Source organism: Macaca thibetana, chromosome 5 (genome assembly GCF_024542745.1).
Source record: "Macaca thibetana thibetana isolate TM-01 chromosome 5, ASM2454274v1, whole genome shotgun sequence".
NCBI classification, from domain to species: domain Eukaryota; kingdom Metazoa; phylum Chordata; class Mammalia; order Primates; family Cercopithecidae; genus Macaca; species Macaca thibetana.
In genome coordinates, this window is record NC_065582.1 from 88,908,640 (window position 1) to 88,969,587 (window position 60,948).

Consider the following 60,948-nt stretch of genomic DNA (forward strand, 5'->3'; position numbering starts at 1 on the left):
CACACTGATTATATTTACAGAATAAATTCCATGCCTCAACTTGATTTTGCTGCATTGTTCAGGCCCAACCACAATGTGTCCCCAATTGAGGTAGTACTCAACACTCGGGAAAACTCAAACATTCCGTTCAAGCCAGCCTCAAGTACAAGTGGAATTTCTTTGGCACATTTATACATATATATGTGTGCGTCCATGTGTGTATGTGTGCGTGTGTGTGTATGTATGTTTGTGCTAAAAATATAAATAGAGGTGTTCAGTTTTTTGTTTTTTGTTTGTTTTGTTTTTTCTTTTCAGAGACAGGATCTTGCTCTGTTACTTAGGCTGGAGTGCAGTGGCGCTATCACAGTGCACTGCAGCTGTGAACCTCTGGGCTCAAGCAATCCTCCTGCCTTGGCCTCCCAAGTAGCTGGGACTACAGGCATGCACTGCCACACGTGGCTAATTTATTTACATTTTTTAAAGATGGGTTACCACTATGTTGCCCAGATTAGTCACAAACTCCCGGCCTCAAGAAATCCTCTCGCCTCAGCCCCCCAAAGAGCTGGGATTACAGGTGTGGGCCACTGTTCCCTGCCAATAGTAAGTTTTTTAGTGAATGCTTGAAGGAAAATATATTGGAAATGCATATTTTGTTTATTTCCTTTGGTGTGTTTATTTTCTGATAATATCCCAGAGGAGAATGGGGGTAGGAACAACAGAAGAGAAGAGGCATGGGAAAGTCTTAATGTTCTGAGAGCTCTCCTAGAGATGAAGGTAAACCCAGGCAGAACACGAAGCAGATGCCTTATCATCAGCCTCTGAATTGCACAGTTACTGAGGCTACTCTGTTGTTGTTGTTGTTGTTGTTGTTTTTTACTTACAAGGGTTGGGAGTGTAAGTAAATGAGTGAGGAAGGCCTAAAGGACTCTATCTGAAGTCAGGGTGGGAGGGGTGGAGGCTGTGACAAATTAGAGAGAAGGTGGCCCACTTAAATAGGACAGCAGCTATTCAGCTCCAGTCCTGTGAGAATTTCATTTTGCCACATCCCCTATTGTTTAAAGGTAATAGAGTAATGTAGGTTTTTATGTGAAGTCTCCTTATGATTAAATGTTTGTTCAAAAACATATATAAGATAGTCTTCAGGCCAGACACAGCTCCCAACCAGTTTGATTTCACAGGCCACTGAATTTCAACCTCTCCCCTACTGTGAAGCCTTTCCAGAGATGCTTACATTGTAGTGACTTATAAACCTTCAAAGGGAAAAACTCTCGCAAGTTGGATTTTCACACTAAAGAAAAGGGAAGATATTGGACACCTTCCTAGTGCCCCCTAAATCTCGAAATGTACACTTCCACCCATTCTAACTAGGTCTAAGACTAATCTTGGAAAACATAATCTAAATGAATACTTTGATTTTTCTGCAAGATTCACATTCATCTTCCATTACAGTTGTATTTTATCACCCTCAAAAAGAATACACGGTCATTTTTTCTAACAAGTACTTCAATTTTATTTAAAAAGCAAAACTGTTGACTTCAAGGAGCTTTTCCTCAGTCTGTGTATAAGAATGACAAGCCTCCCTGGTTTGCCCTGAACCTCACATTTGGCTCGTCATGAACTCTATGTGCCGTCTGTCACCACCCCTAATTTAAAAGGTTCTCGTATAGAGTAAAACGTAATTATCTGTTCAAGGCCTGATTCTATTGCTTAAATGCTTGAATGCCTCCCCAAAATTCCACTGGGAAACACAGGCACAGAAGTGCTACAGCGTCTTATCTTTTCTGTTGAGAAGTTAAAATAGGGCATCTTATCACCATGGTTACAGCGTTCTGTGGGTAGTCTTGATCCCTTACTACCCAAAAAGATCAGTTAAGTGACCAATAGGGAATCTGTACCACAGTTTCACTGACAAGCTGAAAGCAGCAGAGGAGCTCACAGGCAACCTGAGGCATCTTGGAGCTCACATTTCCTTTCAAATAACAGGTCTACACAAGGACGAAACATTTAAAATATGTTTTCCAGTACTCATAATTGTGAAAATCAATGTGATTTGAACTTATTTTAAAAATTAATTCAAATATACCATTGCTCATTATAAATATGTATAGAAAGCTAATATGCATTAATATTTATTAAATATATTTAAGAGTAACACAATTAAATTGAAGATGAGAGAAGCAAAAATGTATGGTCTTCCTTTAAAATACATAAATTTAGATGAATGCAGCCATTCAGTTAATCTCTTTTGAGTACCTTCTACATGATAGACATTGTACAACAAGTTACCTGTGACACGAACAAGATAGAAGCAATGTATCTATCTTCAAATCACTCATAAGCTAATAAGAAATTTATAAAAACATTCAGGCACAGTGACTCACACCTGAAGTCCCAGCACTTTGGGAGGCCGAGGCAGGAGGATTTCTTGAGCCCCAGAGTTCGAGGCTATGATTATGCCACTCACTCCAGTCTGGATAGCAAAGTGAGAATGTATCTCTAAAAACTAACTAAATAAAGCCATTTATAAATGGAAATATAACTAGCAAGAATAGTAAGTGCTTTACAAAGTTATATATAAATTGTCATGGGACCTCAAAGAAAAAAATAATTGCTTAAGCCTGGGGGACTCCAGGGAGACTTTAGAGAGGAAGGCCATTTGGGCTGGTTCTTGATGGTGAGCAGGCAGAGGAGAAGACCTGTGCGGAGAACCCGCGGTGAAAGGGCATCACCTGCGGGCAGGGCAGCTGGAGCTCCTGGAACCCACGCTGCAGGGGCAGAAGCGGAGGTGGGAGGTTATTTGGGGCCAGATTAAGCAAAGCCTTTTATCCCAGATTTAATGTTGTGGGCAATAAGGAGTCAGTGGGATTTTAGGCAGAAAACAAGATGATCAGATTTAATCTCAAAGGTTTCCCCAACTAACATATGGAGAAAGAACTAGAATAAGTAGAGACCCATGTCAGATGTAAAATGAGCATTCTTCTCTGATGGACCAGCCTCCTTGTTTTTTCAAAGCACTCTTCTTTTAATAAGTATATATTCATAAGACATTTTTCTGAAAATACAGATTAACTTTCCAGTTATCTTGTTATTTCTAGTTATTTGGTGAACAGGAAAAGTATCTCATGTGGTAACTTCGTATCATCTTTCATGAGAGAATTGGCTTCATTAATCACTTTTTCAGAATTCTGACACTCAAAGATGTTTCTGTTTGACTCTCAGGCATTTTGCAATTCAAGACCTTGAGCAACAAAGAGGTTGGAGGTTATTTTTTAAATGTCTGAAAGTGAAAAAAATCAACAGAACTCCCTTAAAAATAAATTAATTCTGGTCTCTAAAATGTATTCTTAGGAAGAGAAATGTAAAAAAGAGAAATAATGCTATAAAATAAAAAGAGGAGAAATAAAAACAACAAAAGGGAATCCAAGAAGAGTTTGAAACTGTATTGTGCAGTGTTCCCTGGGTAACAGTAAATATTTCTTACCTTCCTCCTCTGCCATCATGACAAGTCATGAAACCTAGACAATATTTAATCACAGCTATATTCACCACAAATCATCAATAGACAAAACCCCTGCAGCTCTGTCAGTCAGGGGAGCCCAGAGGCAAAAACAGTCCTTGAGAATGATAGGAACAGGACTTCATTCATAACCCTGTCATAATTCCCTGCTGATTCTACAGGAGAAGGTTACTGAATTTGATTTGGAAAAAAAAATTAAAAAAGCACAGTTATCAACTGTAATATGCTAAACATCCACATATGATATCTATGCTAGCAATACAGCATTCAGTTTCCCCATTTTACAGAAGAGGCAGAAGCCCTAGAGAAGGTAAGAAAGTTTCTATAGTCACACAGCTGGTAAGTCATCCTAATAGTGTTGGACCAATAACTTCTTGATTCTAAATCTTGTGCTTTTAAATCAAGGATAGCTACCAACATAAAGAGAAATGTCAAGTGCCACCCGAGTAAGACACACAGTGAATTCTGTGGTTCTTGGAGAAGGGAGCCCCCTGTCTGGAACAAGGGTCAAGAAAGTCTTCTAGCAGAGGGTAACACCTGATCTTGGTCTCTTTACTGGACAAGTCAAAAGGATAAAGAAAGTTCATTCCAGGTTTGAATTTAACAGCAAGCATGAAGAGATGTAAATGGATATGATAAAAATTTTTACATACCCATTCAAGAAATGTATTATGCATCTATTATCTGTAGCATATTATGCTAGGGATATAATGATTAAAAAAAAAAGAAGAAGAAGGCAATGTGAGGAAAACAGCATTTCTTTAAAAATTGTCTTAGGTGCCCCTTCCTTACAACGGTTACGAGATTGAACAATATGACTCTACCAAGGGGTTGGTAGAAAGAAAAATAAGAAAAGGCTGTCAACGTAATTTGGACCAAAAGTTATGGAGTAACAAATTTGTAGTTGTGATTACTAATTTATTGTTATGTCATGCTCAATATAAAATGATTCTGAAGTATCTTACAAAGATGCAATGGTAAACATAAAATATAAAAATAAAAGGAAATTGAGATGAAGAAATATAAATATAAGTATAAATAAGATATCCCAGCACTTTGGGAGGCCAAGGTGGGATGATCGCTTGAGGCCAGGTGTTTGTGACCAGACTAGGCAACATAACAAGACCCCATCTGTATTAAAAAAAATTTTTTTTTAATTAGCTGGGTGTGGTGGTGCCTGCCTGTAAACCCAGCTACTCCGAAGGCTGAGGTAGGAGGATCACTTGAGCCTATGAGTTTGAGGTTACAATGAGGTATGAACACACCACTGCCCTCCAGAGTGGGAGAATGAGTGAGACCCTGCCCTAAAAAAGATAATAACAATGATAAGATGGGCCAGGCATGGTGACTCATGCCTATAATCCCAGTACTTTGGGAGGCCAAGGCATGCAGATCACCTGAGGTCAGGAGTTCAAGACAAGCCTGACCAACATAGTGAAATCCCATCTCTACTAAAAATATAAACATTAGCCAGGTGTGGTGGCATGCACCTGTAATTCCAGCTACTCAAGAGGCTGAGGCAGGAGAATCATTTCAACCCAGGAGGCAGAGGTTGCAGTGAGCAGAGATGGAGCCACCGCACTCCAGCCTGAGCGGCAGGGTGAGACTCTGTCTCAAATAAATAAATAAATAAATACATAAATAAATACATAAATAAGATGAAGCTGGAGTAAGGTCAGTTAAAATGTCAAATACTGGCTGGAAAGGGGTATAATTTGGCTCTATGCTTCCTAGCAGTCATTACCCTGCTCCCTCCAAAAATAATCAGTTATATTATCTGATAAGACAAAACCATTCAATGAGAAAAAAATAATTTTTTGTAGTAGTAATAACAATAATAATAGCTATTATTTGTTCTCATATGCAACTACTGGGGCTTGATTGGTTTACATGTACTTTCTCATTGATGACCACAATAAGCCTGTGAGGTAGATCCTATTATGGTCTTCATTGTACAGAGAAGAAAACTGGGAGTTAGAGAGGTTAAATAGATTTCCCAAAAACACATGATACGGTTTGGCTGTGTCCCCACCCAAATCTCATCTTCAATTTTACTCCCATAATTCCCACATGTTTTGGGAGGGACCCAGTGGGAGATAATTTGAATCATGGAGGCAGTTTCTTACATACTGTTCTCATGTTCATGAATAAGTCTCAAGAGATCTGATGGTTTTATCGGGGTTTTCACTTTTGCATCTTCCTCATTTTCTCTTACCACCACCATGTAAGACGTGCTTTCACCTCTCTCCATGATTCTGAGGCCTCCCCAGCCACGTGGAACTATAAGTCCAATTAAACCTCTTTTTCTTCCTAGTCTTGGGTATGTCTTTATCAACAGCATGAAAACAGACTAATTCAGTAAATTGGTACCAGTAGTGTGGGGCGTTGCTGAAAAATACCCGAAAATGTGGAATCAACTTTGGAACTGGGTAACAGGCAGAGGTTGGAACAGTCTGGAGGGCTCAGAAGAAGACAGGAAAATGTGGGAAAGTTTGGAACTTCCTAGAGACTTATTGAATGGCTTTGACCAAAACCCTGATAGCAATAAGAACAATAAGGTCCAGGCTGAGGTGGTCTCAGATGGAGATGAGGAACTTGGGAACTGGAGCAAAGGTGACTTACTATGTTTCAGCAAAGAGACTGGTGGCATTTTGCCCCTGCCCTAGAGATTTGTGGAACTTTGACCTTGAGAGAAATGATTTAGGGTTTCTGGCAAAAGAAATTTCTAAGCAGCAAAGCATTCAAGAGGTGACTTGGGCACTGTTAAAGGCATTCGGTTTAATAAAGGAAGCAGAGTGAAAAAGCTCGGAAAATTTGCCGCCTGACAATGTGATAGAAAAGAAAAACCCATTTTCGGAGGAGAAATTGAAGCCAGCTGCAGAAATTTGCATAAGTAACAAGGAGCCAAATGTTAATCCCCAAGACAACCAGGAAAACGCCTCCAGGGCATGTCAGAGGGCAGCCCCTCTTGTCACAGGCCCAGAGGCCTAAGGGAAAATGATTTCATGGGCCGGTCCCAGTGTCCTCATGCTGTATGCAGCCTAGGGATTTGGTGCCCTGCATCCCAGCTGCTCCAATGATGGCTGAAAGGGGCCAATGTAGAGCTTGGGCCATGGCTTCAGAGGGTGCAAGCCCCAACCCTTGGCAGCTTCCACATGGTGTTGAGCCTGCCAGTGCAGAGAAGTCAAGAATTAGGGTTTGGGAACCTCCAACTAGATTTCAGAAGATGGATGGAAATGTCTGGATGCCCAGGCAGAAGTTTGCTGCAGGAGTGGGGCACTTATGGAGAACCTTTGCTAGGTCACCGAGGAAGGGAAATGTTGGGTCAGAGCCCCCACACAGAGACCCTACTGGGGCACTGCCTAGAGGAGCTGTGAGAAGAGGACCACCGTCCTGCAGACCCCAGAATGGTAGATCCACCAACAGCTTGCACCATGCCCTTGCAGAAGCTGCAGGCACTCAATGCCAGCCTGTGAAAGCAGCTGGGAAGGAGGCTGTACCCTGCAAAACCACAGGGGTGGAACTGCCCAAGATCATGGGAACTCACCTCTTGCATCAGCATGACCTGGACATGAGACCTGGAGTCAAAGGAGATCATTTTTGAGCTTTAAAATTTGACTGCCCCACTGGATTTTGGACTTGCACGGACCCTGTAACTCCTTTGGCCAATTTCTCCCATTTGAAATGGCTGTATTTACCCAATACCTGTACCCACATTGTAACTAGGAAGTAACTAGCCTGCTTTTAATTTTACAGGCTTATAGGCAGAAGGGACTTTCCTTGTCTCAGATGAAACTTTGGACTGTGAAGTAACTAGCCTGCTTTTAATTTTACAGGCTTATAGGCAGAAGGGACTTTCCTTGTCTCAGATGAAACTTTGGACTGTGGATTTTTGGGTTAATGCTGAAATGAGCTAAGATTTTGGGGGACTGTTGGGAAGGCATGATTCGTTTTGAAATGTGAGGACATTAGATTTGGAGGGGCCAAAATGGAATGATATGATTTGGATGTGTCCCCACCCAAATCTCATCTGAATTGTACTCCCACAATTTCCATGTGTTGCGGGAGGGACCCATCAGGAGATAACTTGAATCATGGGGGCAGTTTCCCCCACACTGTTCTCAGGGAAGTGATTAAGTCTCATGAGATCTGATGGTTTTATCAGGGCTTTTCACTTGTGCATCTTCCTCATTTTCTCTTACCACCGCCATGTAAGAAGTGCCTTTCACTGCCCACCATGATCCTGAGGCCTCTCCAGCCATGTGGAACTGTAAATCCAATTTTTCTTCCTAGTCTTGGGTCTGTCTTTATCAGTAGCATAAAATGGATGAATACAACACAAAATCAGTAATTGGGGCAAGCAACCTCCAAATCAAGCAAACTTTCTGCCTACCTCAAGCCGAGGAACTTAACCACTAGGTTATTTCTGAAGTAAATTATCCTGCAAGTCCTCAAGAAAATAGACCGAGCAATACAGAACAGTGCATCTCAAATTCCATTGCACATATAAACCACCTGGGATCTTACAATGCAGATTCTGATTCACTAGCTCTGAGGTGGGATTTGAGATTCTGCATTTCTAACCACCTACCAGGTGACCCCAAAACTTCTGGCCTAAACCACACTGTGATTAGCAAAGCTAGAATGAACAATATCCCCACAGTTTAAAGGGGTTCTATTTTATAGCATCCCTCAAAGGAAGTAGATGACACAAAACCACAGCATTTCCGTAAAAGCATCATCTCTTTTTAAAAGAAAAGCTATAGAAGGAATGTAGCACTGCAATGATTTGGACTAACCAAGGAATTTAAAGTATCAAGACAAAAAAAAAAAAAAAGGATATTCTATTAATAATATACCTTATGTTCATACTAGGCTGCATTTAATTGCAACTAAATTATGTCTAATCCCTTCAATTATATACAGGTACTGTTGATTAGACCTCAATGAGGTGGGTGTTAAGTGCTAATTATGCACGTGACTCTGATTTACTACAAGAAAGTAAAAAAGGCCAAAGCAGAGGGAGATTCAGAGGAAAAGGGGAATGGCCTCCTGTTTTCCTGCCTAGAAAATAGATTTTTCTAAAATAACTGCTACATAGCAGTATCCAAGAATAAAACTTTTCTTTTCAATTAACAAAGAATGAGGAATTTCTGAGGCTGCTGCTTCAGAGCCCACAATTTTTTAACAAAACTGCATATGTTCAATCACTATTTTGCTTTTCATTTAGAATCTGTTGCCAAGGAAACATCAATATCCAAGTACATTCAAGGTAAATCTTTCTTCTTCCGTGTTTTTGAAGTGAATCATTGAAGTGAATCACTTAGCAAGGCAGCAGCAAGTTGTAGAACTGAGCTAATCCAGAGGTGGACTTAATTCCAACCACTGTGTCCTTGATAAATCAGCTAGACCTCAGTTTCTTTACCCATAAAGTAACAATGATTATACAGTTGTTGTTTTGGGCAATTTAATTCTGGGGCATAGTCCCTCTATCTGATGTATAGTTTGTCATCTCATTATGCATGGTCAGGAATCTATAGAGTTAGCTTCTTTTATGTAATTAACCTGGAACAAAAGAGGACAAAGAATCCCCATTTTCTCCTTCAGTAATGCAAAGGCAATACATACTTGACTTGCCTAAAAGAAGTGAAGCGATGTGGAATCAGAATCAAATTAAAAAAAAAAATTCCTGTCCCTGCAAATATTATGTAATTCAGGTTTCTCGGTTTCATGGTACATCAGAAATCACAGCCAAAGATAACCACAAACTGAAAGGTGTGTCTACAAAGTCCTTCTGGGTCACTGGCAACAGGGTATATGATCACAAACAAGGGTGGATTCAGGTAGTGTGTGGCCAGAAGCTTTCACAATCTGAAGATTCCCTTAAGAAAAAAATGCGTACTTGTGAATCCAAACTGACTACAAAAGTATCAGGCATGAGAAAAATAAAATAAAATAAAATAAATTAAAAACTGATAAATACTACAATCAACCAAAAATGCCAGAAAAATAATATAATTTTATTAATTAATGTCCTGATATACTTCTAGTAGTCTCTTTTTCCTATGTTTTGGACTTCATGCTCTTTGAGCACCTTTATGGATGATAATTATTTCATAATACCTATTATAGAATAGGACTTCAGTGCATCTTTGAAATTTATTTTATCAATAGTTTAAAATAGATTTATTTTATCAATATGTTAAAATTTATTTTATCAATAGTTTAGAATATAGTATCTTTCAGTTTCACACCACATTATTGGTAACTTCACGTAAAGTTTCAGGATTGTGGTCAAATATTAGAAACACTTCCATCCAAGTTTCTTTCACATGTGAGCTCTAAGGTTCAGAAGAATTTTCCACTAGGTGCATCTAAGGAACATAGCAAACCATTTCCTCCTCTACCACCACATTCTTCTGAAGCTGGATACTGTGCACACGTCCAACTATTTGGCCACACCTTTCGCCTTTGCATCTGCACATAGCATAGTGGGCAGTCAGAGGTTTTCTAGAATCCATTCCAACACCAAGACAGCTAGAAGTAACCCAACTGTGTGTAGAAATGTAAGTCAAATATATCTTATAAGCCCAAACTAAACATATTCCCAACTCAACTTTCCCACAACTGAAAGCCAAGAATGCCTACAGCCCTCCAATACCAGTTGAAACAAAGGCAAATGTGATGGAGATGAAATCAAATGGGAAGAGTCATCCTAGCCAATTGTTGTTAAAATATCTTATTTTGAGTATACTTACTTGCAAAGGGCCCTTAAACTTCATTAAAATTTAAACTGCATTTGCTTCACTGTAAGTCCGTCTCTGACAGAAAGTGATTATTTTCTCATTTTCTCATGCCTGACAACTTTAACATAACTACCTTCAGTTTCATTACTTCATGTGAAGGATTGTGCTATGTGTTTTTTAAACATTAGCTAATCCATCCTCAAACCAACACTATGAGGTAGTAGTTATTGCACAGCTGGAGAAACTGGAACTCTGAAAGGTTAAGCCACTTGTTCAAGATAAGTAAACTGGTACAGTGGTTCCAATGCTGGTACATGCAAATGTGCTCTCCTGCTTCCTTGAGAAAATTTAGTGGGGAAAGAGCATGAGAAGGACTTTCTATGCTCTCTTAGGCACAGAAAGAACATGACTAGATACAGAGTCTCATTAAGAATATAAAATGTGTTAGATGTACCATGGCTCCTGTAGTGACCGTAGCTCTCACAGGGCCTGAGCCGTGCTAGCACCTTCCCAAGGAGACTATTCCAGTTGGCCAGTCTCTGCTCCACAGTAATCATGTGAAATTGAAAAGCTGTGATCAAAAATGCAGTCACATTGGAAGAGATGCAGCAGGGCTTAGTGGTGTGAGCTACACAGGCATTGGAGAACATTAAAAAGACTTTTTCAGCCCATATCAAGAAGCAGTTTGACAAGAAGTACAATCCCATCTGACATTGCATCATGGGGAGGAACTTTGGTAGTTGCCTGACACATGAAACCAAACACTTCGTCTACTTCTACCTGGGCCAAAGGGGCATTCTTCTGTTCAAATCTGATTAAAGGCATAGACTGTGCCGCACATAGAGTGATTCATCCAGAAATGAGGACTGCAGCCTAAATTACAAATACCAGAGACTAAAATTGTCAGCCTTGCTAAGGAACACCTCAATCTTTGAAACTTTATTGTGTTTTGTACAGGGCATTCTCTGTATTCGTTTATTGTGGTTATAAGATAATTAGCAACACACTTATATTTGTATTCCATACTTCTGTTCCATGTTTTTTTCCCTCAAAATCCATTACTTTAAAAAACAAATCTTTTACAGATATGAAAGAAAAAAATGTAAAACACTGCATCAGTACTTTCTTGTAGTAAGTTTGGGCACTGAGCTAAGAATCCAAAAAGTTAATTCAGATAATATGCTGTCATTGGGGTAATTTCTGTCAGCCATTCGCCAGCAGTTTAACTCTGTTTTATCACATGTCAAATAACAGCCTGTAGTAATAATAAAAATATTGCCATATTTGAATCACAATTCAAATGGATTTTACCAATAACACATATGTAGCATAATTTGATATTGCTTACTAGAGCAAGATTGTATAGACTGAAGCCTAGAAGATGCTTTATAATAAAGCATGATTATAGGAAAATTATCCTATTTAAATTCAAAGAACTACGAGTTCCTGGCTAAGTTTATGTCTCTTATACAAGAAAATCACAGGGTGACAACCTGCAATTAAAACCCTAGCTCTGTTCAGATCATTAAAAGCCATCTATTTACAATTTAGGTTTACAATTAGTCTATCTCAAGTCACTGAGAATGTGGCCACACCAGAAAGTTCACCTCCAAGAAATCAGGCAGCTTCCTTCGGGAGTCTTAAGTGTAGTACATGCTGTACTGTGTACCCAGCTCCCTTTCTCAAATACCTCCAAACAGATGTGCTTCCCATTATTACTTGCCAGATAAATTCGAATTAAAACTATGATAAGATACTACTCTACACTGACTAGAATGGCTTAAATTTAAAGACTAACAAAACCAAGTGTTAGCAAGAATGTGGAGCAACTGGAATTCTCATAAATTGATGGTGGGAGTGTAAAATGACACAATCCCTTTGGAGAAATGTTAGGCAGACCCAACCAAAGGTAAACATATGAATACCCTATAATCCAACATTTCCATTCTTGGGTATATATTCAAAAGATAAGAGTATATCCTTCAAAATACATGAACAAGAATGTTCATAGGTACTTTTTTTTAACTAATATCCAGAAACTAGAAGTAATATAAATGCCCATTAAAAGTAGAAAGATAAATTATGGTGTAATCATACAACAGAATACTATACAAATGAAAATGAATTCATTCCAGCAGCAGGCAACAACAAGGATAAATCTCACAAATGACCATGAGTGAAAGAATCTAGATACAGAAGAATGTACAGTATAATATTGACAATCAAATTTACAAACAAATATCATAGTATTCACAAGTGGGCAAAACAAATCTGTAGGACTAGATATCAGGATAGCAGTTACCTGGGAGTATTGACTTGGAAGGAATATTATAAACCTGCATATTCATCTGAGCAGTAGTTACATGGGTAATATATATGTAAAATTCATTTAGTTGTAGATTTAAGATATGTGTACTGTAAATATGTCGTATTTAATGTAAAATATTTTTTATATTAAACATTAAGGCAGAGCCTGAGAAAAAGGATCAAGACATCAGAATAGCTAAATAGGAAACCTAGGGCATCTAGAAGAGTGCAGAGGTTCTCAACCTCTGTGGCCCAGAAGGAACACAGAGGAAGGAAGAAAGAAAGCAGAACCTGGGGTATCTAAACCGGCCAAACACATGCAAATCCATTCTCGTTCTCTCATGCTCTCACTCTCTTTATGATCCAATTTATTTCTTATGTCTTGCTTTTCCCCTGAATTTTTGCCCAGATACAGCAAAGGAAGTAGAAGCAGAGCTTTGGATTCAGGGGAATCTTCATCCATCACATTCTCCTGTTTTGCATGAAGCATTATTTTTCAACCCTAATGGACTGGTAGGTTATTCCCGATCTTACACCCAAGTATTATCAAAGTTAAAAGTGAAGGAGTTTCATATGTGAGGCTTTACACAATCTTTCTCATTGTTGTTATGCTTTTTCAACTGCTCTATTTCTTTATTTCAACAACAAAGAACTGTTAGAAGACATTAGTACCCTAAAACTACCTAAATCAATGTTAGTTGGAGATGTTTCTAGAAGATGCCCAAAGGAATTTTTTAAAATAAAAAAATTAACACTATTTAGTGATCATATTCCTATAGTATATTTTCATACTTGTAAGTTTGGGTTGTTACTATAAACAAGCATTTAAGTTGCAAGATAGTATAGTGGATATTACTGTGAAGGTTAAAAAAATGCACATTAACACGATGATTGAAATTATTGTCCTAGTATCATGTAAGCATTTGTGGCACAGAATAAAATTTCCAGAGTTATATCTTGAACAACATAAACTGAATTGAAGACTGGTTTCTCTGGGAAAAATGTAAGGAAAGTAAAGTGTTTCTAGAGAAGATAAAAATACTACTACCAAAGGTTCAAGTGAAGAATTTAGTTTATGAATTTGGGATTTTCTACATTAAAGAATTTAAAATTGCATGTGACCATTTCATGTACATCTTTAAAAGTTTATGTGTTCACGATGGACAAAGAGAAGATTGCCGAAGGCTGACAGTCATATTCCATATGTATACAGTGTAAACGAGGCACTCAAAGTGGAAACAAATATTTTAAACACAGCTTAATCATCATATTGAATTCCAGTTTGACACTTTTGTCACTCTCACTTTGTGTTTTTGCATGTATATTCCAAGGAGAGAATTGTGCTATAATCTAAATGAGATAAATACAGCTAATTATATTAAGGTTAAAAATATCACTTTTGAAGAATAGGACTATGTGGTTTGTCCTTAAAAAAATCATAGTCAGAAAATGGGACTGAGTTATTGGCTAAGATAAGTGTTCACCATATGCTAGTAATAAACCCAGCTATCTGTTCTTAGAACATCTTTGTTATTAGTAAAGAGATGTTAATGACTTGGGAGAGTAATGTTGGTAGAACTGGTTAAGAATGTCGACTCTAGAATCAGACTGCCAGCACTAAAAACCCCACTCTGTCACTTGCTCTGTGACTTTGCACATATCACAACTTCTCTACACCTGTTTTCACTCTGTAAAATGGGAGTTACGATAAGATCCACCTTATAAGACTTATAAGACTTATAAGGCTTTTGTAACTAGTGAATGTTAAAATATTTGTTAAACAGGCCGGGTGTGGTGGCTCACTCCTGTAATCCCAGCACTTTGGGAGGCCAGGGCAGGTGGATCACCTGAGGTCAGGAGTTCAAGATCAGCCTGACCAACATGGTGAAACCCCATGACATGAAAAATCATGAGAACATGAGAATAGCATGAAATGAAAAAACTAGCTGGACGTGGTGGTGCACACCTGTAATCCCAGCTACTCAGGAGGCTGAGGCAGGAGAATATCCTGAACCTGGGAGGCTGAGCTTGCAGTGAGTCGAGATCATGCCATTATACTCCAGTCTGAACAACAAGAGCGAAACTCAGTCTCGAATATGAAAAATATATATATATATACACACACACACACACACACACACACACATATATATATATATATAAAACAGCTAAAAAAATATCTTGCACGTGGCAGATGGTCAGTAAATATTAGGTCTTATACTTTATCCTTTTCCCTTTCATTGACAACAATACCAACCTTTTTTACCCCCATAAAGGACTTTTTGTAATACAGAAAGTGAATGTAATAAAATACCATAGAAACCTAATAGAGCAGAAAATTGAAATGGAGAGAAATGAAAACAGACTTATTTTAGGCAGAACATCACATGTCACAGATTTGGCTAATGATGAGTTTAGCTCTTTCAGTGGATCTGTGAGTGCCAACTAACACATCCAAGAAGCCAATCTCTGGTGTGACAAGTTTCTTCGTTATTTTCCACTTACCACGTTATAGAATGCTCACTGGCTTGAATGCAACTTTAGCTGAAGTGAGCAGTAATGAAAACCAAATAAAGTACTCCTCTATCCAGAAGAGGTCAAACTCAAATCCCAGGAAAACATATAAGTAACACTTCATTGAAAGGATTTTAACCAGCAAATTAATGCTGCAGCAGCAAATTAATGCAACAGTAGCATATGAGACTATAAGTAAAAGGAGCTTCCATTGAAAGTGCCACAAAGCATTGCAGGGCCACAGTGGCTAAGTGAGAGCAGAACATCCTATGTTCCAGGAAGAGGATGCAGGACACACATTATGGTTTATAAAAACTCCCGGTTCTTGCAGTTGGCAAGAGCTTGCTTTTAGTCCAAATAACATTCTCCAGAAGTTCTTCGTCTTCTTGGATCCCCCGTTTTGCAGCAACATTAAGAAGCATTTCTACATCCCTAGAAGAAACTGTTATTTAGTAGTGCTAAGAAAGAGTAAACCAAAAGCACCCGCACATTCAAGAGTTTGAGTTAAGAGCCAGAGTAACAGTTGTTTAAACTCATTGTAAGGTAATGAGGGAAACACATGCCATTTCACCTGGGTTTCATCATGAGTTCTGATATAGTTTGGCTGGGTCTCCACCAATATCTCATCTTGAATTGTAGTTCCCATAATCCCCACGTGTCATGAGAGGGACACAGTGGGAGATATTTGAATCATGGGAGCAGTTTCCCCCATGCTATTCTCATGATAGTGAGTAAGTTCTCATGATAGCTGATTGTTTTATAAAGGGCTTCTACCTTCGCTCAGCTCTCATTCTTCTGTCTCCTGCTGCCTTATGAAGAAGGATGTGTTTGCTTCCCCTTTTGCCCTGATTGTAAGTTTCCTGAGGCCTTCCCAGCCATGCAGAACTGTGAGTCGATTAAACTTCTTTCCTTTATAAATTACCCAGTTTCGGGTATTTCTTCAGAGTGGCGCATTAACAAACTAATATAGTAAATTGGTACCAGGAGTGAGGCACTGCTGTAAAGATACTTGAAAATGTGGAAGCAAATTTGGAACCGGGTAACAGGCAGAGGCTGAAACAGTTTGAAGGGCTCAGAAGAAGACAGGAAAATGTGGGAAAGTTTCAAACTTTCTAAAGACTTGTTGGAAGGCTTCGACCAAACTGCTAATATTGATATGGACAAGGAAGTCTAGGCTGAGGTGGTCTCATACGGAGATGAGGAACTTGTTGGGAATTGGAGTAAAGGTCACTCTTGCCATGCAAAGAGATTGGAGGCATTTTGCCCCTGCCCTAGAGATCTGTGGAACTTTGAACTTGAGAGAGATGATTTAGGGTATCTAGCAGAAGAAATTTCTAAGTGGCAAAATGTTCAAGAGGAAACAGCGCATGAAAGTTTGGAAAATTTGCAGCCAGACAATGTGATAGAAAAGAACCCATTTTCTGAGGAGAAATTCAAGCGCACTGCATAAATTTGCATAAGTGAAAAGGAGCCCAATGTTAATCACCAAGACAATGGGGAAACTGTATCCAGGACATGTCAGAGAGACCTTCGTGGAAGCCCCTCCTAATCACACACCCAGAGCCCCATGAGAAAAAAATGCTTTCCTGGGCTGGTCCCAGGAACCCCCTGCTGTGTGCAGCCTAGGGACTGGGTGCCCTGTGGCCTGCCATTCCAGTCATGGCTAAAAGGAGCCAAGGTACATGTTGGGCTATGGCTTTGGAGGGCACAAGCCCCCAAGCTTGGCAGCTTCCATGTGGTGTTTAGCCTGTGGGTGCACAGAAGTCAAGAACTGAGGTTTGGAAACCTCCACCTAGATTTCAGAGGATATACGGAAATGCCTGGATGTCCAGGCGGAAGTTTACTACATGGCAGGACTCCCATGGAGAACCTCTGCTGTGGCAGCGCAGAAGGGAAATGTGGGGTCAGAGCTCCCAACACAGAGTCTTCACTGGGGCACTGACTAGTGGAGCTATGAGAAGAGAGGCACCATTTTCCAGACCCCAGAATGGTAGATCCACTGGCAGCTTGCACTGTGCACCTGGAAAAGCCACAGACATTCAATGCCAGCCCGTGAAAGGAGCCGGGAGGGGGGCTGTACCCTACAAAGCCATAGGGGCAGAGATGCCCAAGGCTGTGGGAGCCCACCTCTGGCATCAGCATGACCTGGATATAAGACATGCAATTTTGGAACTTTAAGGTTTAATGAGGGCCCTATTGGATTTCAGATTTGCATAGGGCTGGTAGCCCCTTTGTTTTGGTCATGTTTTCTATTTTGGAATGGGTGTATTTTCCCAATGCCTGTACCCCCCATTGTATCTAGGATGTAGCTAACTCGCTTTTGATTTTACAGGCTCATAGGCAGAAGGAACTTGCCTTGTCTCAGATGAGAGTTGGGATTTGGACTTTTGAGTTAATACTGGAATGAGTTAAGACTTTGGGGGACTGTTGGAAGGGCATGATTGTGTTTTGAAATGTGAGGACATGAGATTTGGGAGGGGATGGGGCAGAATGATATAGTATGGAGCATCCCCATCTTTACTTGTAGTTCCCATAATCCTCATGTGTCGTGAGAGGGACACAGTGGGAGGTAATTGAATCATGGGGGTGGTTTTCCCCATGCTATTCTTGTGATAGTAAGTTCTCACAAGATCTGATGGTTTTATAAGGGGCTTCCCCCTTTGCTCAGCTCTCATTCTTGTCTCTCCTACCAACTTGTGAAGGACGTGTTTGCTTCTCCTTCTGCCATGATTGTAAGCTTCCTGTAGCCTTCCCAGTTATGCACAACTGTGAGTCAGTCAAACCTCTTTTCTTTATTAATTACCCAGTCTCATGTATTTCTTCATAGCATCATGAGAATGGACTAATACAAGAATCTTCATAATAAAATCAGAGCTACCCAAATAAATATTCTTAAAACATCAGAGCCTAACTAGATTATTTTGCCCTATTTAGAGAAGTTTTTCTAGCCAAGAATCTTATGTAATGTCTGAGGCACCCCTCTCTTGCAAGGAAATTCTATATTTTGGTTTGGGAGTGCTAACTGGAGAGGGATTCCATACAACCTCCCATCTGGTAACTGTCAGTTGCAAAATAGAACATATTGGCTTCGCCATTTTGACTTGGCTGCCTCAAAATGGTCATTTCAAAATTTTGTTACCAATTGTGCAGCCAACATCCCTGACTATTATACAAATTCCCAAGATCCGCCCCATCCTCAGTGCCTTACTGAACCTTTTTTTCTAAAACTGGTCTACCTCTTAGCCTGAGGTAGAAGACTAAATGCTGGAGTGGCAGGACGTGAGGTTCAGAGTGTGATCCAGGAGGAGATGTGCTACACTCGAAAAGAACTGCTTGAGTTTTATAATTTATGTAAACAGAAATCTGGAGAACAGGCATGGGAATGGATATTAAGGGTGTAGTATAATGTTGGAAAAACTATAGTTGTATCAGGCTGAATTTATTGATTTGGGTCCACTAAGCAGGGATTTTGCATTTAATGTTGCAGCTTGGGGAGTTAAAAAAAGGTTCAATAGTTTATTTGCTTAGTTAGCTGAAATATGGATTAAAAGATGCCCTACTGTGAGCAAGCTGGAAATGTCTGATCTCCCTTGGTTTAATGTAGAGGAAGGGATCCAAAGGCCTAGGGAGATTAGGATGCTGGAGGTGATTAGTCACTTTAGACCTATTCATTTCAGTTGGGAGGGTCCAGAAGATATACCCTTGACCAATGCATTGCAAAATAGATTTGTGAGGGCAGCACCTGCATCTTTGAAGAGCCCTGTAATTGCTCTTCTCTGTATGCCAGATCTAACAGTGGGAACTGTAGTCACTCAACTACAAAACTTAAATACAATGAGAATAATTGGATCCCAAGGTGGCAGAGGCCAAGTGATGTCACTTAACCCTCAAAAGCAAGGTGGGTGTAGCTACCGTAATGGACAGCAGAGGCAAAGCAGCAATCAGAATAGTCTCACTGGTGTAGAGCTCTCACATTGGCTAATCACGGTGTTCCTAGAAGAGAAATTGATAGGAAGCCTACTGCATTCCTACTCAATTTATATAAGCAGAAAACTTCCAGGTGGAATAGACAAAAGACCAATTTGAATTATAAAAACAGAGAATCACGACCCCTCAATCAATTTCCAGACTTCAGCCAGTTTACAGGCTCAGAGCCCCCTGAATGAAGGGGAGGACAGGTACCCTTAAGGAAGGACCCCACTACACTACTGACAACTTATGTTAATTTTTCTCCCATCCTTCCTCAAATCGACCTCTGGCCTCTTACCAGGGTAACTGCATTGGGGAAAAAGAAATGATCAGACATTTTGGGAACTACTGGACACTGGCTCTGAGCTGAAGTTGATTCCAGTAGACCCAAGACGTCATAGTGGTCCTCCAGTTAAAGTAGAGGCTTAGGGAGGTCACGTAATTAATGGAGTTTTATCTCAGGTCCAATATACAGGGGGTCCAATGGGTCCCTGGACTCATCCTATGGTCATTTCTCAAGTGCCAGAATGCATAATTGGCACAGACATACTTAGTAGCTGGCAGAACCCCCACATTGGCTCCCTGACTGGTAGGGTGAGGGCTATCATAATGGGAAAGTCCAAATGGAAGCCATTAGAGCTGCCTCTACCTAGAAAAACAGAAAATCAAAAACAATATCACATCCCTGCAGGGATTGCAGAGATTAGTGCCACCATCAAAGTCTTGAAAGATGCAGGGGTGATGACTCCCACCACATCACAATTCAGCTCTCCTATTCGGCCTGTGCAGAAGATAGATGGATCTTGGAGAATGACAGTGGATTATTGTAAGCTTAATCAAGTGGTGACTCCAATTGCAGCTGCTGTACCAGATGTGGTTTCATTGCTTGAGCAAATTAGCACATCTTCTGGTACCTGGTGTGCAGCCACTGACTTGGTAGATGCCTTTTTCTCCATTCCTGCCCAGAAAGCCCACCAGAAGCAATTTGCCTTCAGCTGGTAAGGCCAACAATATACCTTTTCTGTCCTACCTTAGGGGTATATCAACTCTCTGCCTTTGTGTCATAATCTTATTTGGAGTGCCCTTGATCACCTTTTGCCTCCACAAGGTATCATACTTGTCCGTTACATTGACGAGATTATGCTAATTGGATCCAGTGGGCAAGAAGTAACAAACACACTGGACTTATTGGTGAGACATTTGCATGCCAGAGGATGGGAAAAACATCTAACAAAAATTCAGACAACTTCTACCTCAGTCAAATTTCTAGTGATCCAGTGGTGTAGGGCCTGTCAAGATATTCCTTCTAAGGTGAAGGATAAGTTGCTGCATTTAGCCCCTCCTACAACCAAGAAAGAGGCACAGATCCTAGGGGGCCTATTTGGATTTTGGCGGCAACACATTCCTCATTTGGGTGTGTTACTCTGGCCCATTTATCCAATGACCCGAAAGGCTGCCAGTTTTGAGAGGGGTCCAGAACAGGAGAAGGCTCTGCAACAGGTCCAGACTGCTCTGCAAACTGCTCTGCCGCTTGGGACGTATGACCCAGCAGATCCAATGGTGCTTAAGGTATCAGTGGCAGATAGGGGTGCTGTTTGGAATCTTTGGCAAGACCCCATAGATGAATCACAGTGGAGGTCTCCAGAATTTTGAAGTAAGGCCCTGCCATCTTCTGTAGGTAACTACTCTCCTTATGAGTGACAGCTCTTGGCCTATTACTGGGTTTTGGTGGAAACTGAACGTTTGATGATGGGTCATCAAGTCATCATGTAACCAGAACTGCCTATCACGAACTGAGTGTTTTATGACCCATTTAGCTACAAAGTAGGTCATGCACAGCAGCATTACATTATTAAATGGAAGTGGTACATATGTGATTGCGCTTGAGCAGGTCCTGAAAGCACAAGTAAGTTACATGAGAAAGTGGCTCAAATGCTCATGGTCTCCACTCCTGCCACCCTGCCTTCTCTCCCCCAGCCTGCACCAGTGGCCTCATGGGGAGTTCCCTATGATCAGTTGACAGAGGAAGAGAAGACTAGGGGTTTTTTTTAAGAGAAGACACTTGGTTTTGCACGATACACAAGCACCACCTGAAAGTGGACAACTGCAGCACTACAGCCCCTTTCTAGGACATCCCTGAAGGATGGCAGTGAAGAGAAATCTTCCCAGTGAGCAGAACTTCAAGCAGTGCACCTACTTGTACACTTTGCATGGAAGGAGAAATGGCCAGATATGCAATTATATACTGATTCATGGGCTGTAGCCAATGGTCTGGCTAGATGGTCAGGGACTTGGAAGAAGTATGATTGGAAAATTGGTGACAAAGAAATTTGAGAAAGAGGCATGTGGATAGACCTCTCTAAGTGATCAAAAACTGTGAAGATATTTGTATCCCATGTGAGTGCTCACCTACGGGTAACCTCAGCAGAGGAGGAGTTTAATAATCAAGTGGATAAGATGACCCATTCTGTGGACACCACTCAGCCTCTTTCCCCAGTCACTCCTATCATTGCCCAATGGGCCCATGAACAACATGGCCATGGCGGCAGATGTGGAGGTTACACATGGGCTCAGCAACATGGACCTCCACTCACCAAGACTGCCCTGGCTATGGCCACAGCTGAGTGCCCAATTTGCCAGCAGTAGAGACCAACACTAAGCCCTCAATAAGGCATTATTCCTCAGGGTGATCAGCCAGATGCCTGGTAACAGGTTGATTATATTGAACCTCTTCCATCATGGAAAGGGCAGAGGTTTGTCCTCACTGGAATAGATACTTACTCCGGATGTGGGTTTGCCTATCCTGCATGCAATGATTCTGCCAAGACTACCATCTGTGGGCTCATGGAATGCCTTATCCACTGTCATGGTATTGCCTCTGACCAAGGCACTCGCTTTATGGCTAAAGAACTGCAGCAGTGGGCTCATGCTCATGGAATTCACTGGTCTTACCATGTTCCCCATTATCCTGAAGCAGCTGGATTGATAGAATGGTGGAATGCCCTGTTGAAGTCACAATTACAATGCCAACTAGGTGACAATACTTTGCCAGGGCTGGGGCAAAGTTCTCTAAAAGGCCATGTATGCTCTGAATCAGCATTCGATATACGATACTGTTTCTCCCATAGCCAGGATTCATGGGTCCAGGAATCAAGGGGTGGAAATGGAAGTGGCACCACTTACCATCACCCCTAGTGATACACTAACAAAAATTTTGCTTCCTGTTTCTGTGACATTATGTTCTGCTGGCCTAGAGGTCTTAGTTCCAGTGGGAGAAATGTTGCCACCAGGAGACACACTGATTCCATTAAACTACAAGTTAAGATTGCCACCTGGACACTTTGGACTCCTCCTACCTTTAAGTCCACAGGTTAAGAAGGGAGTTACAGTGTTGGCTGGGGTGATTGACCCGGACTATCAAGATGAAATCAGCCCACTACTCCACAACAGAGGTAAGGAAGAGTATGCATGGAATACAGGAGATCCCTTAGGGCTTAGTATTATCATGCTCTGTGATTTAGGTCAATGGGAAACTACAATAGCCCAATCCAGGTAGTTGGCCCAGACTATTCAGGAATGAAGGTTTGGGTCACTCCACCAAGAAAAAAACCATGACCTGCTAAGGTGCTTGATGAAGGCAAAGGAAATACGAATGGGTAGTAGAAGAAGGTAAACATCAATGGCCCCGTGACCAGTTGCAGAAATGGAGACTGTAATTGTCATGAGTATTTCCTCCTTCTTTTGTTAAAAACATGTGTGTGCATGTATACACTTGTACTAAGAAAATAACTTCATTTTATTTCTTTTTTCCTTTATCATGTGACATAAGATTTACTTACTTCATATCGGCATTTGAGTGTCATTAACTTTATGTAATAGTATTTGGGTTGGGGATTGGTGCGTTTCTGGTTATATGAAGGATAGTTGCATTACGCTAGGCATAATTATGACCTTATTATTGTTTTTATTTGAAGATTATGTATGATCTCAGGAAATGTGTATCAGTTAAAGTTGACAAGGGGTGGGCTTGTGATGGTTAATACTGAGTGTCAACTTGATTGGATTGAGGGATGCAAAGGACTGATCCTGGGTGTGTCTGTGAGGATGTTGCCAAAGGAGATTAACATTTGAGTCAGTGGGCTGGGAAAGGCAGACCCACCCTTAATGCGGGTGGGCACAATCTAATCAGCTGCTATCACAGCTAGGATAAAAGCAGGCAGAAGAACGTGAAAAGGCTAGATTGGCTTAGCCTCCCAGGCTACATCTTTCTCCCAGGAAGCTGGATGCTTCCTGCCCTTGAACATTGGACTCCAAGTTCTTCAGCCTGGAGACTCAGACGGGTTTCCTTGCTTCTTAGTTTGCAGATGGCCTACTGTGGGACCTTGAGATTGTGTTAGTTAATACCACTTAAGAACTCCCCTATATATAAAAATATCTATCCTATTAGTTCTGTCCCTCTAGAGAACCCTGACTAACCCCCCGTCTCTACTAAAAATACAAAAAACATTAACCGAGCATGGTGGTGTGTGCCTATAATCACAGCTACTTGGGAGACTGAGGCTTGCTTGAACCCAGGAGGAGGAGGTTGTAGTGAGCTGAGATCACGCCACTGCATTCCAGACTGGGTGACAGAGGGAGACTCTGTCTCAAAAAAAAAAAAAAAAAAAAAAAAAGGTTTTTCTTACTTGAAACAAGTACAGTACTTTAAAAAAATTAATCACATATTTGTTTCAAATCAATTCATCAGCTTTTCCAAATATTGATATAATTATACTCTTTTCTCCAAAATATACAGGCAATCAAAATGCTGGAAAGGACTATGTGGGAATGTTAGAAATTCAATAACATGTAAACTGACCCTTAAGCACTATTTCCAGTTGCTGAAACATAAATGTAAATTGCTAGTACTTTCCAATAGAATTTTTACCAAAGATAGAATCGATCTGTATTTGCACTGTCCAGTACAGTAGCCACTACTGGTTATTGAATACTTGAAATGTAGACAGTGCAACTATGCACTAAAATTTTAATTTTATTTGGTTTTAGTTCATTTCCATTTATATGGCCACATTGTGGCTGTTGGCTACAATACTGGATGGTGCATATCAGTCACCCCAGGATCTTATTAAAATGAAGATTCTACTTCAGTGGGTCTGCATTAGGGTCTCAGAGGCAGCACTCCTACCAAGTATCCACCTGGCGATGCCAATGCTGTGGGTGTATGGACTATACTCCCAGTGGCAAGAGCTTCAGTCAAGTGCAGTTAATCACCAATGACACTTTGCCACTTTGGAACCATGTCACTCCCTTCCTGATTCTCAAAGGTGTTTCTTCTGTTGTCAGGTGAACTTTATCAGAATATCGATTTTAAGCTTTAGAATATGTTCCTGAAATGCCGCCTTCTGCTGGTTCATGTTTACTTTATTAACCATTATAGACTTCTGGAGTAGTTTGAGCTGGCAGCATATTACACTCTTCTAGGGAACTTTTTCTGCTCATTTAAATCAATCTGGAACTGGACTTCAGTATTTTTCAGAAGTTTCCCAGGTGATTCTAACACATAGCCCAGTTTGTAAATTTCAAATTAGTGTATGTTTTATAGTCAAGAGCTCAAAACCTTAATAACCAAAGTAATGTTAACACAGAGCATTGTTAATAAATTTATTGACATCCTGAATATTGACCTAGATTGGTCCACATTCCCCACTTTGACTCTTTTGAATCTAATCTGCTGTTTGCTTACATTGTGTAGACTGTTTTAAAATGCACTGGCCCCACCCTCTCAACAGCCCCACCAGTACTCCTACTTCATCACCAAGTGGAAAAAGTAAAGAGGGTACCAAGACTTTAATATTAAGAGATTTTAGATCTCTAGCTTATTTTTGCTCTAGGGAAAAAGCACCAAAATCATAAGGTTTTCTATTTAAGCATAGGTTGAGCATCCCTAATCAGAAAATCTGAAATCTGAAATGCTCCAAAATCTGAAACTTTTGGAGTATCAACATGACACTCAAAGAAAAATCTCACTGGAGCATTTCAGATTCTGGAATTTCAGGTTAGAGATGCTCAACCAGTTAGTATAATACAAATATTTCAAAAAAAAAAAAAAATCCAAGATCCAAAACACTTCTGGTCTCAAGCAGCTCAGATAAGGGATGCTCCACCTGTACTTTCTGAACAGGTAACTCTGGAGTTTTGCTTTTTGGCAGATGTCATCATCTTACCTAAACCATTGCATTGCCTTCTCTTCATCCTTCACTACCCCAGCTCCTAGGTAAACAAAAGATATTATATTTTTAAAAATGGACTCAGTTTACTGCTGAATGCTAAGACTTAAAAGTCTACAGATATATCGGGTTGGTGCAAAGTTAATTGGCAAAATGTTTTTGCCATTAGTTTTAGAACTCTAACCAGCAAACCTCTCCCCACCTCTTTTCCCCCAGTAGAATAGCACCAGAGAAACAAAGTTACCTTACCTTTCAGATATCTTTACCCAAAATGAGCATAAAAATGTGCCACATGGAAATGAAAGCTCTGGGAATACAGCCACGTATAAAGGAGAGAGATCATGGCTCCCACTGTGGCCAGGAGCTGCAAAAAGGAAAAAGGAGACAGGAGGAAAAGCATAAGAATCTACTACTTCAGCTATGGTTCAGATATGAAAGAAATGACTGTACTGTATGAGAAAAGCATTTCAGGATGAATTTCACATGATTTAAAGAGGAAGTATGTCCTTCAATGGCCTCTGTTGGGCAAAACATCTTTATTGTCACTAGTCTTTTATTTTAAGACAGTCTTATATTACTTTTTCTAGGTGATACAAGATAACTGGATTGCGTAATTAAATGAATTGGATGCTGACCAATAGGATCTTGGCAGTTTATAAAAGAAAAACAATTGAGGCAGAAACAAAAGCAGAAGTGATAAAAAGAATGTATGTGTTTATTGTTTGGGCAGGGACACAGTGAGGGGCTGAGATTTGGAGCAGAGGAAGATTCCTGTCCTTCTCTGTCGCAGTCTGAAGAAGCCACAATCCTGGCCCATTTTCCTAATATCTCCAGCTGCTTCTAAAGAACTGACAGACCCTCAGACTGCACTTACAGCTTCCTTCCTAAAAAGGTCTTGACAAGCCTGTGGGCTCACAGAAGACGAAGGAAGATGAGATCTCACAGCCCAAACCATAGCCTAAGCTGACAATATGAGGATACTTCCTGAAAGAACCATGGCCTTAGCAGGAGCTTTGTCATCATCCTTCTTAGCAGTTTCAGCATGCTATCTACTTCTCTTCAGGAAACCCTCTTTTCTCATCATGAGAAGCTTGTACCTCAATGGATTGATGCCCAAAACAAGATCACATTGTCCAACCTAATCAGCATGGCCATTAGCATTTCCAGAGACTTGGCAGTCACCCTCTGAGGTGTCAACTCATACAGCTATCGATGGCTGACAGCGAAATAAATTCTGTGGGGCAACTATGAAACACAGCAAGACTGCAAACTGCACTAGACCATGGAAAGCTCAGTAGCCCCTAACCCATCGCCTGGGCATGCTTGGCTGGCTTCTAAGGAGGAGCTCATAATCTGGAAAAAAATACAATGGGGCTGACTATTTTCCCTTTCAGGTGCAATGTATTTCTAAAAGAAGAAAGGAATGCTGCGTCTACACCAAAAACCCAGGTCTCTAGTGCTGGCATGAAGGGTACAGATCTATTATTGACTCCAAGACCAAACTTGAACTTGAAAATTGGTGATTATTGGTGGTTATACATAATCATATATGATAAAGCCTGTATGACAGTCTTCATGTTTATGTGTATATATATTAAATACTAATAATATTCTTTGTATATTGTTGAATTTTTTTTGTTTTTTGGTGTATGTTTGGTAGGACTGTTCTAATTTTTTTTCCTCCTCTACAGTAATCTCTGGATTCTGTTTCATGAATACACTACAGCCTTTTACAGTAATTCTGTATGTTACGGGCTTTCATAGCAGATGGATATCTGCTTTTAAGACTCCTCAAATCTTTTCTGAAATTATTTAATTGATTCATTATTTGTTTTGAATGTGTTTAACACTGTTCTGATCACTGTAGATAAAATAGTGAGTGAAATAAGCAAAATGTCCTGCTCTATTATAGCTAATATTATAATGAGGATAGAGAAGTGAGGAAGCAGACAACTAGTAAAACACATGAGATATTGGATACAATAAATGCCATAGAAAAGCATAAAGACTAGAAAGACATTAGGGAATATCTGTGTTTCTCTCCCTCACACACACAGCTGGGGGAAGCAAGCTTCCATGTTGTAAATAGCCTTATGGATTGGGCCACATGATAAAGAACTGATGTCTCCAGCCAACAATCAGCAGGGCACCGGAGGCTGACAACAGTAACGTGAGCTTGAAATAAGAACCTCCCTCAGTCAGGCCTTTCAACGACTACAGCCCCAGCTGATAAATTGATTGCAGCCATACAAGAGAGCCTGGGCCCAGATGCCTGACCCACAGAAACCGTGAGATAATAAATGTATGTTTTACGCAACTAAGTTTTGAGTACTTTGTTACATAGCAACAGATAATGAACACAGGGCCTGTTGGCCATTTAAAGCACTTTGACTTTTACCCAGAGTAAAACAGAAAGGCACTGAAGGGTTTTAAGAGAGAAGTGATGTTATCTGGCATTTTTTAACAGAATTATTCTGGCCTCTGTGAAAATAGAGTGAAGGGAGGCAAGGGCAGAAACCGAAATAACAGTTAGGGAGCTATCGTGAAAATGCAAGCAATACTGAAGATATGATGGGCGCATGATACATGGTGGGAATGGAGGCAACAGCAAAGCAATTCTGAAAATGCTGATATTAGATCTAAGAGCAACTGCTGTTTGGATGTGGGTGTGATAGAGATGGGAGAGTGTATACCTTTACTTTCTTCATTTGGGAGGCTTTCTTCATTTTCAATTTGTTTTGAAAATCGAATTTATTCTTTCAATTGGTGAATATTTATTAAAAGTCTACTATGCTGCTATGTCCCCTCCAAAATTCAGGTTGAAGCTTAATCCTCAATGCAACAGTATTAAGAGATGTGGACTTTGGGAAGTGATTAAGTCATGAGGGTCCTGCCCTTCTAAATGGCATTGGAACCATTATTAAAAAGGACTCTAGGTTGAAGAGAGTCTTGCTTTTCCACCTTCTGCCATGTGATGACATGGCAACAAGGTGCCATCTTGGAAGCAGGGAGCAGGTCTTACCATGCACCAGTGCCGGTACCTTGATCTTGGACTTTTTAGCCTCCAGAACTGTGGGAAATAAATTTCTGTTGCTTATAAATTGCTCAGTCTATGGTATTTTGTTATAGCAGCACAAACAGATTAAGACATGTGCCTGTTATATAGTCTGTTTGCTTTTAAGATAGTCCAATCTTTAGTTTCAAAGATTTTTTTTTCTAACTTTAGTGGGAAGCCATTGGCACACTTTTAGCGGAGAAGAGACATATGATTTATGTTTTAGAAAATCTCTCTAGTTTTATATAGGGAATTAGCCATATGGGAGCAAGTGAAGAAGCAGGGAGACCAATTAGAAGACGACTGCAGTTGGGTGCAGTGGCACGTGTTTGTAATCCCAGCTATTCCGGAGTCTAAGGAGGAAAGATGGTGGGAACTCAGAAGTTGAAGTCCAGTCTGGGCAACATAGCAAGACCCCATGTCTTGAAGGAAGGAAGGAAGAAAGAAAGGAAGAAAGGGAGGAAGCAAAAAAGGAAAAAAAGAAGGAAGGCAAGAAGGAAGAGGGAAGAAAGGAAAGAGTTGAAGACATTAAACGCTGTATTTCTTAATATCTGAGAAGGAATTTTCAACATGTAAAGGAAGCAGACTAAGAAGAATCTTGACTAGGCACCATGGCATGCCTGTATTCCCAGCATTTTGGGAGGCCGAGGCGGGAAGATCACTTGAGGCCAGGAATTTGAGACCAGCCTGGGCAACATAGTAACACCCCATCTACATAAAATAAAAAACATTAGCTGGGCAGGGTGGCACATGCCTGTAGTCCCAGCTACTGGGCATCTGAGGCAGGAGGATCGCTTGAGCCCAGGAGTTCAAGACTGCAGTGAGCCACTGCACTCCAGCCTGGGCAACAGAGTAAGACCCTATCTCTAAAAATAAAAATACATAATAAATAAAAAGAACCCCAAGGTACAGGATTAGAATTAAAAGTATCGGCATCAAGTCAGGTATAAAATACACACACACATACATAAACACATAAATAAAAATAGTTACAATCATATGCTTGCATACATACACATGTACATGCATATATACATACATACATTTCCTAGCTCTTTCTACTGAAAACTCCCAATGCAATGACACCTCGGTAATGATGAACATGAGCTCCCAGATCATTGTTTCATTCTTTTAATAAATGGTATCCTTCATTAAAAGAAATCAAGGGTAGGCTGGGCATGGTGGCTCACGCCAGTAATCCCAGCACTTTGGGAGGCCAAGGCAGGTGGATCACTTCAGGTCAGGAGTTTGAGACCAGCCTAGCCAACATGGTGAAACCCTGTCTCTACTAAAAATACAAAAAGTACCCGGGTGTGGTGGCACATGCCTGTAACCCCAGCTACTCGGGAGGCTGAGGCAGGAGAATCACTTGAACCCAAGAGGCAGAGGTTGCAGTGAATGGAGATCGTGCCACTGCACTCTAGCCTGGGTGACAGAGCAAGACTCCATCTCAAAAATAAATAAATAAATAAATAAATAAATAGTTCTTTAAGAAATGGCTAACTCCAGGGGACCCAGATCATTGTTTCATTCCTTTAATGAATATTATCCTTTATTAAAATAAATCAAGGGTCCTTTAAGAAATGGCTAGTTCATTTAATGGAATGAAAAAAGGTACCTGGAGCATTTTGTTATCTCTAAAAAACATATACAATGAGTGATGGAGATATGTCAAAAGGATACAGAAGCCTACTTACCAGGGCTAAAACTGGTCAATTCTGGGATAATATCCACATCATGATAAATAATATTATCAAATGAAAACTCAGTAACTAAAACTGGAATCCATGAATCTATACTAACATAAATAATAAAGAAATGTGAGAAGATACATTTATTTGTTATAGTAGAGTGCCAACTAATAATTGTAGAAAGAAGTAAATAAGGAAGCAGCCATTTGGCAAACCTCATTATGATGGTTGACTCAGGTGGAAATTGTCAATGAACGCTAATACTGATGTGGGAAACTTGATGAGAAACGGGATATTAGTGTAAAATCTTAGACGTCTTGCCTTCAAATGTTAATTGGTCTTAAAGAAAAATTGAGCTTTTAGAAATCTAGTAAACACTAACATAAATATGTGCCCAAGATCAAGCAGCAGAACAGATCAACACTCTGTGGTGCCTCCTGACATGAGGCACCAGGAAGAGCACAGCATCATTCCTGTGATATTCCTGCCACAAATGCATGACTTGTGTCTGGTCATGAGGAAACATCAGACAGACCCGTGTTTAGGGTTGTCCCATAGAATAAAAGGAATCCATTCTTTAAAACCCAGAGACTTGAGAGAGAGTGAAACACTAAAATGTTCCAAATTGAAGGAATCTAAAGAGGCATGGCCACTAAATGTAATGCAATTTCCTGGATAGGATACTGGACCAAAAAGAGGAAGAAAACACTGTTGGGACAGTTGGCAAAATATGATCAAAGTTTGTGGATTCAATGGTGGTGTTCTATCAATGTTGATTTTCTTATTGGCAGCCAAGTATATTGTTACTATTATAGCAGAGTGTCCCAGTTTATGGCATGTATATACTGAAGTATTTAGGGAGTAGAGCGACATCAGATCGGAGGAGAGAGAGAGAAGCAATAAATATATATACATAGCAAAATGTTAAGTAATCATCCAAATAAAAAGGATTGCTTTGTTCAGGCCGGGCAAGGTGACACACCTGTAATCCCAGCGCTATGGGAAGCTAAGCTAGGAATATTGCTGGAGGCCAGAAGTTTGAGAACAACCTCAGCAACAAAGTAAGACCCCATCTCTATAAAACATTAAAAATTTGGCTGGGCATGATGGTACCAATTACTTGAGAGGATGAGAGAGGAGGATAGCTTGAGCTCAGGAGGTCAAGGTTGCAGGGACTCATGATCACTCCGTTTCACTTCAGCCTGGGTGACAGAGCAAGACCCTGTCTGGAAATAAAAAATAATTTTGTTCTATTCTGCCAACATTTCTATAGGTTTGAAACTAGTTTAATTTTTTACTTTAAAAAGCAAATTGCAGTTCTTTAAATACATATATATACACACACTTATATATATATTTTATTGGTTTATAAAATCCATCTGCTAATTTTTTCTGTTCCTAAAGTTATAATTCATCTTGGCCAAAAAAAAAAAAAATATATATATATACACACACACACACACACACCAATCGATAAAGAACAGCTGGGCAATATTTCACAATCAGCATACCCAAATGGCAATACCGATAACGAAATAAACATTGAATAGTTTTGTCACTGTCATCTATGATTTTATACCATCACTTCAAAGTGGTGGGTCTGAGCCTTTCTCCAAAATAAAGTCATGCCCATTTATCATTATTTTTTCTAATTTTAAAAAGCCTCAAAAAAAGTGGAAATAAGATATTTTTTAAAGCCTCTATTTTTTTCTTATAAACAGTAAAGGTTACTTTTTTATATTTTCCCACCATTGCTTGACCTTTGGTGTTTTTACACAAGATCTTTTATCTAGGTTCATTGGCCGATGTCTTGTGAAAATATCAATCTTTTAAGAAATTGCTTTATCTTCTTTCTCTTTTTGATTGTTTACTTCTTAAATTAACCTATATAGCTTGTGGTATAGGAATTAGATACTAAACAAACAATAAAATATGCAAGTAAAATTACAACTGAGATAAGTGCTAGGATCAAACCATAGCGAGGTTCATGTCTTCATATCTTTGTATCAAAGAGCAAGGGTTAGCTTTTGGTAAGGTGAGGCTGAAGAGGGAGATAGAGGGCAAATTATGAAAAGACTTGACCAAACGCCATGCTAAAGATTTTGGTCTTCATATTCAGAGCAAATGGAAGTCTCTGGAAGGTTAATGTATGAAGGATAGGGAGGAAAGAAAAAAATAATAATTTTGAGTTTCAAAACTATTCTGACCACAGTATAGAGTTGCAGTCTCCAATGTGGAGTATACAAGATGTTCCACTGGACAAGGAAAAAATGTTCGAACTTCTACAAACACATATTAAAAACTTAAGCTTCGTTAATATTTATCCTAGGGATTCACTTAGTCAATATGACAGGTGTCATGACTCATTTAGGGCAGGTGAGGTAATATTAGGAAAGGGTGAGCATTCCACAGTGTTGACTTTCACATATTGGCTGTGCCTCTGTTTATGTATGCCAGGTTAAGTAGATTTATGGATATAGTGCTAGTTTAACTGAAATAATCTTCATAAAATAGACATACTCTTAAAAAGACTGCTGTTAAAAAAAAAAAAAACCCATGAGATGAAGTAATATTAACATTGTAAGGCACGGCAATCAATAAACTTCCCTGGGTTTCTGATTTGCATGACTCCAGTCACCAGAATAAGAGAACTAGGTGTAGGCATATTACATTAAAGATAGTGCAGGGGCCCGTGACTTTGGTTTGGATCATATGGGGCTCAGAGAAAAACTGTAAAGCAGCCCATTGGGTGTGAGTGTCTGGAATTTACAGATGTCTATACTAAACATTGAGTTGTCTAAGTAAAGGTGGTAATTTAGGATGTATAGGCTTTAATGAAATTTTAACTTTAAATATCAAAATTTCAATTTTTGAGAGCCTCAAATCTCTCTTGATATGTCTTTCTCTATAGTCTATAATTAGAATTCTATATTTACTCTGATGTTTTTAAAGTTTTTCTAAAGTTAAGGACGAATGTTTTCAATCTTAGAAGTTTTTCTTTAACTTTTTAAAAATAAGTAAATGTATTAACGCCATTTTATATGGGTGTTGTTTAAAAGAGGCATTTGCAATCAGCTCTTTCACTTTTAAAGTATGAAACTTTCAAACATACAGAAAATGAATTAGATAGCTATGGACCCATCAGCCACATTTAACAGGTTTATATTTTGACATATTTGCTTCAGATTTTTTCTTAAAGAAATAAAGCATTACAGAAATAGAAACATATCTACCCTCATCTCTTCCCTCCTCTCTTCCCAGGGCTAACTACTAAACCTGTATTAGAGGTTTGACATTCTAATGCATGTTTTCAAGGAAGAATGGGCTTAAGTTTTAGTTATATCAATATGGATAAATCTTTAAAATAAATGTTACAGTTAAAAAATGAAGTTGAATGATATTTTAGTAGTTCACATGGTTAAATAAGAATAATAGTTAACCACAATAGCATTACCAAGGTTAACTAAAACATCACATTTCTGTATTCTTGGTTGGAATTTTTCAACCAGTATTGTATATGTATGTATCAACAATGAACAGAAGCCAGAGATTATTTTTAAATTTGTAGTTTGCTTGGTAGAAGTCTATTAAAACATAAAATTCATTAACAGTAAAATTTGTAAAGGATGCAAAGGGGTAGGTATGGTGGCTCACACCTGTAATTCCAGCACTTTGAGAGGCTGAGTCAGCAGGATTACTTGAGCTCAGAAGTTGGAAACTAGTCTGGACAACATAGCAAGATCCTGTCTCTACAAAAAAATATTAAAATTATCTGGTAACGGTGCATGCCTGTAGTTCTAGCTACTCAGGAGGCTGAGGTAGGAGGATCACTTGAGCCTAAAAGGTTGAGGCTGCAGTGAGCCATGATCATGCCACTGCACTCCACCCTAGGTGACAAGAGCGAGACTCTGTATTTAAAAAAAAAAAAAAAAAAAAAAACATATGCGATCCTAAGTGAAGTGATGAAAACACTGGGACAATTTCTGATTTAGAACATATGCCTGGCTACACAAAATTTGAGTCCCTGATTATGGTTAGTTAAATCTCTAAACTTGAGGACACAATTTGTGCTAAACTCTGGTTACAGAGATACACATATGACCTAAACCTTGCTTTCTAGCATTTCAAAGTTGTAGAGCAGAGATATAAACAAATGGTGAAACAGCATGATAAGCATTTTAGTAAAAGTGAGGAATGTATAAAGTTCCAAGGGAGTGGGGGCAGTATCTACCTGATTCTGTGTTGTGGATTTCTTTCAGGTTTTGCCACCAATACAACCAACATTTTTGGTCTAGAGAACAGTTAACACGTAATATTGCAATGCTCTTTTTCAACTGGTTTTTGAGGCACAGAGAAAAGCTCTGTCTTGAACATAGAGCGCTGCTGTCCTTCTAAGTAGATCTTCAGGCCGGGTGCAGTGGCTCACACCTGTAATCCCAGCATTTTGGGAGGCTGAGGCAGGTGGATCACCTAAGGTCAGAAGTTCGAGACCAGCCTAACCAACATGGTGAAATCGCATCTCTACTAAAAATTTAAAAATTAGCCAAGCATGGTGGTGAGCACCTGTAATCCCAGCTACTTGGGAGGCTGATGTAGGAGAATCACTTGAACTCAGGAGGAGGAGGTTGCAGTAAGCTGAGATCATACTACTGCACTCCAGCCTGGGCAACAAGAGCAAAACTCCATCTCAAAAGAAGAAAAAAAACAAAGTAGAGCTTTGACATAAGTAACTCCAGTTTCATGTCATAAATCAGCAAATAGATGAGCACTCAGGTTTTGTGTATGGGAAGAAAATAGTTTTTATATAAAAATGAAACAAATTATGAATGACCACTAAGGTCTCTTGTTCTTTGTGTCTAAGATATATTTTATTTTACTTAATTATACATCAATTTTGTTCTCAATTATTAGTCTCAAATTACAAACTTTGATATACACAGTTCATTGTATTTCAAATTAAACATCAGAAAACCTTAGTTCTCAATCACACAAGCCCCTATTTGGGTATATCAGGGCACCAGAGAGTCTGGTGAACATTTTGACTGAGTTCCAAACGTTACAATTACATTAGCAAAGTGCTTACCCCTTGTCTCCCCTGAATCCCAATGCCTTGAACTATATTCCATTCCTAAAGGCCTCACTCTAAATTCACTCTTATTGTCACCTAGGAAGCAGTAGGCCAAATGAAAGAGAAGGATAGAGGAGATGGGGAAGGAGGGTTGGCTAAGGGTGGAAATGAGGAAGAAAGAAGAGAAGAAAAGGAAAAGGATTTGAGTTAGAATGCCAACTCTGTCCTTATTTGTTTTTTTAATTAAAAAACATTTTGATATGTAATATTTGTACGTATTTATAGGACTCATGTGATTTTTAAAAAAATTTTAAGGGTACAAGTGATATTTTGAAACACGTATACAATGTGCATTGTTATTTAATCTCTGGGGGTCAGTTTTCTCATCTGTAAAATGAGGGTAAAAATACTTTCCCATTCAGGTTTGTAAGAGTGAATAGACTATAAATAAATTATTTAGTTGAGCGCCTCACCACATTGTAGGCCCTTCAAAATAACTATTATTTATTGAGATTTTAATCTTTATGCAGCCTAGAAGCATTAGTAGGCAAAAAAAAAAAAAAAAAAAAAAAAAAAAAATCAGGAAAGTCTTTGGATGAAAGAAATTCATACTTAATGATGGAATTGTTAATATGTGTCATACAGCAAATGGACTTGAATTCCTCTGCTTCTACCATTTACTGGTTGTGTGACTTTGGGCAGGTTGCTTAACCTCTGAGCTTCCTCTACCTCATTCCTCAAATGGGGATGATAATGTCAACAAGTTTACAGTATAAGATTTGAAAATTAAATGAGATAGTGTGCACAAAGCACTCAGCACAGGGCCTGCCACACAGTGAGGGCTCACATTAACTGCTCCACTTTGCAGTCTGGGCACACCACTCTGCACCTCAGAAACTCCAGAAATCTGTTCAACACCCGAGTTTGCTTTTCACAATTTTTTTTTTTTTGAGACAGAGTCCTGCTCTGTCACCCAGGCTGGAGTGCAGTGGGTGCAATCTTGGCTCACTGCAACCTCTGCCTCCCAGGTTCAAGCAATTCTCCTGCCTCAGCCTCCTGAGTTGCTGGGATCACAGGTACGCACCATCATGACTGGCTAATTTTTTTTTTGTATTTGTAGTACAGACAGGGTTTCACTGTGTTAGGCAGGATAGTCTTGATCTCCTGACCTCGTGATCTACCTGCCTCAGCCTCCCAAAGTGCTGGGAGTACAGGCGTAAGCCACCGTACCTTTTGTAATCTTGAACAAATTGCTGTGTCCCTGGGCCTCTGTTTTCTTATCTAAACATTTTAAGAAAAAAGTGGAAAAGTAAGATAGATGACCCATAAAGCCACTACAGGAATTAAGTAAGAAAATATATGCAAAATCACACCTATAATAAAGCCTTATACAAATGTATGGTGGCATTCGATCACGCCAAGTACTCATTTCTTGAACCCTCTCTTCTCTTAATATATTTGAGATATTCTTCTCTTTCTAGCCCTTAAATCTCCATGTTCCCTTAGGTTTCTTCATCAAACTTTCTCTGACCTTGTTGAGTTGACACACTTTCCTCCTGTGCTCTCAATTCACATGACTCCAGACAGTACCATATGTGAATGACACCCAAGAATCTATTTCCAGGGCTTCTGTCCCTTCTGAGCTTCTGATTCAAATCCCCACTTGCACATCCCACGTAAAATTAAACTTTTCCAAAATTAAATTCACTATCTTCTGCCTTAGAACTCACCCCTTTTTCACTTCCTCCAATTCAATGAAACCCAAGTCCTGTCTAATTAAACTTCTAGTGTCTCAAAATTCACTTTCCTCCTTCTTGTCACAGACCCAATTCAGATCATCACCATCTCACCTGAATTATTCTTCGGTGTTTTAGTTCATCTCCAGGACTGTCCTGAGCCCTCCAATCCCTTCTATAGACCACAGCCGTGTGAATGAACTGTCCCCAAGCCAGGGTTAGATAAGCTTCCTTTTCTTCAGTAACAACATGTGTACTCACCCCCATTGCAGTAGCAATGATACTCCCACCTATCCCCATACACATACATTCACATGTATAAGTTCCACAAAGGAAAAGACATTTTGGTTATTTTCATTTATTTTTGTGTAACAACTGCCCAGCTAACTGCTTCATACGCTGTAGTTCTTTCAATGTTTGAATGAATAAAGGGAATGAGTTTGAGTGGAGCAGAACTTGAACTCAATTTACTGAATTTACTGATTATCTCTAGTTTGTCCTAGCTTCAATTTATCAGGAAAAGCCAGTGTAGGACACTCAAATATTTATTGAGGACTATAAAAACATAAGATACATTGATAATTGACAAAACTGAAATAGCTGAAACATATTTTTAAAAAACACTAAAAATAACCAGAGATAACAATTTTGAATTTGCCTTTGCACTGCCACAATGGCTTTTACTGATCAGGCTGACAATTAGGTTCACAAGCCACATGAGAGAGAGAGAACAGGACAACAAAAAGGTCAAACAGAATTATGGCATTTTTTTCCAGGATATCTGACTTCCAAATAATGGGAGTCTCATAAAGAAATCAGAAAAAATAAAGAAGAAGAAGAAGGTATTCAACTAATGATTCAAGAAAATTTTCCAGAACTAAAAAACACAAGTTTCCAAACTGAAAGGTGTCACCGTGATACAAGGTGTCCAGCACAATGGGAAGAAAAACAGTCCTATAAATGCATATGACTGAGAAACTTCAGAACATCACATATAGAAAAGAAGATGCTAAAAGCTTCCAGAGAGGTGGAGAGGAGAAAGCAGGTCACATACCAACAAGCATGAATCTGAAGGCACCAGATGTCTCAGTACCAAAACTGGTACCTGCAACATAGTAGAACAATCCCTTCAAATTTTAAGAATGAAGTATTGCAAACCTAGAATTCTACGCCCAGTCTATAAATTAAGTGCGATGGTAGAATCAGGACATTTTCAGATGGGCAAGGTCTCAAAGTTCACCTCTCAGGCAGTCTCTCAGGAAGCTACTGGAAAATATGCCCCACCCAAAACAGGAGAGTAAGTCAATAAAGAGGACGTCTCGGGATCCAGGAATGAGGATCTCAGACAGAAGGAAGGTGAAGGAAATGTCCCAGATGATGTGACAGGAAATCCCAGGAAGACAGCTGAGGGGCAGATGGGGAAGACAAGTAGCTCAGATAGGAGCAGCAGGGTGGAAGGTGTATCTTCAAGACAACAGGGAAACTGAGATTTCCTGAAGCGTTAGACTGTATTAAGAGGAAGTCAACACTTTGTGAAGCAACACAGGATGACCCTGGTAGCCATGAGCACACAGAAAACTAAGCAAAAAAAATTTTTTTTTGAGACGGAATCTCGCGCTGTCACCCAGGCTGGAGTGCAGTGGCCGGATCTCAGCTCACTGCAAGCTCCGCCTCCCGGGTTCACGCCATTCTCCTGCCTCCGCCTCCCGAGTAGCTGGGACTACAGGCGTCCGCCACCTCGGCCGGCTAGTTTTTTGTATTTTTTAGTAGAGACGGGGTTTCACCGTGTTAACCAGGATGGTCTCGATCTCCTGACCTCGTGATCCGCCCGTCTCGGCCTCCCAAAGTGCTGGGATTACAGGCTTGAGCCACTGCGCCCGGCGCAAAAATTTTTTAAAAGGTACAATTATAAGTACCCAGAAAACAAAGTTGTAGAAGAAAGTAATTACAATCCCGATACACTACATTCATCAGTTATGAATGATATCTAATTGGTTATAATGAAAACTGAACATTGATTTAGCCAAATAAAGCTGTAGCTATACTGAGAAGAGAAGTAGAAGGTAACTGTGATTGAGGGGGTAGGAGGGCAGGGGTTAGAAATAACAAGTTAACCATAGGATAATAAAAAATTGAAAAAATAGCATTAAATGAGGGTTCTTAGACGTACAGCAGTAGACGCCAGGAAAAAGAGCCGAGAGAATTAAAAATGGTTTTCTCTGAGGACCAATAATGAGGGGAAGGAACAGAAGAATGATGTTTTTAAATTATTAGCCTTGTGAAATATTTGACTTTTTAAGCTATGTATGTGCATAGTTTTGAAAATAAAAATTTAGTTTAAAGAGTAGAAAAATTGCTTTATATTTAAAAATTCAAATATAATGTATAAATAATGACAAATAACATCTTAGATGGTTGGCCTAGGAAAACAAGTATTGAACATGTTTACATCTATGTGATTTCCTGCCGCCACACACTAAATGTAATAATTCACAGCTAGCAATACTATTAGCACACTTTCTGCGATGTGACATTTCCACCTTCAGTACTATCATTGTATACTATAACTATTTGTTCTGCCAAAATTAAAAGGAGCTTTCAGCTGCAGAATCCTATTTGGCACCCAGTAATCCACCTCTTGATCTGATACCTGAAAAAAATTTCGATGTAAGCAGGGAATGAAAATTATGTTTTCATCATTCATTGCCATCATGGTATGTTTGTCACAACTGTTTCAATTTACTCCCACACTTACAGCAATGAGAACTAACATAGCACTAGCATTTAGTTAACTGCTATAAATGCCAAAACAAAACAAAATTTTGACACTGTAAGAGCCATAAATATTTTCACGAGGTCTTTCTGCTGTACTGTAAATAGTTGCAAATTATAGATGTTTTGGAGAGATCATCAGTTTTAAAGCTCTTAGAACTCAAAAGACCTACTGCTGTTATTAATAATTGATATTTCACATGACTAGTTAAATAGCCGTATAAATTTATCAGCATTGCACAGGAGGGAGATGTGTGTCTTCTCCCTTTTTTCATCAGTGTGTTTTTTAGGTGGCTAGTGATAATTCACCCAAAGCAGATAGGAAACCTTGGATATAACAATAAAAACCAAAGAGCAATCTGTTTCCTTTCACAATTCAGGGCTACCCATATTATTCAACCTATAAAAGGAAATCACACCCATTTTACATTTTTATTTGCATGCAGCTGTAATTACCAGGCAATGAACTAATGAAATAGGGCCTATTAAGAAAGGACAGCTTCCAAGAAATCAGCTATTTATCTTGTTGCTAGAGAAAAGAACTCTCTTCTAAGGAGGAATCCTGAACCATTAGTGATATATCCAGTAAGTTCTCAGTTTTCCGGACTGATAAATGGAAGTTGTTTTCAGATCTGAACCAAAGACTAGAATTCCATTGTGTTGTTTTTAAGTCAATGGAAATCTAAACCTCTTAAGTTTCAACTGAGGGACTAAAGGGAATTAAAATCTTTCATGTTGTATCTCTGAAAAAATATTCAAGATATTGCTAATAGTGGTTGCCTCTAGGAGGAGGATTGGGTGGGTGAAGGTTAGGATAGAGGGATTTCTGATTACTACCTAACTTTTCAATTTTGTACCACATGCATATATTACTCTCTCTCTCTCTCTCTATATATATATATATATATTTTTTTTTTACAAACACTTTATGGGGCCGGGCATGGTAGTTCATGCCTATAATTCCAGTACTTTGGAAGGCTAAGGCAGAGGGATCTCTTGAGCACAGGAGTTTGAGACCAGCCTAAGTAACAAAGCAAGACCTCATCTCTACAAAAACTAGAGAAAATTAGCTGGGTGTAGTGGCATGCACGTATAGTCCCAGCTACTTGGGAGGCTGAGGAGGGAGGATTGCTTGAGCCTAGGAAGTCAAGGATGCAGTGAGCCGTGATCGTGTCACTGTACTCCAGCCTGGGCAACAGAGTGAGAGCTTGTCTCAAAAAAAAAAAAAAAAAAAAAAAAAAAAAACAACAACAACAACAAGCTATATATGAAGATTTATCTATAGTCTTATCATCTTCATATACTTACTCTCACTCAGACATCACTGTTGTCTGTTAGCACAACAATTACAGTAGTTTAGTAGTTTCTGTTCAAGAATATTCTGTAGAAACTGAGGTTCTACATTTATATATTCCCTGGCTTTTTATTGCTGTTGTTTTTATGAGCTTTTCTCTAACTTCGTGAGTGTGAGAGTGTGTGTGAGTGTGTGTGTGTGTATACAGCTGGGAGCTGAATGTTTATGCTCCTTAAAAATCCTTCTAGTTTTATTTATTTGAGAGATATCAAGGAAAGGCAATGCCCATTAGCCGTCAAGTAAGAGAAAAGGAATGCAGATAGAGTAGTAGTGTACTTAAATGGAGCTGTGGAGAATAATATAAATCAAAACTGTCATTCTTGAGAGCCTAAAGTTGTACTTCTAGCTGTCAAAGATGTCTAAAATAAGAATTAATCTGCACATTTGTATCTATTGATAAATACATTGTTTTTATTTGGCCACCACAAAATTGCTAGCATTCCCTCCTTTCACCACTTCTGTAACTCCTATAGCTTTTATTTACCTGTATTTAAACAATCCACTCTCTAATACCTTAGGGTAAGAGTATGTTAAAATATGAGTGAGCTGTTTGAGAACTCTACTAACACTATAACATGATTTTTATTCCTTTCATTCAGCATTTCAATTTTTAAAAAGCTTTATATTTTCAATATCAAACTTAAGCTAATTTTTAAAAAGAAACAGTAACTGAAATTGATAATAATCCTTCAATTTTTCAGCCAAATTTATAAAAATCAGACTATGTTTATGTGATTTCTAGCAACTGGCTAAAAAACTGGAAAATGTAAAGCTAGCTATCTGGTGTCAAGTAATTATTTTTACTGAATTTTGATGAGTTATTTACCTCTTGGGTTAATGTGTATTTTAAAATATATTAACTGGTTAATTCAGGAAGTCCAAATTTGTGTGTATATATAAAATTGTGAGAGTTGTTTTGTAGAGGCAGAGATTCTCAGTATTGCCTATGCTGGTCTCAAACTTCTGGCCTCAAGCAATCCTCTCACTTCAGCCTCCCAAACCTACCGGGGTTACAGAGGTTAAGAGCTTTGTGAGGTTCTTAACATGTGTGATAACCTTGAATAAATTGATCTTCAATACATTTTCCAGGAAAACTAAAGTACTTCATCTATAAACACTTAAATCTAGAGCTAGGGTCCCAACCCCTGGGCCGTGGACTGGTACCAGTCTATGGCCTGCTAGGAACCCTGCTGTGCAGCAGGAGGTGATCAGTGGGGCTACGGAGCATTACTGCCCAAGCTCCACCTCCTGTTAGATCAGCGGCAGCATTAGATTCTCATAGGAGTGCGAATTCTATTGTGAACTGTGCATGCGAGGGGTCTAGGTTCACACTCTTTATGAGAATCTAACGCCTGATGATCTGTTACCATCTCCCATCACCCCGAGATGGGACCCTCTAGTTGCAAGAAAACAAGCTCAGGGCTTCCGCCAATTTTACATTATGGTGAGTTGTATAATTATTTCATTATATATTACAATGTAATAATAATAGAAATAAAATGCACAATAAATGTAACGTGCTTGAATCATCAGTCAGTGGAAAAACTGTCCTCCACGAAACCAGTCCCTGGTGCCAAAAAAGATTGGGGACCACAGATCTAGAACTTTACGGAAAAACACAATGTGGTTGCTGTTTTTATGTAACTATGACTTACAAGTAGTAGCATTCCTCCCTCTTGCCCAATTCTGTCTTGTGTCTTGGAATTGAACACTCACCTCCCATTTATTCCATGAATTTGAAGTGTGTGTCTTGTACTTCTGGGGTAGATTTGTTCCAAGGGTGTGTATATCAGTTGCCTGGGTTCTCCCTTGCAGTTTTTGAGGCATCAAGAACAGCATCATCTTTTTCTTCCCCTGCTGGCTTCTCTGTTCTGTCTTCCCCAGTAGCAGAGGACTTTTGTTTGTTATGTCTGGCTTAGTGGGGACTCTCCAGGGGTCCCTTAGTCTTCCCTTCCACTTCCCTCAATTCCTATTCCGTTTCATCCTCCCTCTGGGTCCAGAAGCTGGTTTTCCTCTTCTGATTTACGCCTGAGGCAAAGCAGCTGTCTTTTAAAGATAAGAACCAGAAAATAGAGACATCAAACAGACATAAAGAATAATATAGGAAAGACAAGAAGTCCCTTTCCCTAAAAATAGCTTTGTCATTAGCTCTTTTTATGCTGAACATCCAGATTTATTTCCCATTGTCCCTTTGCTTGAACAAACCAAGTCAGTCAAACTACCTCACCTGATGAGAAAGAGAACAGTGAAAAGGAAATCCTCTAGGCCAGACTGATTTAACCAAAGTAATATAATATGAAAAGTGGCTAACTTGACTCTTCTTTTTTGGTAAATGTTAAAATTATAGCATAACCACAAAGGAAGAGTTTGGGGACACAAAAAAAGAATAGGATAAAAAGACTTACTGGAAGAAAATGAACTGTGAATACCTAGTAAAATGAGAAGCAAAGAAAGCACATGCATATTATATATATATATATTTAAATAAGCATGCATAAGAAAGCATGAAGCATAGTTAGATTTTATATACTACATATTCATGGGAGGATTGAGGAGGAGAAGTCAGAGTTGAATGGCTGCACTCACTGAGCAGGAGAAACCCTGAGATTCCAAAGAATAAGGTAAATTGTCAGCTGCCACTGCCACCTCTATCTTTCCTCTTGGGAGCTGTGGTCCCGGAAGAGGCAGATGTAGAAGAGAGCCTCTAGGATGAGAATGATGATCCCCGTAGTGCTTTGCTTCCCTGGATATTCCTCAAGGGTAAAATTGCATCACAAATGTATATGCATCAAGAACTAGTATCACTGGTTCCATCTGTAGGAAGTAAATTACAATGTAGTAAGGAGAAAGGTCAATGCATACTCTGCATAGGGGTTAAGTGCATGGGTTTCAGTCAGACAGGTAGTGTTAAGACCCTAGGACATGTGATCTAGAACCTTGTTACACAATGTATGATCCACAAGCCAACATTGTTGCCTTGACCTGGGAGCTGATTAAAAATGCAGAATCTCAGGATTCACCCCAGACCTACCAAGTCAGAATTTGCAAATTATCAAGACTCTTGGGTGATTCTTTTGCACATAAAGTTTGAGAAACACTGGTCTAGGGTAAGTTTCTTAATCTATTCATGTCTTAGCTTTCTCATTTCTAAAATGGGCATAATAGTACCTACTTTGTAGAGATGTGAGGATTAAATGAGGAATACATGTAGAGAGACAGCAAATGTCCAGTAACTGCTAATGAAGACAAGTCATAAAATATGGTTCAGGATTTTGAAATTGAATTCTATGCTCTGCTGCACACACAATTAAATTTAACTAAAGCTGAGTTTTACTTATAAATGCTAACTGACTTTTATGACCATTTCTCCAAATGAAATAGTAACTTAAAAATGAGTAGATTCTAAAAGGGCTGTCAATATTAATTGCTTAGCTATGCAAGTCACTTTATTTTTTGAGAAATTGATTTCCTTATCTGAGCATAGGGCAGTTCAGCTAAGATCCTTTTTAATTCTAAGTTTTGAGTTTTAGTTATTTGCTGTGAAAATTAATGCTCTTTTTCACTGATTAATTTGGAAGATCACAAATTAGATATAATGATGGTATAATTCCTAACCTTTCTAATTGATGACTATTTTAACTTAGAAAGCAGAGAAAAGCACAAAAAAGGAAAGGTGACCAGAATAGGATACAAAACCTGAGAAATATCTTGTGGATCTCTGCTTTCATTTCTATAAGTATAAGGTCTCTAAGGCTGCAGTTAAATGTGTTGTTGGAGGTTCTTAAACATCACTGCATAAAAATCACCTGAGCCTCTTGTTAAAAAACACGAATTCCCAGGGCCCCATCTGTAGATATTCTGATTCATGAATGAAACCTTGAAATTTATAACAAACAACCCGAGAAATTATAATGTAGGCAGAACACAATTTGAAAAACACCATGCTAGGTGATTTTTTTCTCATGTCAAACATAGTTTGATTCTTGCATATTAGATCATATAATGTAAACATATTTTCTACTCACTTATATATAAATATTCATAAACCTTAATGTCATATATAAGTAGAACTACTGTCATTTGGGAAATATGAATATGAGTTTCAACTTTGATAAAAAGCTCTACGTTTGGCATGATAAGCATCAGGTAAGCAAATAATGTCTGTGTTTCTCTTTGACTTTAACTACAAAATAAAACTGAACTAAAAACGTTCTTGAAAGGATCATATGAAATAAGCATTTCAAAAGCTCTAAAGCAACTTTAAACATTGATTTTGATAATATTTATTCAGTTTCATAATTCTTTTCAAGTTTGTAAACTTATTGAAGGTAGGGATTGTATCTTTTAAATTTCTTTTAGTGGATAGCTATTGTTTCTGCCTGCCTGACATTTCTTCCCCCTTGTTTTGGTAACAGCATCCTTGTTTTCCTTTGGGAAACCTCTGTTCTTCCATTATCAGTTCATGTTCAGGAACTGGAGGAGTGGTTCAAATCTGGGTCTGTCAATGAGCCTGTGATCTGCCTAGCAGATCAGAGCACTCTTTTTTCCTACCACTGAAACTGGTTCAGGAATTCGTAAGTGACACAAGCCTGGCCAATAGGAGCGAGCCCCAGAACTTCTGCTGAAACCTTTGAGAAAGAGAACCCTTTTTTAAATTTTAATTTTTATCTATTTATTTTTTTTTTGAGACAGAGTCTTGTTCTGTTGCCCAGGCTGGAGTGCAGTGACGCGATCTCGGCTCACTGCAAGCTCTGCCTCCTGAGTTCAAGCATTTCTCCTGCCTCAGCCTCCCGAGTTGCTGGGATTACAGGTGCCCATCACCATGCCCGGCTAATTTTTGTATTTTTAGTAGAGACCGGGTTTCACCATGTTTGCCAGGCTGACCTGAAACTCCTGACCTCGTGATCCACCCCCTTTGGCCTCCCAAAGGGTTGGGATTACAAGTGTGAGCTACCGTGCCTTTTTGAAGTAGAGAAACCAGTAGCCTAGAGTCATGTTTGCTATCACAAAAGAAAGCACGGTTGGGAATAAAGCCATTGCAAAAGAAAACAGAAATGAGAGGGTAAAAATGGCAGATACGTCTATGACACTGTTTAGGGCCTTGAATTAATCCCATGTAGACTTTTCCAATACAAAAGCTTTCTCTCACTGTCTCTCTCTTACCTAGGCAATTATCATGCAGTTGGAGACTTTCAAGGAATGTTGACTTACTTGTTTGCTAATGAAAAAAATAAATCCTTAATCACAGATGACAAAGCAAAGATGTTAAAGTTAATCATTGCAATGTTTTGGTGATTCATTCAAAAACACATTACACGCACATGTAGAAAACTGAGAGTTCTTTTATTTTTTGTTTGTTTCAGTAATCTGCGGAGCAACCAAAAACATCTACTAGACATTAATTTTAGGCACTATCCATAAATTACCATTCTGCTTTGCATAATTCACCAAATAATCCCCATACTGAATACCAAAAACTGCTCAGCTTGAAGAATGAGTCAGTCTGACCGTCTTGTTCTAGCTTAAAATCTAAGAACTCAGAGCTCTCTGTTCTTTTGTTCCTTATTGTTTTTGGGATTTGAAAACCGGTCACTTCACTTCATATCCTGCATCTGTAAGAGCTGACTAGAATACAGGATACACAAAGCAGGTAGATATGAGGTTTTTTTCTTTGTTCATACCGATTTTAAAAAATTAAAAGGATGGCTTCAAGTAAATAATTCTTTACTCTTTTAACATGCTGCCATCATGTGGTTGCTTTGCTTATTCACATTCAAATGTCTCAAAGTTAACATTTATAGTGACTCTTACTCAGCAAGGTACTAAGAGGAAGTGCCCAAAGAAAATTCATGAAGGGAAGAGAATACATTCTTCCCATAATCCTACTTCAGAGGATGGTAGAAACATATGTGTTATTTGCCAAAATGCAAGGTAGAATGTGGTAAGAACCTAAAGAGACAGAGTGCAAAGGAGACTCAGAAGGGAGAGTCAACTCTCTTAGATTTCAATCTATTAAAAAAAAAATGTAAGGCTGTAATTTTAGCAAAACTATTTCATAAAATGTGACAGTACAGTAAGCCCTTGGTTAACTCCAGCTTCTACCAAAATCCATACATACTCAAATCGGCCCCTCCCATATATGGGTTTTGTATCCTGCGAATACTATCTTTCCATTGTGTTTGGTTGAAAAAAAATCCACCTATCAGTGAACCTGTGAAGTTCAGCCTTGTGTTGTTCAAGGGTCAACTGTATTTACATATATTATTAATTCCTTGCAACATCTCAGCAATCATCTCTATTTTAATTCTGAAGTGCTTGAAAACAACAGAGTACATGCCAAATGTCTATGTAAATTAAAAGTGAGAGTCTTTGCTCATATTTTGGACTCATAGAGCTTTACATAGTTTATTGTTTCTGAGTCCTGAGTGGTGGATAAGGCAGGAAGATTTGAGAAGAGTTCATCAAATTTTTCTAACTTAAGAACTTTTTTACTGAATCTTGCTTTATATGTAGATGCTAAAAAATGTGGTTTGATTAGATGAATTCATGTAAAAATACCCAAACATTTTGAGATTTTGTATTTAATTTTCAATAATCAAAGAAAAATTTAGTAAAATGACTTGGATTAAGTTCTATTATAATATTCATTGTCAAATTGTTTTTAGAATGAGTTTTAGCACCTAGAAAGAGAATTGAAGAAGTTGTACATTTTTAAATTATAAAAAAGAAAAGAGTTTTTTAGGGCTACATACAGGACACATAGTTACTAAATTCTGCTTAGATTTAAGCACTTACATCTTGTCTGCAAATTATTCTTTTAAAATATTACAACCTTCAATTCTGAACTAAGAGAGGTCTTCCTGGTCCTGCCCGCATTTAGGAATCCTATCATCTCAAACCCCTGGACCTCAGCACTACTTTTTTCCCAAATCACAAGTCAAAAACAGCCTATCCAGTAGTTTGCAGCCTCCTTGCCTTCTCTCTTAAACACAAATTTTATTTAGATCACCAAAAAGATTCATGTTATGGGTTGATTGTGTCCACTGCCCCATAATTCATATGTTGAAGTACTAATCCCCAGTACCTCAGAATGTTACCTTATTTGGAGATAGAATCTTTACAGAGGTAATCAAGTTAAAATGAGATCATTAAGATGGGCTGTAATCCAGCAGGACTGATATCCTTATAAAAAGAATAAATGTGAACACAGAAGCAGTTTCAGAGAGAAAACAACGTGTAGACACTGGGAGAAGGTTGCTGTCTACAAGCCAAGAAAAGAGGTCTGGAACAAATCCTTCCCTCAGAAGGAACCAACCCTACTGAGACCTTGAGCTTGGACACGTAGTTCCAGAATTGTGAGACAATAAATTTCTGTTGTTTAAGCCACCAAGTCTGTGGTATTTTGTTACAGCAACCCTAGCAAACTAATACAATTAGATTGGTAAAAATGGTTTATATTAATTTCCTTTTAGGCATGTATATCTTTGCAGCTAGTCCTAACTTCCTGTTCTGATTCTAGAAAATACAAAAACAATATATTGCTATTTTCATCCCGAAACTGTTAGTGTGTTAAATTATTTTTGAGAAAAACTAAGACCCTGGAAAGAGATTGTATACTTTAATAATCAAAGTAGAAGATTAAAAATTGGTACTTACAGGCATAAATATTGGTATTGGCAGTTATTTCTCTAACCGCATCTTCCTATTTCCCTGTCCCAGCCAAAATTCTATCAGGCTATGTGGAGACAGGACCAATTATTTTTCTCCTTTTTTTTTTTTTTTTTTTTTTTTTTTGTTGAGACGGAGTCTCGCTCTGTTGCCCAGGCTGGAGTGCAGTGGCCAGATCTCAGCTCACTGCAAGCTCCGCCTCCTGGGTTCACGCCATTCTCCTGCCTCAGCCTCCCGAGTAGCTGGGACTACAGGCGCCCGCCACCTCGCCCGGCTAGTTTTTTGTATTTTGTAGTAGAGACGGGGTTTCACCGTGTTAGCCAGGATGGTCTCGATCTCCTGACCTCGTGATCCGCCCATCTCAGCCTCCCAAAGTGCTGGGATTACAGGCTTGAGCCACCGTGCCCAGCCTTATTTTCCTCCTTAACCCTCAATATTTCAGGCCAAGAGAAGGAAAAGAATATTAGTTTTGTGATTCTCAAGTAGCAGTCTTTTAAAGACCATCACCTGGAGGATAAGAACACCAGTTGAGAATTACTGATAATAATCATCAACCTTTTTTACCAACCTTCAATGATAGGATGTCCCCTCCTGTAGAGGGGAAGATGAGCCTGCCTCTAACTATGAAGCCGCAAAGGCCTAATATCGGTTTCCATAACCTCCTTTACAGGCAGAGCATGGACACCCGACCAAGACCACAGACCAGACATGGCCTACACTGACCAAATCAGATGTTGTAAGCCTAAAGAAGCAGGGACTGCTCCAATTTCATTTGGAAAATCCAGTTGCAGCCACATCCATTTTCTGAGGTAGCAGGAGCAGTTGTGCCACCACAGCACCCAAGGTCGATAATCAGGAATGATCAAGCCACAGAGGATAGCGCACAACAATGGCGATGCCTGTGTGATTCTGTAGCATAATTCTGAACAGTGTTCATGGCTGATGAGCCTGCCTACCTGCAGTTAGAGCTACCCCATTTGTGCTTCAATCAGCCATAGTTTCTGTTGCTTCCAACCAAAAACTGACTGACCTAAAGGATATGGTTGTTTTAAATTTATCTTTTAAGAAATATAGAATTCTCTAATTATTTTGCTTTTTACAATAAAGGTATCAAAACATTTTACTCAGTAAATAGAAATATTAAATGTAGATTTAAATTCTTCATGAATGGTTGACAGATAGAGGTAAATAGGAAAGGAAAATAGAGAATAAGAGGCAGAAAGAAAGACAACGTATTAGATGTTCAAAAGTTTGTTTTTTAGAATTTTAAGACTAAAACCTTCTTGATTTCTCATCGTTTGGCCCATATTTTACTTAACTTGAAAAATCTGTATCAAATATTTATTTAACTAAATAGAAACCATAATAGAGAATATAATATAATATAGAATGCAATTTAAAAGTATAATGATATAACGGTTTTCACCCCACACAATGGCAAGACCCCAAAAGTGTGACAATGCACTATGTTGGAATAAATGTGGGGAAACAGGCCCTTTCATGTTGCCTGTGGAAATATAAATCGGGACAACCATGTTTTGGGAGGAAAATTCAGACGCATACATCTGGATGACTCATGCAGCTGTCCTTTGGCCCAGCCGTTCTATTTCTAGGAATTAATGCTGCAGATAGATACATACACGCATAAAACTACAAAAGTAGAAGGATATTAATGGTAACCACAATCAAGAACTAATTATATCAGTTCTCGTATATAAAAAAAAAAATAGTATGCTATGAAGCTGTTAAAATAAGCCAGGAAGGTCTCCAAATGCTGATATGACAATCATAGCCAGGACTTATTGGTAAGTGGCAAAAAAAAAATGCTTACTTATATAGTATGTTATCATTAGGGGGAAACAATAATTATAATGATCTTTATGACTATATTTGTGTGTATACGCTTGTGTGTGGATAGACGATCTCTAGAAGGTCTCTTTTTTAAAAAACCTGTTAATACAAGTAGGGATTACTTGTGAATAGGAAATTGGGTGTCCAGGGAATAGGGCAGATGGTAGATTATGCCCTTTGTATCTTTTGAATTTTATAATACATTTCTTTATTATCGATTTTAAAATCACAAAAGGTACTAGACTATACATATATGCATGGATATAGTAAATCATTTTTAACTATAAAGAAATATAAGTATATAAAGATCTATCAAAAATTATAAGAATAAACCCAAAATTCCAAAAATAAGTACTTTATTAGGAATCAGATTCATGCAGAAAATATCCATAAATTTGTTTCGAGTTAAATAACCCACATCTGTTATTTTTGCTGATACAATGTGGTAGATAAAGCTCTTTCCCTCTCACCCTAGATCTTACCATAGGCCTGGGACAATTTGGCAAAGCAAGAATGGACTTGTTCAAAGTCTAAGAACAAAGAGGAAGAAGGTTTGTATGTGTTCAGCGAAGAAAAAGAGATACAAATTAGAGAGAAAGAAGAGGGGTCTTGAATCCATGGAGCACCGTTACACACCTTGACAGCCCTGGCTGTCTCCAATATTTGGGGAGAAATGTCTTTTCAACACAGAAATGAGAAAGATGGCTCCTATGGCAGATGGCAGAGTGGTTCCTCGTACGCACTGCCAGAGGTATGCTTAAAGCTAACATTTCAAGCAGAAAAAGACTTTAGACATTATATATAATCCTCCTAACTCTTTTAATTTTTACATATGAAGAAACTGAAACCTAGGGAAGTTGTGACTTGCCTGAATTTACACTGCCTGAATCCAGGGGAATTAGGATAAATGTTCCCCTAACCGATGTTTCCTCAAATCTACATTCAGTACTTTTTCTTCCACTACACACATGAATTGCTTGCTCCCTAGAAGTAACCCTTCCATATGTGGAAGGAGGTGCTTCTTCCATGTTCAGTATAACAGAGATGAAACAAAGTGAAGGAAGCATGTTTCCCCCTTCTCTTGTAAGCCCACAGCCAGAGCAGCTAAATTTCTATACATTTGGTACAACTCTTTCAGCTGGACTTCAGTTCTACAGATGAAGGATATGTAAAGTAAGGTCAAGTTGGATTAATGCTGTGCTGCAGCCAAGGCTGTTCTGGGTGCAAATACCAGAAGCCAACTCAAATTAGTTTGAGTAAAAGGAGTGCTAATACCGGAGTTGCAGATATTGGGTTTCACATACTTTGAGGAGAGTAAAGAAATAAGGACAGGTTTTACATGAAATGGAAAGCTGGGGCCAGGCATGGTGGCTCACACCTGTAATCCCAGCACTTTTGGAGGCCAAGGCAGGCAGATCACCTGAGGTCAGGAGTTCGAGACCAGCCTGGCCAACATGATGAAACCCCATCTCTACTAAAAAAAATACAAAAATTAGCTGGGCATGGTGGCAGGTCCCTGTAATCCCAGATACTCGGGAGGCTGAGGCAGAGGTTGCAGTGAGCAGAAATTGCGCCACTGGACTCCAGCCTGGGCAACAGCGAGACTCTGTCTCAAAAAAAAAAAAAAAAAAAAAAAAAAGGGAATCAAAACTGTTTTCTATATACTCTCAGTTTTGCATCTGACAGGACAACATCTACAAAGAATAGAATAGATGAAACTCTTTGCAGCGGAACCTTAAAAAGCCATTATAGGAAAAAGGAATGAGTAAAAGATGGCTCAACTATCAGTTCTTGTTTAAAAAAAAAAAGCCAAGATTTTAGATTAAAACTTTAATATGAACCTAGAACATATTACTAGGAGCATAAGGCTCACCATAAGGAAAGTTTTTTTTTCCCTTTATTAGTCATACTATATCTAGAATATTGGGCTCCACTCTAGACACTATGAGAAACAGAGAAAATAAAAAATTAAAATATCCCGTGGGTAAAATTTTTGAAAACGTAGTTTTTCCAGAGGAAAGACCATAGCCAGAGGACTTGATAACCTTCTTTAAATATTTGAGGAGCATTTAATTAGGGATATTCTCTGTGCCTATGGGACAGAACTAGGATGAGTTAATAGAAGCTGTGGAAGTGGAATAGTGTGTGGCAGGAGGCCTTCTGTGTCACAAGGGTTCGTGTGTGATCTGTGAAGGGAGCCATGTGCTTCACTGCATGATAGAGAAAAAACTTTTCAGCACATGGCCCAATTCAAGGGAAAAAAATTTGTAGGACACATTTTTTCCAACTCAAAATAGCTTTCCTGAATTCCACTGGGGAAAGCTTTTTACAACTTAGATTAAATTCTTTAACAAACAGCAGGATGTTGAGAGATTTTGGCATTTCTTTGTAGTTATTAGAATTTAATATCTGGGCATGTTAGCAAAGTAGCAACTTTTCAAAACCCTTACATTGGTGTAGCACTTGAGTCACAAAATACCCTCACATGAGTTATTTCATTCTTGAAACACCTCTGCAAAGTAGATACGGTATTTACTATCCCTGGGAAACAGGTTTAGAGAGGCCAAATGACTTGCCAGAGTCTAGCAAAGGAGGATAACGTTCAAGCAAGATTTAGTTCTCTCCTTTTAATGCAAACTTTAATGATCAAGGTGGTTGCCGTGGAGACTTTTTTCTTCTTTCTTATCACTCTGCTTAGTATGAAGTCAAAAAGCAACCAATCACTGCCTCACAGGCTAGATGTACGTGTTCCTTCCATTCCCAAGAGAATTTTCAGATGAGAGTGTTTTGTTAAAACAAAGGGAACATGCTTTGTATAACTAAAAGAAGGTGCTGCTTTCAAAAAGTGCATAATCACTTAAATGTTAAAACTCTGCAATATGATTTTTTAATAGTTTATGAGAAAATATTTTCTGTATATTTCGCTTTTAATCTCCAAATACATTAATATTGGCATTATGCATTTAGATTGCTAAATAGCTATGTCATAATAACTATTGATTAGTTTTCTTTATTAACCTAGGTTCCAACGATATGGGCCCTCTACATCCAAGAAATAAAACGGCATAATGATGAGCTCTAATATCAACAGTGTGTACCCAGCACCTAGCACAGTATCTACTAAGTATTAGGCAATCTATAAATATTCATTAAATAAGAGAGCTTTTTTGAGCTGCACCACTAGAAAGACGGTGGAGCAAGAGCAAAAAAAATCCCTTTGGTTCCAGAAAATCTCCTGAAAAAGAGGAAGGCTTATCAAGCCCTCAATGCCATCCAGGCAAAGCAGGCACTTTCGGCAAAGAAGGAGCAGAGGAAAGGAAAAAGGCTCAGGTTTAAGCGACTGGAATCATTCCTACATGATTCCTGGCAGCAGAAACGTGACAAGGTGTGTCTCAGACGACTAGAAGTGAAACCTCATGCCTTGGAATTGCCAGATAAACATTCCTTGGCCTTTGTTGTATGCATCGAAAGGACTGATGGCCTGAGTTTACTGGTGCAGAGAACCATTGCAAGACTTCGCCGAAAGAAAATGTTTAGTGGTGTCTTTGTAAAAGTCACCCCCCAGAACCTAAAAATGCTGCATGTAGTGGAACCTTATGTGACCTGGGGATTTCCAAATCTGAAGTCTGTCCAGGAACTCATTTTGAAACATGGACAAGCCAAGGTCAAGAATAAGACCATCCCTCTGACAGACAACACAGTGATTGAGGAGCATTTTGGGAAGTTTGGCATCATTTGCTTAGAAGACCTCATTCATGAAATTGCCTTCCCAGGGAAGCATTTCCAGGAGAGCTCATGGTTCTTGTGCCCTTTCCGCCTCTCAGTGGCCCGTCATGCTACCAAAAATAGAATGGGCTTCCTCAAGGATATGGGCATAACCGGCTATCAGGGTGAACGCATCAATCAGCTCATCCGCCAGCTGAACTAGACGCAGGTGCCAAACTGCAGTAATTTTTATCAATGAAGTGGAAGCATGTGTTTTTGTTTTTTGGGGAATTTTTATCAAGTATCTTCAGAGAAGACTATTTCCTGCCTTATCTTCAAAAACTGGAAAGGAGGAGTCAAAGAAAAGACAGTAACTGGCTGGGCGTGATGGCTCACTCTTGTAATCCCAGCACTTTGGGAGGCTGAGGCAGGCGGATCATCTGAGGTCAGGAGTTCAAGACCAGCCTGACCAACATGGAGAAACCCTGTGTCTACTAAAAATACAAAAATTAGCTGGGCATGGTGGCGCATGCCTGTAATCCTAGCTACTTGGGAGGCTGAGGCTGGAGAATCACTGGAATCTGGGAGGCGGAGGTTGCAGTGAGCCAAGATTGCGCCATTCCACTCCAGCCTGGGTAACAAGAGTGAAATTCCATCTCAAAAACAGAAAAGAAAAGACAGCAGCTTATGTTCATGGCAAGTACCTCTCATCACAGTCCAATTCCAAGGAAAACTTCCAGCATTTTCTACATTGGCTGCCGCCTCATCTGAAATCAGCACATTCCATGGAGGAAGGAGTCCTGTTTTGTTGCATCTTCTATCCTAGGGTTTAATGTTGGTAAATGAGTAACTCTAGCATTTGTACAAGGCTCCCTAAGACTCCTACAGCAGTCGACCAAGCCCAGGGGCATAATTGAATCTGGAGATTCCTGGGGTTTTGTTTTGAAAAAGACTTGAAATACACATAGGAAGAAAGGCATAAAAATAAATGTTCATTTGTCTCTGCAAAAAACAAACAAACAAACAACAACAACAACAAAAAAACCAAGAGGGCTTTTTTGATAAACATGAAACAAAAAAAAACTGTCAGACTTAACAGATATCTATACATCAGTGTTCACAGCAGCATTGTGACCAAAGACAAAAGGTAGAAGCAACTCAAATGTCCATCACAGATGAATGGATAAACAAAATGTATATACATAAAATGGAATATTATTTAGCCTTAAAAAGGAATGACATTCTGACCCATGTTCCAACATGGATAAACATGAAGGTGTTATGCTAAGTGAAATAAATCAGACACAAAAAGACAAGTATTCTACTTCTGTGATGTATCTAGTGTAGTCAAATTTATAGAGACAGACAGTAGAATGGTGGTTGCCAGGGGCTGGGGGAAGGAGGAATGGGGAGTTATTTTTTAACAAATAATGGAGTTTCAGTTTGGAAAGAAAAAAAGCTCTGGAGACAGATAGTATTAATGGTTGCAGGGCAATGTAAATGTACTTAATGCCACTGACCGGTACACATAAAGATGGTTAAAACGGTAAATTTTATATTATGTGTATTTTACCAGAGTTGTTTTTAAAAGCTAATAAATAAATAAATCATTTATATTTAGTTCATGAAATTAGAAATCATGTCCCAACTCCATAATAGCATCTTGGAGATTTAATGTAGCTTAAGTTTTTAAATAATTTTTTTCTTTAAAAAAAATCACTTGAATTTAAAATAATTTATTACTAAAATAAGTAGAAAAACAGCTGTCAAGTGTGAAGGAAATGATCATCTTTAAGCATACCTAAAAATTAAATTCTCAAAAGGCATAAAAGCCTAAATTATTTAAAATTTTTATAATTATGAAGTTACATATTAATGTATATTTGTGGAGGAGGAGGACAGAAAAAGCTTTCTACCAGAACTCATGAAGAAATTTAGAAAAGACACCTCATTTATAAAAACTTTTATTCAGTAACATTTGAAGAGTTCTCTCAGTTTAATAGCTGGGGGACCATATTGTTTCCATGGGAAATAATCTTTCCTTGAAACTATTCTATGAGAAAAAAAGAGACGAGATGGTGGCTCATGCCTATGACCCTAGTGCATAGGGAGGCTGAGGTGAAAGGATCACATTATCCCAGAAGTTCAAGGTTACAATGAGCTATCATCACATCACTGCACTCCAGCGTGGGCAACAGAATGATACCCTATCTCATAAAATAACAATATTAATAATAATAAAGTTATGTAGAGGGGCGGAATCAAGTGTCGGTTTAGCCTTAACACATAATAAGGAGACACTATCCCTTATAATAATGTGAATAGTGAAAGTATGTGGCTTTGTTCATAGCCTTAAATAGACGGTATAGGTGGAAAATATTGCTTACAGACAAACAGGGAGTCCATAGACCAGTGCTTCTCAGCTGGTGCTATTGGACAGAATGCACAAGTACTCTCCATGCAATACAGTGCTTTCCTAATAGTCAGAAATTGCTCTTCCTTAACATTCATCCTCACCACAAATAAGGAGCTATTTCCTGCAGACCCTAACAGCCTTGATTGATTATCAGTCTGTATAATGTTTGCCCCTGCTTGCAGTAACAGTAGGCACTAGATTATTGTCCTGATTGTGATCTTCAGCTTTCTCTGTTCAGTAGGTGTCATTGATGTGCCCTCTCAGCTAAAGCTTCCTGCTAAGAGTTAACTTTTGCTATTTAACCCTCACCTTTACCTTACCTTAGTTATTCTATTGCATAATACTTGTGTAATATTATATTATTTGGTTCTGATGAGCTATCATTGCTATGATATTAAATTTTTTTTTTTTTTTTTTTGAGACAGAATCTTGCTCTGTGGCCCAGGCTGGAGTGCAGTGGCCACATCTCAGCTCACTGCAAGCTCCACCTCCTGGGTCTACGCCATTCTCCTGCCTCAGCCTCCCGAGTAGCTGGGACTACAGGTGCCTGCCACCTCGCCTGGCTAGTTTTTGTATTTTTTTGGTAGAGACGGGGTTTCACCGTGTTAGCCCGGCTGGTCTTGATCTCCTGACCTCGTGATCCGCCCGTCTCGGCCTCCCAAAGTGCTGGGATTACAGGCTTGAGCCACCGCGCCTGGCCATTAAAATATTTTTATCAGGCCGGGTGTGGTGGCTCACGCCTGTAATCCCAGCACTTTCGGAGGCCGAGGCGGACAGATCACGAGGTCAGGAGATCGAGACCATCCTGGCTAACACGGTGAAACCCCGTCTCTACTAAAAATACAAAAAAATTAGCCAGGCATGGTGACAGGCGCCTGTAGTCCCAGCTACTTGGGAGGCTGAGGCGGGAGAATGGCGTGAACCTGGGAGGCGGTGCTTGCAGTGAGCCGAGATTGCGCCACTGCACTCCAGCCTGGGCGACAGAGCGAGACTCCGTCTCTCTCTCTCTCTCTCTCTCTCTCTCTCTCTCTATATATATATATATATATATATATAATTTTTATCTTTTGGTAGAATTTCTAAATTGCATCTGAAAGGGATAGCAACAAAATACTCATTCAACTTGCTATTGTAGTCTAAATGTCCTTAAAACTTACTGTAAATAATAAATAATTTCAAAAACACAATGTGCTTTCACCATCATGCCAGTTTAGGTTTTTCGATGGGTGAGAAGTGAGATATGCTATAAACTAGAAGTTAGCAAACTCTGTGTAGTACATATTTGAGGCTTTCTGTGCCGTATGCTTTCTGTCGTTACTACTCAACTCTGCATTTGTAGTGTGAAAACAGTCATAGGCTCAGTTATAATAAAACTTTATTTACAAAAATAGACTTGGGGGCATGGTTTGCTGACCCCTGCTATACACAATAAGAACTAATGGAGATTAGAGAACAGAAACTATGAATGGAGACTGGTGTAGTTAGAAATCAGATGGAGGTGAGGTCTTACCTATCCTGGAAAGGTAGAGAACAAGAAGAGTGTATTCTAGGCAGGGGAGGCTGCATGTGTCAAGACATAGGCATAGAACTGACCATTCATAGAACCCCCAAACAGGACTACATAAAGGAAGAATTCACTTAGGCCTGGGGATAATAAAGTGGGAGAGTGTTTAGATGAATTTTATGTCATGGTGGATAGATTATTAATGATCCTAAAAGGCTGTTTGAGATTTGGACTTTGCAGATTATAAAATTCTTATTATGCTTTTATTTCATTGTAAGCATTATCAGAGGCTATGGAGTCCATTTGAAATTTCTCCCTGGGCAACATTTAAATCTTAACTAAAATCTTAAGAATTTCAACAACTTCAGAGATATGAAGGAGTATATGGAAGCAGAGGCAGATGATAATTACTGTGCAACTGCTTTCACATTGATTTTTAAAACCACTTTATTAAGTTATGATTAACATGCAAAAAGCTGTACATATTAATGTGCAGTTGGCCCTCCCTGTAGGTCCCACATATTTAAAAAAATACAACAATAAGAAATAATGCAAATTAAAACAATACAGTATAACAACTATTTACATAGCATTTTTATATTGGGTATTATAAGTAATTTAGAGATAATTTAAAGGATACAAGAGCATATGCATGGGTTATATGCAAATATTATGTCATTTTATATAAAGGACTTGAGTATTCTCAGATTTTGGTATCACTGGGTGTTGGGGGTTCTAGAACCAACCCTGCACCTACCACAAACATAAATGACTATATATAACTTGGTGACTTTCAAGATAAGTATACACCTGTGAAACCATCATCACAATATATGCCATGAACACATGTATCACCTCTAATGGTTTCCTCCTACCCTCTGTGTTATTATTATTATTTTATGATAAGAATACATAACATAAAATCTATTCTCTTAGCAAATAAATACATGCTCATTTGATTCTTATAGTACTTTTGTAAGAAATTTTATGAAATCATACATCAGTGACCTTTTATAAACTATAAAACACAATAAGAAGTAAGATACTTATGTAGTATTAAAACAATTCTATTAAATAGGATAAGGCTCATATTTTAACCCCACTTTGCAGACTTAAAAACTGAGACTCAGAGAACTTAATGGACTTTCCCAAGGTCACGCTAACTAATGGCAGAGCCAGTACTATCAGTGCAGTGCAGTACAAAGAGAACTAGTTTAGGTCAAAACATTAAGGTTAAAAAATGACTGTAGCAGTAATTAGCCAGGTAATCTTTGAAAAATCAGTCATTTACCTAAGTATGAGTCTCTTAATTTGTAAATTGCAGTTGGTATTAATAATACGTTACTATCCCACAGTAGCTGTGAAAACAAATTGAGATCACATGTATTTGTTCTTCTTTTCCTCATTTCCTTTCACCTCTCTCAACTTTCCTTTTTTTTTTTTTTTTTTTTTTTTTGAGATGCAGTCTTGCTATGTCACCCAGGCTGGAATGCAGTGGCACAATATTGGCTCACTGCAACCTCTGCCTCCTGAGTTCAAGCGATTCTCCTGTCTCAGCCTCTTGAGTTGCTGGGATTACAGGCACATGCCACCACATCCAGCTTTTTTTTTTTTTTTTTTTTTTTTTAGATGGAGTCTCGCTCTGCTGCCTAGGCTGGAGTGCAGTGGCATGATCTCGGCTCGCTGCAAGCTCCGCCGTTCTCCTGCCTCAGCCTCCCGAGTAGCTGGGACTACAGACGCCTGCCACCATGCCCGGCTAATTTTTTGTTTTGTATTTTTAGTCAAGACGGGGTTTCACCGTGTTAGCCAGCATAGTCTCAATCTCCTGACCTCATGATCTGCCTGCCTCAGCCTCCCAAAGTGCTGGGATTACAAGCATGAGCCACCGTGCCCAGCCTCCTCAACTTTTTAAATTTATCTGCAACCAATAATCAAAGCATGCATGTGACCTGTCATTTCCCACATCTACCTGTTAGGATCTCTTAGTGTAGTCTTTTTCTGTTTTCTCCTTTGTCAAATTATTTTTTAAATTTTATTTTATTGTGGTAAGAATGCTTAACATAAGATCTGCCTTTGTACAAATGTTTATGTGTACATACATTATTATTGATTATAGGTACAAATTATACAGTGGATCTGTAGCTTATTGATCTTGCTTAACTGAAACTTTATGCTGGTTAATTAGTAACTCCACATTTCACCCTGCTTTGCTCCCAATCCTGCTGGCCTCTGGTAGCCAGAATAATTTCCTTCCTTTTTAAGGCTGAAAGTATCCCATTGTATGTATATGCCACATTGTCTTTATACATTCATCTGTCCATGGACATTTAGGTTGTTTTCACATCTTGGGTATTGTGAATAGTGTTGCAATGAACAGAGGAGTGCTTCACGATACTGCTTGATACTGCTTTTGATTTCAGTTCTTTTGGATAAATACCTTGAAGACAGTGTCTTAGTCTGTTCAGGCTGCTATAACAAAATACCATGGACTCAATGGCCTATGAACAACAGAAATTTATTTCTTACAGTTCTGGAGGCTGGGAAGTATAAGATCAAGGTGTTAGCAGATTCAGTGTCTGATAAGGGCCTACTTGCTCATGGATAGCTACCATAGACTCTAACATCACATGGTAGGAGGAGTGAAGAATCTCTCTCTGGCCTCTTTTATAAGGGCACTAATTTCATTCATAAGGGCTCTGCCCTCATAACCTAATCACCTTCCAAAGGCACCATCTCATAATGCTGTCACCTTGGGGGTGAGAATTTCAACATATGAATTTGGGAGAGACATAAACTTTCAGATCATAACAGTAGAATTATTGGATTAAAGACTTAAACATAAGACCTGAGTTGAACCTAAAGATGTTAT

The 60,948-nt window shown here is 38.9% G+C and overlaps 1 long non-coding RNA gene and 2 pseudogenes across 1 annotated transcript; 2 read left to right on the plus strand and 1 right to left on the minus strand.

The window, feature by feature from the left end:
- Positions 1-10,797: 10,797 nt before the first annotated feature.
- Positions 10,798-11,371, plus strand: LOC126955218 (dynein light chain 1, cytoplasmic-like; annotated as a pseudogene).
- A 13,154-nt stretch (positions 11,372-24,525) lies between these two features.
- On the minus strand, positions 24,526-43,745 carry LOC126955220 (uncharacterized). The gene is made up of 4 exons (XR_007725846.1): positions 43,522-43,745; positions 42,652-42,981; positions 25,509-25,623; positions 24,526-25,302 (listed from the first exon to the last, which is right to left on the minus strand). It is a non-coding gene; the product is annotated as an uncharacterized LOC126955220 (long non-coding RNA).
- A 7,382-nt stretch (positions 43,746-51,127) lies between these two features.
- Positions 51,128-54,382, plus strand: LOC126954413 (60S ribosomal protein L7-like 1; annotated as a pseudogene).
- The last annotated feature ends 6,566 nt before the right edge of the window (positions 54,383-60,948 follow it).